Source organism: Hydractinia symbiolongicarpus, chromosome 4, assembly GCF_029227915.1.
Source record: "Hydractinia symbiolongicarpus strain clone_291-10 chromosome 4, HSymV2.1, whole genome shotgun sequence".
Classification (NCBI taxonomy): domain Eukaryota; kingdom Metazoa; phylum Cnidaria; class Hydrozoa; order Anthoathecata; family Hydractiniidae; genus Hydractinia; species Hydractinia symbiolongicarpus.
Window position 1 is genome coordinate 15,284,044 of NC_079878.1, and position 72,089 is coordinate 15,356,132.

The window sequence follows — 72,089 nt, forward strand, 5'->3', positions numbered from 1 at the left end:
AAAAAGCCATAAAAATCTGCCAAAATGTGTTCTCCAAATATTTTTCTTTTATGCAAAACATGTATGCACAGTGTCGGCCATCTTTTTTTTTTACAGTTAATTTTAAGCGTAGATATTATCGTAGATATCATCTAATTATGCGTATTATCTTACGCATAATTAGATGAAAAGTCTCGACCAATCACGTTTCGGAATAAAACCAGCCTCCTACAGGGCCTTTTTCGTCAGACCTATCAATAAGCGCAGCGCCGATGAGAGACAAAAAGCCCTGGGAACGAGGTTGCCTAGGACCAATTTGGGTAAGTTTCTTCTAACCGTTGGTCAATAGCACATGATACTATAACGGATAAACAAATTTCGCGAACCTTTTTTTTGTTTATGCACTGGCTGATGTCAGCAAAAAACCTAAAACAGCCTATTTTTTATATTACAGTATTCTCTTTAATTAGCGGACACCGTTGGTGCATGAACAAAGTGTCCGCCAGTTAGAGGTGTCCACCTTTTGGAAAGTTTTGCAATGTAAGCTCAAAATTTGAAGAAAATGCGATTTTGTATACGAAATGTGTAACTTAAAAAATTAGTGGGTACCTTGTTGGACTTAGACACGAAGAAAGAAGAAAATAACTAAATTGAACGTAATATAACTTTTTTTTAAAATAACAAAGAAATATCAACATTATAATATCAACTAAATTAACAAAAAGTTTTTTTAAAAAAACTTTACTTGAAGAAAATTTTTTTTTATTAGATTGTTGTTTTAAGTTCCTGACCCGAATAATTTCAAGTCTGTCTTTTTAAGTGAGGATAAAGAAGTTCTTTCTTCTATATTGAAATTCTTCAAGTTTATTAATCTATAAATCATGGTCAGCGCTTCATGCGTGGTGATCTTCTCTTCAACGTCATCACTTTTAAAATCGTTACAGAGATAGAGAAATGTTTCTTCTGGCGCAACGCACATCCAGCGCACGCGCACGCACATCATGACAAGTTCTTAAGGCGCACACCCATAGTCAAACCCAACAAATCGACGTCATGCTATGTTTATCCATGCATATCGTGGTAAAGTCCCTATAATGCCGTGCTTATCCATGCATATCAAAAATCACACCAAAATAAGTAAAAAATTTCTAGCACAAATGAAGGTAATCCCCCCCCACACACACATACTGATAATAATCAATCAACGCATGCGCAGAAACGCTCTGACAAACGTCCCCCCTTCAAGGTTGAATTGTGTACACAGAGAGAAGAAGAGTTGATTCAACAATATTCCGGACCATTCCAAGACGCAAGGCATGTGCAACAAGGCTGTTGAGGAGGATCCTCTAATGTTTGAGTATGTACCATACCGGTTCAAGACGCAAGACATGTGCAACGAGGCTTTCCTAAAGGACCATGAGATGTTCTGGTATGTGCCGGACCAGTTCAAGACGCAGGATATGTGCAACGAAGCCGTTGAATATCATGCCTGTTTGCTAAGGCTCTTGCCAAGTAAGTTCAAAACGCAGAATATGTTTAAAAACATGTGTCCAATATGTAGGTGAAATCCTCAGATGTTGTTGGAATGTATATATAAAATGGTACTCTGTTACTGGTTCTCTGTAGAACTGTGCGATAAAATAGGCGCCAGGTGCCCCGTGAGATATAATCCACCACAGGTTAGTACAAAACATATAATGAAATATGGCTTTTTTCATGTGAAGAAAAACATGGCTGCCCATATGGACGATGGTGGTGAGTATGTGTACGAGGGCTACTTTTGTGGAGATGCGTGCTGCTTGGCTTACGTGGAACAGCGAAAGGTGTATGATAGTGCGTACGAAATGTCGCTGTGGTTGTTGAAAAGGTCCCCGCCCCAGATTGGAGACGCCTCAAAAGATTTGGGGGTGACCTAACGCAAAAAGAATTTTTGGGGTTGATTTGAAACCAAGGTTATCTTACAACCTTGTTGTAAGATAAAAAAAATACTATTAATAAATGTGCATCAACCGTCAATCAAAATTTGAAATGTTTGAAAACGTAGTAGCTATGACATTTATAACCGCATTGGTCTCTCTCTACCACTAATGGCTCTAGCATTAGTACAAGAATCATTGAAAGAGAAGGAGAATAAGCGGAGGATTCAAGACCTGGAGGATGATTTTTATATTGTAAGTAAATGGAGCAATGTAAGGACTGCGAACGTATGTTGGATGCGTATGATAGATGTACCTGTGGACGTAGGTTTGTGGTAAAGGGTAAAATCTTGTGTTGGTACTGTTACCAGGAATATATCGCGTATAACGGGGGTAGTTGTGTATGTAAAACGATAAGCAATCCTCTGAAGTCGTTTGAATTTCAATAAAAAAGATGCTGAAATTTGAAGAAGAAATTGTAAACCATAAAATTTTCTACAACTTTGCTGCTACTTTCACAGACATCAACGATATTAATGTGGACTATCTAACAGTGTCAGACCCTATCCCTGCCAATGGAGGTAAGGATCAACGTTTTATAGTGGGGTATCATACACGAGACCTCGTAGTAGCCCTCAAAAATCTGGTCCCCGCATGGGATCAGCCGATACAACGCCCATGCTGTACCAGCGACGAGTCTTGATTTCGAAGAGTACCCCGACTGGGTTGCTAAGTATCGTCAAATCTGGTCCAGGATTGAAAAATTAATTTCTGAGCAATTGACGACGGAACCAATTAAAAAAGATCGTTACATGAATGCCAAGCTCAAATACTAAGGATGCAATCACAACTAAATTCCACGGTATGCTAGTACCCTATGATGAGCCTTGGAGGAAAGAATACGGAAGGAGAAACAACTTCATTTCTGTACGCTTTAAATGTATTGAATTTTCTATTGTTTTTAATTTCAAAAGAATCAGTGCGTGAGGTGCTCGACCGAGTCTTTTTCGCAAAAAAATGATTAAATTCCATATTCTCCTTTAATAGGGGCTAACTTTTTTCTATTGAAATCTGACTGTAACACGCTGCAGGCACGTGATATTTGTATGGAAAGTGTGCCTAATATAGGTCGGTAAACATTGCTGTTAAAAACGTCAACAATACGTTTGGAAAAAAGCGTTTAACCATGATATTAACCTATTTTTGCAGGCTTGAGTATACCACTTTGATCATGAAAAACAATATAGATAGATATGCGCCGGACGAGTGCCGACAAAATGTGTGCTGGATTAATGTTTATTCTAACTAAAGAAATAACTTCTTATAACAGAACGTCGTTTTAAAACGAGATATAAACTTTTTCTTTTTGTTTACAAAAGTGTCGAGCATGTGCTTCTTCGCTAATTATGTTAACATAAGAACAAAAGAAATTTTACCGATTTCAATATGGCTTCTTGTTTTGATAATATTATCAAATTCATCATCAAATTATCTAATTGTTTTTATAACCAATCATAGTTGCGAATTGATATTCACGAATAATTTAGTCACACAACCGCCAAAATTTCAAATTAAGTTTCTATACAGACACCTGCTAGAACCTCACGCAGTGTTTCAATAGAATTAAAAGAGTTGTTTCTCCTTCCGTATTCTTTCCTCCAAGGATGAGCCATGTCAAGTCAGTGCCATCCTGGCACTATCATCGACACCTTATCACCTTGTACCGACATTCCACAACATGTACCTTACATGTACCCACAGGTACATGCTGTGGAATGTCGGTACAAGGACTTACAAAGTCGAATGGCTGCTAAGTGAGGATTGAAAAAAACCCATATATTTTATAGGCCATACAAGACCTACAAAATGTACAAAAATTAAGGCTTGTAAGCAGGTGGAGACTCTATATAGCGCTTGCATACTGTACAGATTGAAGTTTTTTTTAAACATCGTTCCTGCCTTTCTCCCGACATTTCGCAACTAACTGGGCACGCTCCTGTTCGCTTATCGCATTGACAATACGGTTGAACCGCTGTTGCATCTGTTCCTTCAATAACATATACTTTTGTTTTTCTTGGATAATAGTATTGAATTCATAGTATCTAATTTGCTGAATGACCCTGTCAGAGTGGGTTGGACAGGACAAGCCTTGGACTATTGGAGTATCCAGGTTAATTTCGCTAACCACTGCGCAACTACGTCATTAGGAATCTCTGATAAACACTTGACGGGTTCCGTACCCCTTGCCAACTCTATTTTTAAATTTCACGTGTACTATCACATGCGTTGTATTCTGGCAAGAATGAAGGTACCCATGCCGTATGACGACGGTTTTTCTCAGTACAAAAATCCCTACTCAACATCCGGGTATGCACAAATGTGTAGGGAATACGGTGCAGATCCTAATGCTTTGTACAAATTCAAGGCTGTCATGTCATCACTCACCAACGGTTCATGGTAGCGTCAGGTTGATGGTGATTGGGCTAAATTCATTATACCAACAAGTCAGGGCCTGACGTTGAAGGGTCTGACCAGGCTAAGCGAGAGCATTCGCGTCTTGTTGCTTGGGTCGCAAGCGGGGGCCAAGGCATCCTTAATCGGGTCTGGTGCTGACAACTATACGGCTCGGCAAATTCTGTTGCAAAAATTTGAAAGTATGGTTCGTCGGGGAGAGAATGTAGGGCATGACATCACACAATTCTAAAAAGTGCTGCAATACGCCCGAACTCCGGCTAAGTTTGCCGTCATGGCCAGCGTGTACATGTTGCCCTCAGACATGAACTTGCGTATCGGTAAAATTGAAGGGTGTAACAACAACATCCTGATCGCACCTGCCAATGTAAGTGTTGGGGTCCAAGTTGACGTGAATAACAAGCCTATTGTAAAGCCTACGGAGCGGGCTATCAAGCATACCATGCCCTCTAAACATACTACACCTCCTAGACATACTATACCCCCCAGGCATACTATGCCTCCTAAACATACTATACCTCCTAGGCATACTATACCTCCTAGACATACTACACCCCCTAGACATACTACACCTCCTAAGCATAGTACACCTCCTATACATGCTACACCACCTATACATACTACACCTGAACAGAGGGAAGCCCCACAACAACATGAGGATACCAAAGCAGTGTTGATCACGGCAGGGGTAGGGCTCATCATTGCCTACATATGGCTTAAATAGATCAAGCTTTTTTCCTTTTTCCAACGTATACCACGACAAACCCAACGGCAGCAGCGATCGTCATGTACAAATGTTTCGCTGCATATTCGACAATGGTTGCTGCTACCCTCGGAAAGAATGAGACTATGGTACCAATAATCCCAGGTAAGCAGCACATGCTTTACCTGCTAGATATTTTAAAAATTTACCCAATCGTTCCAGCTGCTTCTCTACAAACCATTTTCCTGCACCCACCGGAGCACCTCCTCCTGCACCTGTCGCAGCACCTCCTCCTGTAACTGCGAGTACAATGGTAGAAATAAGTAGACCGACAGCCGACACGATACTCGCTATGGCCAGACCCTGCTCTTTGAAAAGGATTTTAAACTTTTCAAACAAAGACGTGTCATCTGCGGCGATTTTCATCAGGGTCTTCTTAATAACCCTCAGGTGAGAGAAAAGTAAGCCGTGTGCATCTTGCGCGGTTTTTTTTTTATTCTCCAGGCCTTGAATTTTTTTCCTCAAATTTTCTATTATTTTCCTATCAAGGATAGAAATCTCACCATCGTATACCCCATCTTTCTGATCCTCGAGTTGTTTTATCCTAGCTTTTGCCTTGTCAATATCGCCATCGAATAGAATCATTTTAGCTTTCAGTAGATTCATAGCGCCCTTTATAGTCTGTGCTGCTTGGTTAAGCCCATTTATTTCACGTTCGGTGAGACCTCCTTTATCAGTGCCACCAAACGAAGTTTCTTGTATAAAGGTCTCAGTATGATCTACAAATTTCCCGATCTTATCTAACGAATCCATCGAAATTGTATCCTTGTCCTTCTCTTCACCCTTCTCTTCACCCTTCTCTTCACCCTTCTCTTCACCACTCTTCACAATAACATCAACCTCTAGCGCAAGTTTCTGGATCGCTGCTCTTTTGTTGGATGTAGTGACAAATTCAGTAAAACTCATATCTCGCACGTCTTGAGCCGTCAAAACACCTGTTTTTAATAATGTACTTAATGCTAGGAACCCACTCTCATACTTTTTTGTAACCCTTATATCTCTAAAAAAAAGCTGTTCCCCTTCACGTTTGAAGTTGCCATTTATTACATTTATTTCTAGCCGGGTTTTATTCAGAGGTCCCAGGTTCCAACTTTTACTAAGATGTTTGTAAAAATCATTGACTTTTGATTTTAGTTTATCTCTCATGAGTTTACCAAGTGCACCTTCCTGCTGTTGTTCTCCTGACGTTGAGGGCCCCGGTGTTCCAGGGAGTTTTGTTTGCGTAGTATCTTCATGTGTATCATCTTCATGTTTTTCATCCTCCCCAATATCATCTTCGTTTGTAAATAATGGGTCATCCATTTATTTAAAATTCCTATATTAAATAAATGAGTGCATTTGGAAACAAACTCAACCTTACGCAGAGACGAAGCAGCTCTTCGGTATCAAGGGCAGACGGCAGCGTGTTTAGATCAGTAATATACCTTCTACAATCAATCAAAATGAAGACTTGTACGTGGATATTCCCAACATGGGGCAGAACGATGTCATATTTCCTGGAAGTCTCAAGCTCTTATTTGACATGGTGCTGACGGGGAGCAATACGAAACGTACCATTGTCAGTAACATCGGCAAAAGCCTGGTGCGGGACTTACGCATCACTTTGAATGGCAATAAGGTACAGAACATATCTGATTTTAACACCTTCACAGTCTACAGGGACTTATGGCTACCCAAATTTAACAGGGACAACAACCTAATTTTGGAGGGGATCAACCCCAATGATGGTACCATCAGGGCCTTGCAGGTCAAGGCTACTAAATATGTCGGGACGGATGAAGAGAAGGCCATCGCTGCGGCTTATGGTAACTTTCTGTATCCCGTTGGGAAAGATGTTTGAGTTGACGAGAGACCTACCGTTTTACCAGGCAGGGCTCTATGAAGGCTACAGTTTGTCCTACATTTTGCGCCATATGGTGACGTGATCAAAGATGCAGGGACAGCCAAATATAAAATTACCAACATCAAGCTAGAATTCGACAAGATCACTCACGAGGGTCTCGCGAGTGTTATGATGTCAAGGTATGCAAGACTAGCGTTGCCCTACGAAAGGATACTCCGTAGTAAGGTGGTCACCATGAAAAAGGCTGATACCAGCTACAACCTCCAAATCGATACCCCTGCAAAGAGTTTGAAAGGCGTCTTACTACTCTTTGTAGACCCTTCAAAAGTGAAGGCTTATTCCGGCGTCAACGAGGTGTTCTATAACCCAAAAATTGAGAAGATAAACGTCACAGTGGAAGGGGGGAACCCAACGAATTGTATAGTCATGCCATGCTTCCTAAGGACCACCTCGAACAAGTCGTCAATTTATTCGGCAGCCACGATTCTAACGTCACGATTGGGCAATTCTTCAATGAGCGATACGCCCTATTCATCGATTTCCGGGCGTCTCCTGATCATACCCTACATAGTGGTACCCCTTTACAACGTCTGAGTGATGAGATTACGTTGCACATGACCAAGAAAGCCGACGGCACCGGGGATTTCAGGTGCTATGTGTACCTTTTGCAGGATGCGCAGTTGAATATCCTAGACGGTAGATTCCACAGCGTGGAGTACTGAAATAAATGGCAACCTTGGCAATCATGGCAGGATGTGGCCACAAAACGATATCAATCAAGGTCCAGTAGACCATGAAATGTGTGTTCATGTGTTTGGAGCAGCAGCATCCCCTAGTTGCAGTAATTATGCCCTTAAACGAACTGCAACCGACTTTATAGATCTATTTGGAATTGCAGCAGCTGAAATACTAAGAAAGAACTTCTATGTAGATGATTTATTAAAGTCTGTGAGGGAAAGAAAAGTGGCGATTGAATTAATAAAGCAGGTAGTGAATATGTGTCAAGCAAGAGGATTTAACCTTGTGAAATTTGTATGTAATGATTTCAACGTTTTAGAAAGTCTTCCAGACGACAAGAAGAAGATTTCATCTTCACCACTCGATATTAACACTTGTAGTGACCCAACTATGGAAAGAGCTCTTTTCGTGAAAAGCCCATGACACGCAGAGGGATGTTATCGATGCTAAGTTCAATATATGATCCATTAGAATTTATTGGACCGTTCATTCTTCGAGGTAGAAGAATAATCCAACATCTGTGTTGTGACAACTTTGGTTGGGATGACAGAGTACCAGTAGACGTTGTGGAGAATTGGCATAAGTGGATAAGTAATGTTAGAAAGTTAGAAAATGTCAAATAAATCGATGTTTTCATCCAAAAGATTTTGGAGAAATAGTTGAGTCTGAACTACATCATCTTTCTGATGCATATAGTAGTGGTTATGGTCAGGTGTCTTATTTGAGGATAAAAAATAAAAGAGGGAGGATACATTGTGCCTTTGTATCTGGAAAATCAAGAGTGGCCCCAAAGAAGTTTATATCAATACCACGTTTGGAGTTAACCGCTGCTGTTTTGTCGATCAAGATGTCCAAGGTCATAAGGAAAGAATTAACATATCACATAAATAATGAATTCTTCTGGACGGATAGTCAAGTCGTTCTGAGTTACATTTGTAATTCAGAAAAGAGATTTAAAATTTTTGTGGCAAATCGGATTCAAATCATTAAGGATAACTCAGATGTTAATCAATGGCATTACATAAACACTAAGGACAATCCAGCTGATTATGCTTCTCGAGGAATAAAGGCTGATCAAGACAAGGCAGAAATATGGTTTAATGGTCCAAGCTTTCTTTGGCAGCCGAGACATGTTTGGAAACAACCTGATGTTGCTGCAGAAATATCGGAAGATGATCCGGAAGTTAAGAAGTCTGTGCATGTTAACATGATTACTATCCAGAATGACGTGTTGTCAAGAATTGAAAACCGCTTATCAAGCTGGGAGAAAGCAAAAAGAGTATGTTTTTAAATACATCTTTATATTACGATATCGTATTGAGCAAAGAAGACAAGAACAATCATTGTTAAAAGTTGATCATCCACATCTTAAACATCTTAGTGTCGACATGATGGAACATGCAGCATCTAAAATTATCAGTCTACTGCAAGAAAAATATTTTGCATCAGAAATCGATTCTCTGGGAAGGAAATCAAATTTAATCTCATCCAGCACCATATATCAATTAAACCCATTTCTTGATTCTCATGGAATATTACGTGTTGGTGGAAGGCTAAGAAACGCAAATTTTGACGAAAACGTAATCCATCCTATCCTGCTGCCAAAAAATTCGAAGATAACAGAATTAATTGTTCGTTGGTGTCATGAAAAGGTAGCTCACAGTGGAAGAGGAATGACCTTAAATGAACTTTGTGGAAATGGAAGAGGTAAGGTTGGGAATCAGTTAATGGGCAATTTACCAAAAGAGAGATTACAATCAGAGCCGCCATTTACGTATTGTGGAGTTGATATGTTTGGTCCCTTTGTAATCAAGGTTAGGAGGAATGAATTAAAAAGGTATGGAGCAATGTTTACATGTCTTAGTAGTCGTGCTATCCATATTGAAATAACATCATCAATGGACACAGATTCATTTATACTCGCATTAAGACGTGTTATTGCCAGAAGAGGAAACATTAGAACCATGATTTCTGATAATGGATCAAATTTTGTTGGAGCTCAGTCAGAACTACGCAAAGCATTTGAAGAAATGGATCAAAAGCATGTCCAAGAATTTTTATCTAACCAAGGTAGAGAGTGGATAATTTGGAAGAAAATTCTCCAGCAGCTAGCCATATGGAGGGAGTATGGGAACGACAAATACGTTCAGTAAGATCCATATTGACCACACTTTTAAAGACTCACGCAGGTTCTCTCAATGAAGAATCACTAATTACCTTGATGACTTAGGCTGAAGCAATTGTTAATTCCAGACCTTTGACTGTTGAAACACTAAATGATGTCAACAGTATGCAACCATTATCCCCAAGTCAACTTCCTACAATGAAGAGCAAGGTGATAATGCCACCCCCTGGATCATTCTCACAACCTGATCTATATAGTCCCAAACAGTGGAGAAGAGTCCAATACTTGGCGAACGAACAGAAAAAGGTGATATTGGAGCGTCCAATTCACAATCTCGTTTTGTTGGTTGAAATTGCGTAAGATTCCCCGACGAAGGAGCCTTGTTGTGTTAGTTTCAAGATGTTCCCATCTTGAGGGGAGCCAGATGAAACAGTCTTTGTTTTGTTTATGTTTTTTATGTGTAAAGTTATGTGGAAAGTTCATGTATCTGTTTTGATGTTTATGAGTGTACTGAGTCTCTATGTGTATAACGGTTTGTGATTCATTTTATATAGTTGTGTTCCTTAGGGACTGTTATGCATTGGGGCATGCTTATTGACATTACCTTTGTTCTTTACATAATGGTAATGGCCTTAGGTATGTCACAAGGGAATATATATATATATATATATATTATTTTTATGTTTTGTTTTCAAGAAAAAAACTACATTAATTTTGCTACTTAAAGTTTCATGCTTCTTAGCAATCTTCAGGCAAATGATACAAATTATACAAGTTGGTACTAACTAAAGTATAAACCTTTTAATTACGTGATAAAACGTAATAAAACAAATAAATACATTGTTCGTTACAGTTCATTTCAGCCATTTCAAAGTAAATTTGTTGCGATGGCGACATTTGTTGATAAGTTCTGTTCTTTAATTTAACAGTCCCTTCGGTTCAGCTCGTACAATTGCTATTTTTTCTGTTAGGCACAAGTCACACGTGCGCGCTCCTGTCTTATACGGCATTGCACGTTTTTCAATACTCCATAAGATTTCAAAGTCTGTTCCGTCGTCTTTTAATCTCCAAATTAATTTCGACAATTCGGTTTCGTTTCTGTATTTCTCGTGTCGAAAGGACTTTTTGTGGTTGTTAAACCTTTCTTTAAATTCGCCTTCGCATAATCCGTAGTAAAATTCCTTCTTGTCTACGTATTTGACTTCCGCTTTGTAGATGATGCATGCAGCTAAACAGTCACCATTCAGTGGACACTGGGACTTTTCCCGGCAATTGCAAGGTCGTTGTTTTTGCCTTTCTTCAGAAGTGAGAACTTTTTTATTATGTCCCTTTATGATGTTTCGGATGTTTGTGCTACATGAATAGCTCAACTTGAGGGTGTTTTTGTTGAAGATTTTATAATATTTGTGATCTTTACTGAAGTTTTTTCTAACAATCTTGAGAAATGATCGTCCAATGTCTGTTTTTACGTTTTTACTGAACGGCGGGTTGAACCAAATTATCTTCCTTTGGCGATTAGGGCGTTGTTTGGGTTTACTCGCGTATGCCATTGTGCTTTTAAATCCGCTGGCGGAGAGTGAAGCTTCGTATAAAGGCTTTGCGTCATCAAATGCTTTTCTGTTACATGATGTCGCAATTAATCTTTCATTGACCATCTTTGGAATGACTTTCAATACATTATTCGGGTGGTTTGAATTAATGTTAATGTATAGCGGATCGTTGTTGGGTTTCCTGTAGGGTTTGTAGGTTTTACTATTCACGTTAAATGATACATCCAAAAAGTCTGTTTCAATCAGGTTCGTTTCGATAGTTACTGACAATTTGTCTTCCTTAAACAAGGTTATGATGTCCTTTCGAATTTTGTTCATTCGTGGTCCATTGGCGTTTTGGATAATTGCAAGTCCATCGTCTCTGTATAGACCAACATGTTTGATATCGATAATATTGCTGATCTTTTTTAATATATATAGTCCAACTAACTCACAGATCTCCGCTCCATCGAATGAACCCATTGTTACATCGAAAAGAACGTTTCCTTTTTTAACCCAAGTCGATGATTTATCAAATAACAAGGACTTCCGACTGTGCCTTATTATATCGAGGACTTTGTTGTCGATTGGTACAGCAGATCTTGCGAAATTAATTGCTTTGTCGAGTAGTTCTTCAGAGATAGAAGGGTAAAACTCGACAATGTCGAATTTGATGAATTTTGACTTTGCATCAGTTGTTGTTTTTTTGAACCATTCAATTACAGTAGATGTATCTCGCCATTGGTTGACCTGCGTTGCTTTCTGAACTTTTTCTATGATGGTCTCCAAGTACTTTTTACTGACGATTCCCATGTCTGTTTTGGCTGGATTAATTAATCTGCACTTGACATTTTGGGGGAAGTTTGGTTTGTGGTCTTTGATTGTAATGTAGGCCTGTTTCTCTAAGTAGCATTGCATTTTGGCGTCCAAATCTAGCGATTTTGCGATTTTTTTGGCCTCTTTGTTGATGTTGGTTTTTAAAGAAGTACTACATTTTTCATACGATTTTGTGATATTTTCTGTAACGAGTTTGTTGTAATCATTTTTCGGAAGTTCGTATAGGTTATTAGTTTTATCGGCGAAAGCAAATACATTTTCGGAATTTTGGATGTTCTTAACGTCTGTTTTTAATTTGTTTAAGAACGAATTGTCAACATTGCGGAATTCGATTTTTCGGATGAGGTCGTAAAGGTCGTTTTCGAAGCTTGCAAGGTTCGGGTTAACAGTTGGGGTTGCAGTTGATTTAAAACCGAAAGATACGTGTTCGTGCTCGTCTTCTTTTATAAAAGCTCCTGTTTTTGTTGAGCACTCTGAACACTCTACACACCACTGTTTACAAGATTTTACATTATTGTTTTATGGTCATGGAAAGGAGAAATCTTGGTTACTCGCTAAAGAATATCCCGATACCACCGGAAAATACATACTTAAAATGTTTAATGGACAAAGTAGAAAGCCTTATCAAACGAATACGATGGAAGGCATATTTCTTCGATAAAAATAACGAAAAAGAAGACGAGCACGAACACGTATCTCTAATATATATATATATATATATATATATATATTTGCAAGGCTTCGTAAGGTCGAGAGGACTAGGTCCGAATGAATAAGCTACGTCACATCGTGCAGAAAGTCCGTAAGCTCAGCAGCACACCTTCTAAAAGTTTGTTTACTTCTTCTTGCTTACGTCTTGTAATAATGACGAAGATTATAATTTAGAAAACATGGAATTGAATAATTCTCTTCATGAAAAAGGCAAAGCTACAGCCACATGACTTTGAACTTCTTGTGTCTCACAAGGGAGAAATTAATAATGATGCAAAGTGACGAGGTGCCTTTTACTGACTCAAAGTAACGCTCTTAGCAAAATATTTTCTTTTTAAAGAAATAAAAAATATGTATAATCGCTTTTTTTAACATTCTTTTCGTCAAAAAACTTTATCATTTGCTTCAGTAAAAAAGCCAATTTATTTTTATTTCACAATTCAGAAATATTTTTCCTCCGCACGCGCTTTTTTGCATACAAATGCAAACAAATTTTATGTAACGTTGAAAATTTCGCCTTGATGGAGGACCATTCAAATGCGTGATCGAAAGATCGAATAATGTTCGGGTCGTGATAAGTTGGTAAAACGGGGGTATTAATATTGTATAAATAAAAATCATTCTTATGGTAGGTCAGAAATGCGTTGCAGATGCTACTGACTTATAAGTAGTTGTTTTGACAAAGCTGTTTTAGAAACTGCATTATCAGCATTACATGCAGCCTTAAACAGTTACAAAGATTGAAGAAAATGGATACATATACCCCCTGAAAATATTCGGCATGTCCTTCCATCAAAAAAGCTTCTTTTTTGAAAAACAAAGAATTCTTCGCTCCGGATTATCACGTGAGGCAGAAAATATATCAACAACAAATGAAAATATTGAAAATCTTGATGATATTGAAGATCTTAATTCACCTTTGGAACTGGAAAATATGCAATCACCAGAAAGTGAGAGTACTATTTCGCTGGCCTCCCCAATTTCTGTGTCAGAGAGGGAGGAATTATATAGAGAAATGGATAATCTTCGCGCTGAGAATAGAAAACTGAGAGCAAATCTTCCCGTTGATTTGAGTGTTGCTTCAATTCGAAGAAACCCGGGCAAGTGTTTGATGTTAACCGGGTTGCGTTTCGAAGTATTTCAAACATTACTCACATATTTATGTACCGAAAGTGAAAGAAAACCCACAAGATTGAAAGCTAAAGACCTGATCCTATTAACAATTATCAAATTGAAACACAATATGAGTTTTGATATGCTATGCTACATTGTTAATATTAGTCGTTCCACCGCTGTTGAATATTTTTGGACATGGGTAGATGTTATGTACAAGAAGCTCAGAGGAATGATAAGAATGTCAGACAGAGATAATATATTCAAAACAATCCCCAGTGTTTTCAAAGTAAAATTTCCAAGATTGACCTCTATAATTGATTGTTTCGAAATATTCGGCGAATCTCCAGCATCACTGTTAGCAAGAGCTCAACTGTACAGTCAGTACAAAAAACATTGTACTATCAAGGTGCTCATATCATGTACACCACTTGGTGCAATTAATTTTATTTCAAAATGTTATGGTGGGCGTGCATCAGACGTTCAAATCACACGAGAATCCGGCTTCCACTTGAGTAAATACCATATGCCTTCAGATCAGATCCTTGCAGACAGAGGTTTTACCTTGAGAGATGAATTTGCTGCCGGCAGTTCTTCTGAACTTATTGTACCATCTTTCACAAAGGGAAAAAAGCAATTGGCAGCTGAGGAGGATGAAAGCTCGAGAAAAATAGCTTCAGTAAGAATACATATTGAACGTGTTATTGGTTTGATGCGAAATCGTTACCTTATTTTGAAAGGGACATTACCACTGAGAATTATAAAAAATATAAAGGATGAGGCGCATTCATCAACACTGGCTAATTGTGATAAAATTGTGACAGTTTGTGCTGCACTCACTAACTTGGGTGAAAGTATAGTATATAAATAAGATCGAGATTGTATATATCTATATTGCTGAAATACTTTTTGTATATCACATACATACATCATAAATCTTCATCATATTTGCATTATGTGTCTTTTTTTCTCTTTTTCAATTTCCTACAGTCTATACAATACCATATTTTCCGAGTAGGCAATTTTTTCAATTTTAAACATGTGGGATGGAACCATTCATCACAGCTATCGCATGCAACCATTTCTCCTGTTGGATCATCAGTTTTACATATACAGTAAAGCTTTTTAGTGGTAGGAGTATTAACAGCAGGCGATTCAGCGGTGTCAATCTCGGTGTTTTCACTTTTTCGTGTCATCAATTCAATAAGGATAATGTTTTTCCAAAATGAATCACACGATGGAATGACATTTTTCTCAAATTCTTCATCTTTTGATATTCTTATTATTATAAATTCAGTTGGTGTCCAGACCATAAAGTCACACCACTTGACAGCTGTTGTAAATATTTCTAGTTGAACTTGGTAGTAATAAGTATGATTATTTTTCAAAGTATACCCATTGTTTACATCATATGTAATATAAAACTTTCCAGAATAAATTTCTTTTTTCAACGATTTCTCTTTCAAACTATATGGACACTTTACTTCCAACACACCGAAACCACAACAGTCACATGATGTTGGGGCATCAGGAGAGGATCCATACCATTCCAGTGGCTTTCACATGTTTGATTGTTTGAACCCAGCCATCATGGAAAAATTTGTAAGCCTCTAAAGCTTTGTAGTTTTCCATTGCTTCGGGTGTGAAAATTCCTACAAATGGAAAGTCAACATTACACTGGCTGTGTCATGGATGAGATAGAACAAGGGGGGGGGGGAGATCATTCAGGGTCATATGTATATACAGTCGACGCTCATTATCTCGAACCTCCGTTATCTCGAACTTTCTCTATCTCGAACTTTTTCTTCGGTCCCTTGAGTTCTGTAAGCAACAGTAGGCAAAAAAACGTTCGGTATCTCGAACCTCCGTTATCTCGAACTTTCACTATCTCGAACTTTTTTCTCAGTCCCTTGGACTGATTTACGCTCGTTATCTCGAACTCTTGAAGAGGAATTTTGAAAAAAGAAGACCTTGCACTGCTTGTTTTAAAGTCACAAAATGTTGCAATAAAAAGAAGACATTCCATTGTAAAACAGGTAGATTTTGCAATGTTTTTTTCGTGATTTCCTTTGTCAGAATGCCACCGAAAAAAAAGCTCGTTGTAAAAACTTTGGCAGAAAAATGCCAAGCATTAAAAGAATTGGAAAAAGGTATTCCAAATAAAGATATCGCTAAAAAGTACGGGGTGCCTAAAAACACAATATTAACTTGGCTAGCCAATAAGGAAAAACTTTTTTCTGCTCTCGAAAAATCTTCGAGCAAGAAAAGAAAGATCAGAGATGGTAAATTCTCAGAAATAGATTTTGTCGTGTTCAAATGGTTTGTTTCACAACGAAGCAAAAACATACCAATCGATGGGACAATACTAAAGAAGAAAGCTAAAAGCTATGCACAGGAGCTTGGAGTAGAAGATTTCAAAGCTTCAGACGGTTGGCTTGGTAAATGGAAAAAAAGGTAAGAATATTAAATCTCTTTTTTTCGAATTGGTTTTATTTTGATATTAAAATCTTAAAAAGACTAACATAAACTAAATATGTTTCTTGAGTATCTCGATGCACTTTTCCGTTCCAATAAATGTCAAATTGCATGGCACTTGCATGCCTTCACCATCTCCCAAATTAACTGGTTTTCCAGTCACAGTTACTTTGCACGAGCTTAATTCATCAGCTCTGAGGAAATAAAATATTGTTTTAGCAAATTTTCCAGATTTTCCAAGTGGTAAATGTCCAACTATCTTGTTTTCTTTCTTGACACACACAGCATATTTGTCAACGGGATTATTAGGCTCTCCTTCGCATTGTAAAGTCTCCCCATTTTTTGGAGTCCACAATGCTTTATAAACGTGGAACCCCTTAACATGTGAAGCCAATTCAAATTCTTTTATCATTACAACATTGATTAAATTTTGATCAATTATCATTTTTGCAAGATCCATCTTCTCTTTTTTCTCCTGGTTTGCTTTTCCTTGTTGCCATGCACAAGTAATAATGATAATGTTCACAGGGTGTTCACACAAGAATTTTTAAAAACATTCGAATTGAAATTCGAACATTCGTATTCGAAAAAATGCACGAACAGGTTAACAATAAATCTTTTATACAAGTCGGTATTTGTTTTATTTTCTATTTCAGGCACAATGTAACGTTCAAGACGGTCGTTGGTGAAAGCAATTCTGTTCAACCTGATATGATAGCATCTTGGTTTGAAACCACTTTACCAACATTATTAACTAACTACAAACTAGAAGATATTTACAATGCCGACGAATTCGGTCTCTTCTACCAATGCTTGCCAAATAAAACGTATCACTACAAATCCGAAAAATGCTCTGGGGGTAAAAATAGCAAAGTCCGAATTACCGGGCTTGCAGCTGCCAATGCTGTCGGAGATAAACTACCAATGTTTGTGATTGGTAAATCGAAGAAACCAAGGTGCTTCAAAAATGTAACATCCCTGCCCTGCAGGTACAGAGCGCAGAAGAAGAGTTGGATGGACAGCTCTCTTTTTGAAGAGTGGGTGCGAGAAATCAATGCAATGTTTCTAAAAGAAGGTCGAAAGATAGTCTTGATCATCGATAATTGTCCCGCTCACCCTGATGTTGGTGGACTGTCCAACATTAAATTGATTTTCTTACCTCCAAATACAACTTCTGTGTCACAGCCGATGGAGGTGGAACCAAGGTGTCATAAGATGTCTTAAGTCTCTTTATCGCCAAAAATTGGTCAACATGATGATTCAAAACCTAGAAAAAGGCAAAGATCTTCCAAAAGTTTCAATTCTGCGTGCTCTTCAAATACTTGTTTCGTCGTGGGACAAAGTGAAGAAAGAAACCATCGTAAATTGCTTCAAGAAATCAAAGATTTCCAAGAAAGCTCAACAGAATGCAACTGATGATATTGATGATCCATTTAAACAACTGGAGAAAGATCTCACACAACTGCGTGCCATTGACGATACCATTATTCCTGCTGATCTCTCGGCCCGTGATGTTGTCGATATTGACCAAGATTTGACCACAATCGAAAATCCCGTGACTGATGAAGAAATCCTTGAGTCGGTACGGCCAAGTACAGATGAGAATGACGAGGAGCATGATGAAAATGCCGATGTCATCGAGGTGTTTGATGAGCCAGTAAGCAAGCCAACAAAATCAGAAATAAACACTGCAGTGGAGACTTTACAAAATGCTTGTCTATTCACTGATGATGTAAATGACATGCAACGCCTCCTGCTTCGCTTTGAAGATTTGTTTCTTAAAAGTGAAATGAAAAACAAGAAGCAAACTAGTATTTTGAGCTTTTTCGATCAAAAATAATGTATGTAATTGTAATCAACAATAAGTATACATGTACGCAAAATGCTGTTTTCTTTATTATCCATTTCCCTTTCTTGACCAAACAGTTCCTTCAAGTACCCTTAATTCAGGTGAATTTTAATTTTAAAAGCTTGCCCACAGATACTTATGACCGAACTACTGACCCTTGCCCTTTTCTGAAAATTTCAAAAAATTTCGAAAAACTCGTTATCTCGAACTTTTTATGAAATACGCTCGTTATGTCGAACCTCCGCTATCTCGAACGCTCGCTATCTCGAACTTTTCTTTCGGTCCCTTGGGAGTACGAGATAACGAGCGTCGACTGTACTTACTTGGTGTTTTTATCAAGTAGTGATATAGGTGGTGATAGGTCAAACTTGGCCACTCAGTCGGATCGTCAATCCAATCGTCAGCAGGGAGCTTGTAAGGGCATTTTTCAAGGCCTAAAACGAAAACAGTAATTAGCCATGTCAGTTCAGTTTATTATGGTTGTTTGTGCCATGAAAACTTAAAAAAAATATTTACCAAGCGTTTGTAGTTTCTCTTGATAACGTTTGGCAGCTTCTGCAGGCAGTGAATCACTGTAATCATATGACATTTCTTTTCTTTTTGAAGTTTTATCTACTCTATAAACAAGAAACCCTAGTTACTGGCTTGAAAACTGAAGTAATGCCGTAATGTTTTCCCCTAATTCATAATGGTAGCGAAAAATCGCGCGAACCGTGACGTCACATCGGAGCGAAGAATAGAAACTTGAGCGCTACGAAAGATACATGTGTTACTAGAAAACTTTTTTGTTTGTGTTTTATTGGAAATTGGTTTAATGTTCTTTTATTTAATATAAAAATGTACAAAACGTTATTTAGTTGTGTTGTGTGGATATAAGTATAAATAATAAAATGAGAAGAAATGAGAAACTTTGATCGCGTTCACTAACTGAAATGGCATTTTTACAAAGTGGCAATATTTTAATATGGAAGTTTATTTCCTGGAGATCTCTTTTAAAAGAACTATCAGTGAAGTGCGCTAACCAAATATAAAACTTGATCGCTTGGTAGATCACCTGCACTACGTATTTTGTTTAGCCATTTTTGAGTTCTTTCTTTTTCACAGACGGGATTTTGTGAAAGCTTACTTTACGCTTCTCTAATTGATTGGTACATCGAAACGCAGAGCAACTAACCATTTCTTAAAGATTTAAACATAAATTACATACAAAAAGCGATTTAATGTAAGATATAGGTCTTAACATGAACGTTCTCTGCGGTCGCTTAAACTTTCTGCACGATGTGATGTCATTACTTATAATCGGGTCCAGTCCTAAATGAAATCGCGCCTGTCTGTTTTTTTATGAGAAAAAAATTGAGTATGCGAAGGCTTGTACAACAATTTTAAATAAGAAAAACAAGTAAAGTAAGTTTTTTTTTATTTCTTATGCTTTTCTGAGTCCCCTTTAAGTGCAAGTTTGAACAAATTTCTACTTTTTAACTTGATTTTTTTATGTTGTTAATATATTTTGCCTATGTGATGCGTGTGGATGGCAAAACTGAAAATCACATCATGTACCCCACAACTCATCTCATGTCCGCCAGATTAGATAGAATACCGTGTGGTCTTGGTATTCTATCTAATCCCGCAAACATGTGAATTTAAACATGTCTTGCCAATGAAATAAAAATTACAAGGAATTCAAATTTGTGTGTGCAGCGATTTTTAAGAATATAAAATCGCCGCATAAATATTTAGCCATGAAGAAATTATGCACGCAATGAAACAGTTTTTCCTATTTTTAGGTTCGGCATTCACAACCAACACTTGACATAGTATAAAAAAGAAGAAACTCGACAGAGTATAAAAGCTAGATATTTAGACAATCAGATATTTAGACAATCAGATATTCAGATTTATTTGGTTTTTTGGTTACTTATTGGTAAACTTACTGGTGAACTTACTGAAATTATTAAGCCCGCTGAAACTATGTGGTTATTAAATAATATGACAGAGGATTCTCTAGTTTTTAAAGGTTGTTTTTCTTGGTCACACGTCTCCACTGCTATTGTGAACCACGCGTATAGAAACTGCTGCTGTATGGTTCTTTTACTTTCCGGTGATGTTGAAACTAATCCTGTGCCTTCTGTTTTAAAGTCGGTACAGGGATCTTTTCATCAAAGGGATGTCAGGCTTGGAGCTTTTATTGGCACACAATGTTTGTGTAATTCCCTGTTTCCGATCATTTGGTTGGCTATTGAAAAGGTTTCATTTTGGGACTCAGGTGATCTTGATCATATCCTCTGCGAAAGAACACAGTTGTACACGAGCCTAGGTTACACAAACCAGTACTTAAGTGCAAGTGACCTCCCAAATAGTTTGACTGTTGAAAACGAGGTCATACAAATACAAAGTTTAGAAAATATTTCTCATATTGTTATAGATAATAGCACTACTTTACGTACATTTCATATTTCATCACATTGCGATAAAGGACAGGAATTTTGGGCATTATAAGCGGCGTTAGTTTTGCTATAAATTGAGGCCACCCACAAATTTATTTATTTGATCCTCATAGCCGAAATAGTTTTGGACAAATAACAGAATGTGGTATCAGTCCTTTTAAAATTTGATTCATTACAAGAAGTTGAAAACTACATACGCGAAATATAAGTGTCCCCTAGTCAAGGAAGGTGTCTTGAAACTCAATATTTTAAAATACTGACAACTGAACAGATAACTGATAACATTATGCTTTCCGTTCGTAGAAAGAGAAAACTGGATCTAAACAAAAAGTACCGTAAATCCGAAAGAGCTTTCACGCAGGACAGATCTATGTAGCATTGAGTCGAGTCACGAGCTTAGAGGGTTTATACTTAACGGGGACATTTTCCAGATCAGCTATTAAATCAGACACACGAGCAACCGAACAATACAATTATATGCGAGAACACTCAAAATTGACATCAAAAGATACTGGCGTAATTAGTGAAAATTCAATCATAGTAACTTTGCTTAATACAAGATTCTACAACAAACATAAAAATGATATTAAGTCCGATCGCGTTCTCATGGAAAGTGATTTATTATGCCTAACAGAAACTCAGATACCATTTAAGTCATACTGCGACACAAAACTAGATTACTTTACTTTAATTCCAAACAACAATGTGGATAGGTTTTCTAGTCTTTTAGTTGGTTATAATGAAACTATAGCATTGTCTGGATATTGTAAAAATTCCAGGTGCAATATTTTTTAAAATGACGAAGAAAAGGTTTCAAAAGAAGGCTGTTAGTTTTCTACTTCTATATCGTAAAAATTCACTTAATCGAGATGATTCATTATACCTTATTCAACATTTTTTGGGAGACGAAATCGCTGATGTTATACTCGGAGATTTTAATGTAAATGCATTTAGTGACAAAAACTATTTCCTTGATTTTCTCAATGAATGTAAACAGGTTGTAACCTCTCCAACTCATATATCCGGTTCACTTATTGACCACATCTATATCCATAAGAATGTTCTAAACACCTTTGAAATTGATACGCTCGTCAAAAATGTATATTTCAGTGATCATGACGCAGTCAGGCTTAGACTTTCTCTAACATGATGTTTACGGAATCTTTTAGAAGGGCTACGTCCAGTCAATTTCAGAACGACAGATATTTACGTTGGGTTTACTTTATTGTTTTCATTTTTAATTTTAAACTTGTTAAACTTTGATTGCATTGCAGATAACAGGCATGGCGCTTTTGTTCTCTGAGGATAGTCTCGCACTATATGCTTATTATCTACTAGTCGATAAGGCCCGTGGAAAAATCCACTTAGGCAGGATAACAGAGAAAAGCAACCATCATTTAAATTTTGCAGACATCAGCAGAGACCTGTGAAAACCCAAAAAAAAATTTTCAGAAATATGTATACCTGTTGACTTCATCGTATAGATCTTGAAGTGCTGATTAATAAAATGTATAGGATCATGTATCTTTGACAAAAGGTTGCAGAGATATCAAGGTTTAAAGGTTTTTTGATGACGTCATCAAACCGTCCATTCCGAAACGGATTCGGGGACCCAGGTTTGAAAAACTTACCCAAATTGGTCCCAGGTTGTCCCTAGTTACCCACGCGGTGAAAAAACATTGACGTCGCCACCTCGTTTCCAAGTTATTTGGCCTCAAAGTTTTAAGTGCATTGTAATGGCTTCACTAATCTTAATTAACTTTCCTTTTACGTCAATACTATTTTATCGGTAAAGTTTGGTAAATTACAGAACAATTTTATAGGCGATGTTTTATAGAATTTGTTAAAGAAAATTTTGAAGAATGTAATCCACTTTGCAAAAGTGACAGACAGACACACGGAATTAGCGTATTATTATAGAGATGCTGATGGCGGAAATCTTCAAACCATCGGGCTTCTTGTTTTAGAATCATCGATGCGATCGATTCGACCACCTTCGTTTGAGTGGAAACCCGCCTTTAGGCTACTTCAAAATTTTAGGTGTGGTCACACTAATTTAATGAAAGCAACGAAATCTCTATAATAAATAAATAATAAATATAATAATATTTGCACTGCTGACGTCAGCAAAAAACTAAAACAACCTATTTTTGCATTGTTCTTCTGCCTAAGTAAGATTACTCCATCTCTATAATAATACGCTAATTCCGTGTGTCTGTCTGTCACTTTTGCAAAGTGGATTACATTCTTCAAAATTTTCTTTAACAAATTCTATAAAACATCGCCTATAAAATTGTTCTGTAATTTACCAAACTTTACCGATAAAATAGTATTGACGTAAAAAGTTAATTAAGATTAGTGAAGCCATTACAATGCACTTAAAACTTTGAGGCCAAATAACTTGGAAACGAGGTGGCGACGTCAATGTTTTTTCACCGCGTGGGTAACTAGGGACAACCTGGGACCAATTTGGGTAAGTTTTTCAAACCTGGGTCCCCGAATCCGTTTCGGAATGGACGGTTTGATGACGTCATCAAAAAACCTTTAAACCTTGATATCTCTGCAACCGTTTGTCAAAGATACATGATCCTATACATTTTCTTAATCAGCACTTCAAGATCTATACGATGAAGTCAACAGGTATACATATTTCTGAAATTTTTTTTTTGGGTTTTCACAGGTCTCTGCTGATGTCTGCAAAATTTAAATGATGGTTGCTTTTCTCTGTTATCCTGCCTAAGTGGATTTTTCCACGGGCCTTATCGACTAGTCTCTTATAATAATACGGAGCTTTTGTCTGTGACTTTTGCAAAGTGGATAAAATTTTTTTGATAAAGTCTATAAAACATCGCCTATAAATTTGTTCTGTAAATTAGCAAACTTTGACGTTAAAGCAATATTGACGTCAAAGGAAAGTATATTACGATTAGTGAAGCCATTGCATTGCACTTTTAAATTTAAGGCTTAATAACTTGGAAACGGGTGGAAATAACTGACGTCATCTCCTGCGTGGGTAACTAGGGACCACCTAGGACCAATTTGGGTAAGTTTTCCAAACCTGGGTCACCAAATCCGTTTCGGAATGGACGGGTTAATGACGTCATAAAAAACCTTTAAACCCTAATATCTCTGCATCCGTTTGTCAGAAGTACACGATCCTATACATTTTCTTGATCAGCGTTTCAAGATCTATACGATAAAGGCAACAGGCATACACATTTCTAAAAAAAAAATTTTGTGTTCTGACATGTCTCTGCTGACGTCATCAAAATTTAAATGACGGTTGTTTTTCTCTGTTATCCTGCCTAAGTGGATTTTTCCAGGGGCCTTATCGACTAGTAACTTAATAAAAAAACAAATTTAGTTAATGAACTAAAATTTTTAAAGGTTTGGATGTTATGGAGCTTTAAAAAGAACGTTAACAGGAGACATAGGGGGTGAACGGATATATAAACAATAAATAGTAGCAACTATAAAATATGTATATATTACTTAAAATATACATCTCATTAAAAATCACGGTAAAATAAATAAAAATATGCTTCACAAAAATATCTGTTTATAAATATATATCTAAAATCATCTAATATTTACATAAATGATTTTTACGCCATAAATTCTCGAACGTAGCCACGCGAGAAAATATTTAAATCAACAAATTCAACCTTTTTTCGAATCGCGAAATTTATCAAAGTCTTAAATAAAACTACAATATGCATTACGACTGATTTTTGGTGTTTTTAAAAAATTAAAAATTAAAAATTTTGTCGGTTGAAATTTATAAAGTTTCTTAAACAAAATTTTTACTTTTATGTTCCAAAGTTCCTAACCACCATATTTCCTCTAATAAGGGCGCTTATTGATGGGGATGTTTATTAGCGGGCGCTTATTACGGGAATACAGTATTCTTTTTAACTTTTTATAAACTGATATCTTATATAGGGAAGCGTTAATGTTTTTTTTAAAGATTATTTAAAAACTGCTACACAGAAAATAAATTTATAGTACGACATCTCCTTGTGCGCGAAGGAATATTTTCGGATTGCGTGAATTTAAACTTCACGCTTGAAACTCCTATATTACTCACAATACAGTAAAATTAAACTGTCCGCACTGCGCATGTCTAATAACAAACCTAGTAGAGTAGAAACAAAAGCCAACGCTCAAACCAGATCATTGCTGGTAACAGATAGAATGGTGATATTCTGTGAATCCGCCGTGACATTGTTGACATTCTGCTGTTCGTATTGCTTGCTGACAAGTATTCTCCTCATCTCTTCCTCCTTCATCGCATTGTTAGTAGGCGGCATTTTCAATGTGCTCAAATCACCCCATATTTTTGCCGTCAATTGCACATCATTGCACGCCCGTTGTTCACAAGATACATCCACCGAACTTCGTTCTACTGTGGATGATTCTTCACGGGCTTCTTTTTCAGGCGAAACAGTTGGGGAACTACGTTTTCGTAGGTTACACGCATTTGCTAGGACTGAACGACGAGTCGCTGAATTTCTTTTTCTTTTCAAACTCACTTGCGCTTGTATGCTAACACTATCTCTTTCTTTTGATACACTAGCTAGTGCAACCGATGTGACGCTTGAATAGCTCGACGGTCGATGTTCCGGGCTAAAGGTACAAGTGATTAAAATAAAAGTGCGGTGAAGAGGTGTAAGTTTTGTATATGGGCATGACAAACATGTGATGGACCCCAAGGGTCACTGTATTGCGCTTTTTTATCTGCTACGCGCTTTTTTAAAAATGTTAAAGGTTTTTTAAAATGTTTCACGGCTTAAAAATGCAACGCGCTTTTCTATTTGATTGTTACGCGCGTGTATTAATGTAACGCGCTTTTTTTAAAAAAATGCAACGCGCTTTTTTTTTCTTTAAAAAAGCACTTTTTTAAGTCCGCCACATAGCCACCATTTTAAATTTAATTAAAACAAAACTAAGGAACAGAGAAAGCGAGGCAGTAGTGTGTGTTAGGCTCTCTTTGTGTGCTTGCTTGACAAGACAAGATGGATAAAAAAACCATTCGAGAAGAAATAGAGCGATATAACAGAGATAGAGATACATGTGTCAAAGGTCATTCCAACCCCAGTAGCGGTGCTGTTACTACTACTACTGTTGCTGCTAACAACAAGGGTAAATAAAAAAAAGCAAGAGACTGAGAGAAGAATGACGAATCTTCTGAACAAAGTAAGGAGTGGTAAAAACAAGAGTTCTTTAAAGCTTTTGAAAACAAAGAACGTTTTGATGCTGGAAGTAAGCTATAAGACGGTTAGACAAAGAGAAGGTGGGGGCTCAAGGTTATGGATATTCCATGTGGTGGTGGCATAACATTTAAAAAAGTTTTAGAAAGAGCAAGAGAATTTTCATAACAATGGCTCAAATTTTTTCATGGAGCATAAAGATGAATGCTACATGACTGTCAATGATGGCCGGAAGGGTATTATTATTATATTTAAAGCATGCTTTTAAATAAAGTGTAGCAGAAGATACATGTTATGATTTTATTATGTATTTTTTTTTAAATATAAAACTTTATATACAACTAGTTTTATGAATATTCTTCGATCTTTTCCACGAGAAATAAGTACAGGTGTAAAGCCTCCCATACAGTGCTTGCTGTATTCCTGTTGCTATCTCTTGCCAGTGTCAGGGCGAACTGCGAAAATCCAACTGAGTAATCAGGGGGGGGGGGATGTCACCAACCTATACGATCCCTTTGCAGTATCGACCAAAATGACTCGATTCGTTGATTATGCGTAGATGTTCTCTGGCATTTTGTTTCTTGTTGCTACCTCTAACCATTTCAACTTTCTGGAAAAGCCATCAATAACCCATGGTTGCCGAAATCAAACGGCTTCAGTTTGTCGTCGCCATCTATGTGCCATACAAAGTTTGGGCCATTTGCAACATATATTTTCGACGGTGTAATCTACGCCTTCTTCTCAGTTCAACTCCATCTGGATCTAAATGTTTTATAATTTGTCTTACGTCTTCTCGCCTACAAAAGCATCCCTTCGATGGTAATGATTTATGAATCCTTCTATAACCTATGTTCGATCCACTACCACTCAATTCATCTGCAACAGCTTTCACTACATCCTTCCTAGCACTTCATATCATGCAAAGGACGTCTTCTCATACCTTTCTTGCGGAATCATCTTTTCAAAGTGATAGCGCTTATGTCACAATTGTGACTAACTCGAAGGAACTCCAAGATTTCAGTGTATGTCAGACCATCTTCAAAATATCTATGAACTGCTTCGTGTATATCCGCCATCTTAACATTGCAGCATGGCGAAATGACATAAATATATTGTTTCTCCCAAGATAGAAAACGTTGTATGTTGATAAGTTATTTTGCATCTTTATAACAAAAAAATTTTTACGTGAAAAAAAAGTGCGTAGCAAAAAAAATATATAAAAAATATATAAAATGCTCGTAGCAAAAGAAAATGCGCGTTGCAAAAATAAATTTGCGTTACAAAAAAAATGCGCGTTGCAAAAAAATAAATGCGCGTTGCATAAAATAAATGCGCGTAGCAGCTGACCCTTCAGGACCATCGTATTTATTTATTTACTTTTAGAGGAGGGAAGATAACAGCAGAAAATACAACTTGTGGCGTTCCTTACAACTTGAAAATATGAGTTTCAAAAAATATTCGAAATTTTTAAGCTTAACATTCGTACTTATTAGGCTCCCCTATTTTTGCATCGTTGTCGATTAATACATTGTTAGATAAAGCGAATTTCTTTATCCACTCAGGTGGTGTGCTGCTCTTGTTCAGTTTTACCGGCAACTTGGGTAAATTCGAGGGCCGAAGTCTCTCCACTGTGTCTTCTTTGCGTATTGGAGAGTCTGGTGGCGACGGGGTAGCAACAGGGTCAACTGATACTTTAAGCTAAAAAAATAAGGTAAAGACAAATTAATTTAAAAGAAACATGAAGTACAAAAACCTTTTACTAAAAAACCCACTTCAGCCAATTTTAAAAACTGTGAGTACTTTGGCCTACAAATTTAAAACTCTTTTATTCCATAGAGATATCTCTATGCTTATCCATACTAATTTTCGCGCGTATTAGTTCTCGCGCGGTGAAAAAAAAAATCCATTTCGCACGTATTATTTTCCGGGCAATAGCAATATGAACATATTTCGCGAGTATTAATTTTCATACAAGTTTAAATTCCCTCACAACTAAAAGGAAAAATCAATAAAATTTGGTGGTTAAAAATAATTTTTATTCTTATTAACTTTCGCACAAAACGTTTTACGCGTTGTTCATGTACGAAATTTTGCGAACGGACAAACTTTCTTGCGCAAATGCGCGAACTGATGCAACGGTAGGTTTCGTGCTAAACGCCAATCAAATTTCATGTTAAAGTGCCTTTAAAAACTGTAAATAATGAAATTAAAAAATATGACAGAAAAACAAGGACAATTTTTTTGGACCCAAGAACTTTTGTCACGGTTTACAAACCTGTAAATTTGAAAACTTTTCCTTTCCATCCAGTGAACTACTTGATTCACCATGTCTTTTTTCGGCCAATTGTACTGGCTGCCAATGGTTTTTGGATGCTACGAATCAAAAAAACGAGAAACCACGGTTGGTTTAAAATCACACACACGGTTCCAATGGCACTGATTTACCAAATTTTAAAGAGGAAGATGTAAAACAAGCTAGGATTTTGATTTAAAAACAGACACCCTCGTTTGCAGGGATTTTCGCATTTTTTGAAATAACAGGAGACCCCGTCTTCTCTCATATCAAAAAAGCGAATATATATATTGACTATATATCAATTTTTAATTTATCATAGACAGGCGACAAAACTTCGACGTGATGGAAAATTTTATGTGACAAAAATCTTCATTCTTATCCCCAGCAGAGCACTTTGAAATAAAACCTCGAATCTATTGCTTATCGATTAAAATTATGCTTAATCAATACGAATTTTCACGCACAAACAACTCGCTCATGTATAGCCGTGAGATCGCGGTAGGTATATATATATATATATATATATATATATATATATATATATATATATATATATATATATATATATATATATATATATATATATATATATATATATATATATATATATATATATATAGTGTTGGTTTTAGTTCTAACACCGAAGATAGAGAAAGAGAAAAGAGAAAAAAAAATTACAGCTGTATCCAGCTACAGAAAACAAAGAACACAAGCAAGAAGCAAAGCAACAAGAAGGTGAAGAAAAAGTCCTAGTTCCCTCCAACTTTGATATTTCTGTAACTGGCGAAGAAAAAGCTAAATCGACGACGTGCTGGAATAAAAAACTGTGTGTGAAGCGACTATGCTGAGTCCATTGACAGACGCAATTAAACGACGCGAATCCAGTGTAAGAAGAATGTCCTGAACTTCGCCACCGTTTCGATGAAAGGGAAGGGTAAACCAACATATCACACTATTCCGTACGTGTGATTTAATAAAATACTAAAAGATTTGATCTGTATAATATTTATAAAATATACACTCGTATACTTTTGCTAAACCGAGATACGACCTTAAAAACCTGTGGCTTTATACCAGTTCCAAAAATTCATGATAATTATTTCTTAACAAGTTTGCTCCATTAACAGGTTCTTATTATTAAAAACAACAAGCTATACACGTCAAAATAAAAGCCATAATCGATCTCATGTTGTGTCCTCCCTGTGACTATTCTCCCTCCTTGACATAATATATTTGTATAGCCTAACAAGTTTATAACAAGTTTATTTACCTATTCGATTAAATGTGATCGTGGAAAACATATTTTCATGTTTCTTACCTGTTTCACTGAATACGGTCTCTTCAAAAACTGCACTGTAGTCCCTACGAAGAACACAAACATTGTTTAGTAAGACTTCTAACAACAAGAAAATATGCAGTTGAAACACACGATAATAACGATGTTAATTTATTCTAATTAATTGCGCGCCAAAATGGTAATATTGTCATCTAATGCGTACATGAAGAAATGAAAATTTTTTTTCGAAGAGAGTGGTTTATACTTTTTTTGATGGCAATGTTCAGGCAAACACACCTTTGTTCTTTTGTTGGAACCTAAAAAAGAAAACAAATGAATTATATTTGGACTAATTGAATCAAGCGATGCAAGATAAAATTCGCCAAAAGAGTAAAAAAATGGAAACCACAACTCTTAATAATCAGAAAAATACTGATAATAATTTTTTTTTACGATTTATATATCCTTTTTCGAATGACAAGAGTACTTACCTTCCGTCTGTATGAAGGAGCTCTAATGTCAGCTCGCATGACTTTGTTTAATTCTCTCATCTTTGGAAAATACAATACAATATGAGTGAATAAAAGAATAACTTCAAATTGTATATTGAATTAAAAAACAATTAAAAACACTTATCTGCCATAAAAAAAAAGAAAAAAAAATTGCAAAGGACAGGACTTGACAGGGAGAGAATAACCGTGTTGCAGATAGGTGTCTCACATCGAGAGTATTCGAGATAAAGAGTTTACTATATCCAAAATAAAGACAAACCTCTTCAGCATTCATAACAGTGATGTCACCAAGAATATCACGTGTCCAATCTCCTGCTCTCTTCAATTTGATCTAAAAGTTTTCAATACATTATGTTTCATTCCAATGCTCTTTCACTTTTAATTGTTTTTTGACATGTTTCTTCTGTGATACATTAAACTGAATGTTAACTCTTTTTACATGCAGTTTCAACAGGATATGCATTATTTTTATTCCCTTTTTTAACAATAGACCTATTTCCATATCCATTTTCGTTCCTTGGAATATACATACCAAAATACAGATATGGTTTGTTTACTAGCAATATGTGCAAAATTAATTTGTCATACAGATTGTTATTAACAATTGGTGATAATATGAGATAATAGCATGCTTCAATGGGCCGTTATAATGCTTTTTATTATTATTCTTGGTGTTAAATGAGCTAGGTAATAGCTAGCTCTGAATATGATATAAGTAGCTAGGCTAGTTGGCTGGCTGCTGACTTGTTCCAAACAACCGTGAAATTTCAAGCTATTTACCAAAATTGGTGATGCTGCTGGTATATATCCCGTGTCTCCAGTTATTGAATGTACCTTATTTTTTAAACATCTGTGAAAGTAACATTAGCCAGGCTTACTGACTGTGGTTTTAAGTGAAACTAAGGTTAACAAAAGGGATGATATCCTAATTTTTAAATTTTGTATTCAGAGAGTTACCATCTTGGTAATTTTTCAGGCAAATAAAATTGAAATTTTTCCTTGAGAGGATCACTTCACAAAACAAATTAAAAATTGTTTGAAAAAAACACAAAATGGTTACTGACGTACTGCCTAGAAAAAAAAAAGTTTCTGTAAAATTTTGTCCACAAAATACTTGTCATGTCGAACTTTGACTTTAATAAGTGAAAACAATGTGAAATTTTTTGTGAAATTTTTTGTGAAGTCAAAAACAAAATTTTTGGTTTTATATTTTCACAAATCGACATTTTGAAAAAATTTCATCGAGATTATTCTCTGTAAAAACAATTTGGACAATTCTGCAAGATTAATTTTAAGATTTCATAGAGACTGAGATTTTGACAAAATTAAGCACGTTTACAGCTGAAATCCGACATTCTTAAGAAAAAGTATATTATTATTATTATTTTTTTTTTGATAAAAACCTAAAAAAATAGGGTGTCATTGAAAAAAAACTTTACTTTTTCTATATATGAAGATTTATGGTAAGCTCTAAGCTCTATCAATTCACATTACTTACAAACTGTAAGTAATAAAGTTAACCATCACAATGCTTGATGCAAATGTACGATTATTGACAATATGCGAGAGTAGTGACAGTTACATAATCACAACAGCCGATAGTTTGAAAATATTAACTTTAAAAACCATTTTACGCAACAAATGTTGAAAAATGATTTATTGATTACTCATGCAGTTAAGCTATAGCAACAAACCTGCAAAAAATACTTGTGAAAATACTATAAGAAAATCCAGCCTTTTTATTATTCTTGATGTTAAAATCTCTTTACTGCCACTCCCCTTTCCCCCGAAGTCAATGTCACTTTTCTTTAGCACTCCACGTTTCTGGAGTACTTCTGTTAGCATCAGTCAAGCATATTTCAATATTGATTTTTGGGGAATGGAGAGCTCAAAATGATATTCACAATATGTTTTTCCAGGGTTTTAGCTTTTAGCGGCTGGCTACTTTTTAACTTGCTACCAGCAAGTTAATTTGAATTTTTTTAAATGATCAGAATAATATGAAGTACCACTGAGCGTTAGTAAACTGTATATTGAGTTTTAAACTTACATAGAACGGTAAAATAAAAATGTATTCAGATCTCATTCTAAAAACGTGGCTATGTTTTGGAGGTTTAGCTGGCTAGCTTGCTGACATATACTGAGAGACACGCCCTTAAAATCTGCAATATTTTAACTTTTCTGTCACACTACAACTACCAAAACCCTCTATATAACTGTGTTAACTACGATTATGTGAAACGGCCAGTTAAAGCTATAAAAGCCAACATTTTGTTGATACATTCTTCAAACATGCATGTAAACAACCAGCATCCCGAAATTTGCTCATAACTAATCTCGTTTTCATGTTATTCTGCATTTTCGCATGCATTTTTCGCGGAACCAAATGAATATGGAAATAGGTCTATTACTATGGTTACTCAGATATTCTAACAACATAAAAACTAACGCATCCTTGGTAGTGTTACTTACACGATGCTTGGGATTGCTAAAAGAAAAAAAGAAAATAATGTAGCTATAAAGTTTTATTAGAAAGGCTCAACTAAACATCTTTTTGGGTAAAATTAAAAATCGCGCAACCGAACATTTACATGATTTAACTATTTAAATCCGTCGAAATACCAAATGATATCCACTTGACACCATCGTAATAAACAGCTTATATTCTCGGTAACTGTCGTAACAACGGGTAATATCGACTAAACCTCTGATAAGTTTTCGTAGCAACGGTTGATGTCTACTTGAAACCTTCGCAACACCGATTATACTTTCTGTGGTAGCAACGGTTGATATTTACTTGAAACCTCTGCAACAGCGTTCATACCTGTAGTAACTACGATTGATATCTATTTGCCGTTGTTACAACAAGCATTTCATACTTTTCACTCACGTCGCTATCAACCTAAAACTGTTGTAACGACGCCTATATTTACACAATGCCGTCGTAACAACGTTTTCAAAAATTCGAGTCATGTTGATCAACTATTGCGACAACAACTTACCTGTTATATGGAGTGTCCGAGTAGTTACTTAGTTGGCGAGTTAACTCTTTCTAGGCAAAGAAAACGATCATAAAAAAAGAGAGTGGATTTGACAATTTAATAAACGCAATGAAACAAACAAAAGTACATTTGATTGAACTTACTGGTGGTAGATCGAAGCTTGGAATAATGATAGGATTTCTGTTTAATGATGTCAGACTTGATTCCTGTTTGCGCATGATTATCACATGAGATGCTGAAAAATATAGAGAAGTTTAAATTTTACGCTAAGACGTTATTACTAATGTAAACAAATAAAATTCACCTGGAATCCATCCTATTCTTCCATCCAACTCCCCATGTATCCAGTCATCAACCTAAAGAATAAGCACATATGACATGCTATATTGTCATGAAAGACTGTCGAGTTATGTAATTATATATTTAAAACTTTTTCTGATAACAATATAAAAATTTAAGGGAATTCACTCGTCGCGGCATGAACCCGCTGCTTGTCGACAAACAAAATACGGTTGTTAATATAGGGACGGACGGCTGATCTCAAATTCGTAATTACATTGGTTGCGTAATGCGCATCTTGAACTTGTCAATGTGCCATCGTACAGCATTTTAAAAATTTTGCTGCAATGTGCATGCAGCACTAAAGAAAGTTGTTGCATAAAATCAAATTAATTTGATTTCGTGCAACAAGTTTTTTCGTAGATTTTGCTGCATTGCATAAAAAAATAAAAATAAGAAATGTGCCTAGAGCCATGGTGCAAGTTTGCTCGCGCGTACAATGCAACAAAATCGTTGTGCATGCGCATGAAAAAAATCACACCGTGGCCTCAGCGCTTAACTAATCAAAAACGCAGAAACAACAAAAAACAAACAGACAGCTACGATATATGCAGAAAGAAACACAAGCGGAAATTTTTTTTTATCATATTTTGTAACAAAAAATCTAAATGTCTCTATCTATATAATAACCCTTTTGCAGCGATAAAGTTGAGAATGTTTTAAAAGAGGTAATTCACCACAAGGTGTCGCATTTGGGCAGGACGGCCCAAAAACCACTTGATTTTGTAGGAACTTTCAGAAAAACTAACCTAGAGTGTCCAACTTTTTTTCCCCATATATCCAAAAGATTTTATATACTGTGGTGTAAACTCTATTAGACAAAACAAATATTTAAAATTCAAGCAAAAGCTTTTCGATATATTCATATCATCGTCAGTGCTATACAATAAAATTAGCCCACTATCGGCGATCTTTGCGAAAATATTCATGAAAAAATTAGAAAATGACGTGGTGATCCCAAATAATCAAAAATTCTACAAACGATTTCTTGATGATTCCATCAGTAGACGCCAGAAAGAAAAACCGACGAATTTTTCCAAAGGTTGAACAATTACCATAAAAACATCAGCTTTACAGTCGAAATAGCTTCAGTAAAGTTCCTAGATACCAAAATATCGTACGAAAAAGACGGCATTAATACATCGGTATAACGAAGTGATAAGAAACTACCCAGACACCGGCTGTCAATAAAGATCCAAAGATGTATAAGAGAAATGCCATCAACTAAGATTTGAATAGAGCCAAAAACATTGCTTCGGATTTCGACAACGAATTAACTGAGACCAGTCAAAAATTTAAAAAAGCTGGATATCCGATCAGATTTACGGAAAGCGTCATCCGGCGATTTGAGGAGAAAGATGATGCTTCACTTATTCCAACTTATTCTTATGAAGAGACACCAAAAACCCTCGTCACCTGTAGCGTATCATATTGTGAAAAGAATGAAGATATATCAAAGAAATTCATTCAGAAATTTCATGAATTCACCGGAAATAAGTACACTTTATGTATAAAATGGAACACCCGAAAAGTTTGAAGTGTCTTTAATCTTAAGAGTAAATATCCCAACCCATCGTGTAAGATCTACCAAGGTAATTGTAGCTGTGGTAAAACGTATATTAGTGAAACGGATATTGGTGAAACAGCGCGAAATGTAGAAGTAAGTTGGAAAGAACACAACCTATTGGCAAATTCTGAACCTTCAAAACATTTACAAAGTAACCGGCCATGTTTTTTTATGGAGAGTATTGTTTTCCGCCACTTTGAACACCCGTGAGAGAAAAAACTTGAAGCTTCAATAAATAATAGCAATTAAAAAACCATCATTGAATAATCAAATAGATACAATAGTTTTGCATCTATTTAGAAATGGTATTACGTGATTCAGCAATTATTGTAAATTGTCAAGATTACCCATCGATAATTATAGAGTAATTATTGAGATTACCCATTGTGTAGTTTTTTTAAGATTACTCATTGTTTAGTTTTTTAAATAAGTGTCGATATGAACGTAGATAACATTTTATTGTATAGCACTGACGATGATATGAATATATCGAAAAGCTTTTGCTTGAATTTTAAATATTTTTTTATGTCTAATAGATTTTACACATATTTCTCTAGCGTATTTGGATTATTAATATTATATACTATGTTATGACATCTATCCTAAAAGGCATATCAAAAAAGTCATATAATTTTTCCTCTTTAGAGGGGATTTAAATATTGTTGTACGCATTTTGTTGCATATGCGGCGCGACGAGAAGCTGTTTTGTGCAACAAAATCATATTACATGCGCACAAAAAAAAATCACACCGTAAACCAAGCGCCTTAGTTTTGCAGTCGAAAATTTTTAGGTTATTTGCAGGGATTAAATTTTGCAGAATTCGCTGACGCTTCATTCACTGATTATGTACACACTATTAACAGACTTACATCCTCTAGTATGTTCACTGTATCACCCACATTGACGCCTAACTGTCTCGCATGCGTGGCTTTAAAAGCAGCAACAACACGACACTGAGCTTTCGTGTTCGCCCGTGCTATACTTCTGTTGAGTTCTGCCTCTTTCTTCTCCTGCTCGACTTCTTTCACAATTTCAATCTCCTCCTCCACACGCCTTTTCTTATGTTGTTTTTTCCGCTTTTTCATTCGATTTATAATGTTTTGTTTGCGCTAAGAAATTTGTTATTTTTAAACTTTAAGAAGATTCACTCTGGACAAATTAAATTATTAACCAACCTAGTAGTTGCAAGGCTTCGATGAGTTGATCTACACAAAACAAAAACACGGGATCCACAAAAACAAAAATACAGGAAGACATCCACAAAAACAAAAATACAGGAAGACATCCACAAAAACAAAAACACAGGCAGACATCCACAATAAAAAAATACAGGCAGACATCTACAAAAACAAAAACACAGGAAGACATCCACAAAAACAAAAACACAAGCAGACATCCACAATAACAAAAACACAGGCAGACATCTACAAAAACAAAAATACAGGAAGACATCCACAAACACAGGAAGACATCCACAAACACAGGCAGACATCCACAAAAACAAAAACACAGGCAGACATCTACAAAAACAAAAATACAGGAAGACATCCACAAAAATAATTTTTACCTTTTCTTGAGCGGTAAGTTTTGGGACTCCTTCCAGATCGACTTCTGATGCAACACTGTGTGTTTCTTCTTTTATCTTAACAACCAATAAAAAGAATAAAACTTAGAATTAAAAATACTCCAACTGAAGAGTAACGTGCATAAGTTTGACCACTTATCTTCTTGGATTAGATATTAGAAACACGCACCAATACACATTTGAAAGGAAGACATTTTCGTAGGATTAAAAATTCCCAAGCGGAAAAAGACGTACAATTTTTTTGGACTACTTGGATTCGGCGATTTGAGGACATACTGTCATTTGACTGTCATATTTTATATAAATGTACACATTGTTATAAATTAAGTTTTAGTACAATCCTAAAATAATTTTCCCCGTAAAATTTCCTCACCTTAATGTGCACTTTGTTATTAAAGAACCTACAACCTTAGTATCACAAAAATGTTCCGTTTTCAACAGCATAATACACTTCTCTTTCTTGCTATAGTAATTTATTGGTATCATGTTAAAATAGTGACAACACACCTTTTCTTGGTATTGCTCGTCTTGTAATGTAGCCAGCACAGGATTCTGAAATTGAACTACAGAAATTTTCTTTTTTGACGCGCTGTTTGGTTGTCTCTGAAACGCGAAAAATGGAAATAAAAGGTACGCTACAAAACAAACAAAACAAAAAAAAACCTGAATAATTTACCACAATAAACGCGGTCGACACGCGTTTCCTCTTCACTCCGGTCATTGCTTGAGTTAGTTCGTTTCTTTGTGAGATATCTTCAGTCTAAAGAGAATTACAACAAGAGATAAGCCACAGTGTTTAAGTGAACAAAAGCTGATCTCAGTATCTTTAATAACTAGGCTAAAAGCGTTAAATTAAAAGCGGAGCCAAACAATAACAACAAATTTCGAGTTTATTTTAAGCTTGTTTAAAACAGATCAAATTAATGATTTATGCTCACCCTTGCAGTACCAAAGAAACTATTTGCAAACGTGTGAAGAACAGTAGCGGCTTTTTTTTTTAATGATTTTTTCTAAACAAGAAAGTATCAAATTAAGTTACAGTTTGTTGGAGCTAACGATAATTTTTAAGAGAAAGAGAAAAATAAAATGTCCATAATCCACCTGGTACTTAGCCTCGTGTTTTTGTTGCTGGAAGTCATTAGTGGAACGACCAAGTTTATTGGCTGCCTCAATTGCAATAGCAACGAACAAGCTGAACAAAAAAAATCTCTTATAATAATACGAAGTGTATGTGACGGTCATGGTGGATATCCTCATTTTCGTTTGATGTTGCCGAAAAAAATCTTTGATGTTGCTGTAAAATATATGTCTTCTTTGTCGTGAAAAGCCGCGAGTTTTGTGTGGTTTGTTAAATGAAGTTCTAGCACAAAGTAACGGAAATTGTGTTTGCAAAAAAGATGGCTGTTCTTTTTAAGCATTTTCTACTCTTTCCTTCAAAATAAATCTTTACAAAAGCATTTAAAAAGGGGCATGGTATATAAATGAAGTATAGAAAGGTTTCTGTAAGTTTTGTTTATGTTTTTTTCAGTTTTGATGATATTATTGATGCAAGACATGTTTGTTAGCTAGCATCATAAAGCCAACCACACCACCAACAACCTAATAGCTAGCTAGCTAGCTCGAATATTATAATTATGTAGCCATGTTCTTTATACCTAGCTAAGTCTCCGGTTTATATTCAACTGACCAGCTATTAGTTGCTGTAGCTAGCTTATGTTAGCTTCAGTTCTATGTTGCTTTTTACATGTAAGTTAGCTACCGTAGTGTTATTATCTTCGTGGTCTTTACTAAGAATGTGACTGTAAGTTATTTCGCTTGACATTTTAGGCTTAAATTAACAAGCCTCAACAACTTTTAAAAAAGTATTACATAATATTTAAGAAGAGTTTAAGGACTGTTTTTAAGCAAATAATGTATTTTTCACATTTTGTGTATGCAAATAATGTAGTTAATAATAAAGTTATATACATCAGTTACATGCAATATGACGAAACGATTTTTATTTAACATGTAGTAATTCTGGTACTTTAAGTGTAGTGATTTTTGTTGTTCTAGATGTTCTGACTAAAACGTTTTTCTTTATGACATTTTGTATTGATTAAGAAAAGTTTCAACTTTTTTGAGGGAGTACAACACCGAAAAAACTTGTGTTTTTTTTATATTTTGTATAAATTCTTACCGGGCAGGACTCTTTACAACATACCGAAATGACTGATCCCTCTCCATTTTTAAATTTGATGCGTTCCAAGTCGCAGTTTTTTGAAATTTTGGGTAATATTTAATGAGTACAAGATGCAAATACTGATTTTTGTTGAATCAGAAGTATTTCCTACAACCATTCTTTTTTTACACTTTTGTGGAAAAAAAGTGTATGCAATATCATCAGAATAACTGGTTTTGTTGCAAACTGTTTTTCTTTTTCACATTTTTGATTGTAATATTGTTATAAAGGGCATATATCAATAGACATACATATACCAAAATAATTAAATTCTGCAAACTTTGATTTTGTCGTTCACCTCTCATCCTTTTATATTTTGATTAAACTTTTGAGGAAAACCATAGGAAGTATTTAGAATTTGTATTTTGTGTTGCAAATTTAGTGCAAAAATTGACATAAAATGAACTGTTAAATCAAAGTCTATAGAAGAAAACTCTGGTCTGGAAGCGTATTGTTTTAACTCTTTGTATAAAGTTTAAATGGTCACGTGACCAAAGTAGATGCACGCACGCCAAGCGACAGTTCACAACAGAAAGCAATTAGCTAGCGACCGACCTAATCGTTTCATCTAAACTATCAATAAAGTTGTTGTAATTAAGTATATATGGTGACATCAATCAATTATCTTTAAAATCAAATCAAATTTGACTGTGAATTAACTGCAAAAATGCCAGGGGCTAATTGTGCATTTCCTGACTGTGGCACCACAAGACGAGCCAGCTACAGTGACGTTGGTATATTTCAAATACCGAAAAGAAAGAATGATTTTTATCAAGACTGGAGAAAGAAATTGTTAGAAAAATTATCTACATATCGTGCAGTTGATAAAACTTTAAAGGAAAGGATGGAATCAGGAAGGGTTTACATACGTGAGAAACACTTCGCCACAGAAGATATTGAAAGAACCAGTGAGTAAAAGTTTATAATACAGACCAGCAGTATTATTGATTTTTTACGCGTCTGTAAGGTTTGTATTCAAACATAATTGCGGTCGTTTAAATATCGTATTGGGTTATCGGGTCTTGCTTTTAGTTTTGTGCTTATTAATCAACAAACAATGAAAACAAATCTAGCTAGCTAGCTAGGTTTAGCTCTCTCTCTCTCTCTCTCTTTCTTTTTCTCTCATGTATATATTAATTTTTTTTTAGAATCTGGCAAAAAAACTTTAAAGTTAAGGAGCCTTACCAACAATCAATCTTCCTAAAAAGTCACACGAAAATTTAAAGTCACCCGAAAGAAGAGTTATCATTAAAAGTCCGATTCCAATGAAGAAAAGTGAAGATTTAGTTTACAAAAGTTTAGTTGATTTCAACATGAAAGTGGATAGGTTAAAAATGAATGGCTGGCAAACTATATTTTTAGAGCATAAAAGTGTATATAAATATTTTACGCCACAATTTACCATACCAAAATATGAAGTTATTATCGATGAAAGTATAGGTTTCACTTTATTAATATTTGGATGGATACTTCCAGGAAATCACGACCTTTACAAAAAGCATCTCAGGTTAGTAAGGAAAGTGACTATATCAAATTTAATTAAAGAAATCACAACTTACCAATTATGTAATGGTGTAGATGTTGAATCAATCCAGTACAATCAAAGGTATATAAAAGATCTAAAGATTGTTGTATTTTAAAGGAAGGTTGTGATAAATTGTGTTGTATGTTTTGTGACATATTTGTCAAAAAATTTCATAGTGATGCAAAGAGAAAGTTGTGTAACATTAACATACCAGCAAAATTAAATGCTCCTTTATGTTCAACTCACCCTAATAAGGTAAAGCTAGCTCTGCAGCAACAAAGGAAGGAGTGTATACAATTAAAGACACAAATTGAAAAAATGAAGAAAGAAAGTCACTTGGTGTTTTACTTGATGAAGATTTAAGTACTGATATTAAAGCATTAATGAACGCAAATTCGGACACAGTGTCTCCATTCATGAAAACATTTTGGGAACAACAAGTGAAATCGTTTAGTGGAAAGGTTCATGGTCAAAAATACCATCCAATGATCATACGATTTTGCCTTTCACTTGCCTCCAAATCAGCATCAGCGTATGATGAACTCAGGGATTCCCAGGTATAGTATTACCTAGTAGAAGGACTTTACGCGACTACAAAAATGCGATTCGCCCAAAAGCTGGATTTAATGTTGTGCAAAAACTAATCAAAACAGTTCAACCACTCACTGGGTCTCAAAGATATATAGTGCTATCTTTTGACGAAATAAAAATTCAGGAAAATCTGGTTTTTAATAAGCATTCTGGAGAACTTATTGGTTACGTTGGTCTTGGTGATCCGGAACGTAACTTCTCTACTTTTGACACCACAGATCAATTGTCGACACATGCTTTAGTGTTTTATGTAAGAGGTTTAGCATGTGATCTCAAGTTTGCATTTGCCTACTTTGGTACAAAAGGCATCACATCCTACCAACTTATGCCAAATTCTGGGAAGCAGTATCCATCTTAGAATTGACCTGTCAGCTTTCAGTTATAGCTGCTGTGTCAGATGGCGCATCCCCAAATTGAAAATTCTATAGGATGCATAGTGCTATGGATGACAAATTGGATTGCGATGTTGCTCATCGATCACTAAATGTTTTTGCACCACACAGATATATCTGGTTTTTTGCAGATGCACCGCATTTAATGAAAACTGCAAGAAATTGTGTATTTCATTCTGGTGAGTTTCAAACTTTGAGAATTTATATAAAAACATACTTAACCTCTTAAAATAGTGTATTAAATACTTCCATACCTTCCCTACCTATACCTTTTCACGTATATTTTTTTGCAGTCATGTCTTAATAGTGTGATTTTTACATAGTTTGTATTTAGGTGATGGTAGAGGAACTCGTAGCTTGTGGAACAATGGTTTACAAATAATTTGGTCACATTTTGTCAAAGTTGTTAATGATGAACTTTCCAGTGGATTAAAAACATTGCCCAAATTAAGTCTTGAACATGTTCAGCTTAACCCATATTAAGTCATGAGTGTCCACCTAGCTGCACAAATTTTAAGTGCTAGTGTTGCAAATGTTTTAAAGGCATACTACCCACCTGAAACACATGGTACTGCTACATTTTGTATGCAAATTTTTTGATTGTTTAAATGTTCGCAATCAACTTGAAGGAATAACCAAGAGGAAACCATTTTTACAACCATACCGAAATGTTAATGACGAAAGATTTTTGTGGCTGGAGAGTGTTTTTTTGAAATATTTAAGTGATTGGAAAAGTAGTATTGTTAATAGGCAAGGAAATTTCAGTCATTTCGGTTTACAAATGACAGTTTACTCTGTTATTGAAGCTACAAAATACCTGCTTGAACAGGGAATGCCATTCGTTTTGACAGAACGATTTAATCAAGATGTGTTGGAGGAGTATTTTGGCAGACAAAGAAGTTTAGGTCGCAGAAACGACAATCCAAGCCTTTACCAGTTTGGTTACAACTCCAACACAATTCGGATGCAGAGATCAGTAGTGCCTGTTACTGGAAATACTAAAGACCGACATAAACAAAAACGACGTGTCTCATGGCGTAAAGTTGACGACGAGCCCTTACAAAAACGAAAGCCAAAAAAGTACTGTATATATTTCATATATACAGTATCAAATATATACAGAAAATGTTTAGAAAGTCATCCACAATAAAAAACTACTTAATCAATAACATCAGGTTTATTTGTGGCTTTTGCAATACTTTCGCGTAAACTCTTCGATTTTTTAATCTTTGTGGACAATTTATGTTTGTCACATCTTTTGCTAGTGAAAAAGCCCGAACTCTAAGGTAGAGTCTTACCATCTGCTCCATTAAATTATTTGAAATTTCACTGTCACAAATATTTACGCCACAAATTTCTATTGTTGCATTGTATATGCTTATTATTTCACAGTGTTTTATTAGTTCCTGTGTAATTGCGTTAATGTCTATTTTTTTAACGAGAGATTTTGTCTGAGTTTCAATTCGGAATTTTTCCTCGACTACTATGAATATTCGTACAAAATCTTCCTTTATTGCCAGTAAATCACCTCTGCTTTGTGTATCAACTAATTTTTGGCCAGTGTAGTCTTCAGCTACAGTACTTTTTAATATTTGAAGTAATGCTTGATTGGTTGTACTGTTATAGTCTTTCTTGTTAGTTATTTTTTAAATAAATTTATGGATCACATAGCCAACAAGATATTGCAATCCATGCATTTCTTTTTGTGTCACAATATGTGGTTTTGGCATGGCCAGTGATTCAGGTTGTATGAAATGATTTAAAACTTTTTCAGCTAATTTTGTTGCAAGAAGACTACACAAAGGCTGATCTAAATCTGAAAAATATTTTGATGAGTGGACAACAATGTGACTATAAAATGAGGAGTAATATTGTTCTTTGTCTTTTTTTTTAATAGTTTTTTACATATAATGTTAATTTGGCTGACAAAATCTTGTTTTGGCTGAAAAGACTAGCATTCTATATTTGCACGTAAATCTTCAGGATAGCACTCATTCTTTTCTATGGCTTTTTGTGAACTGCGTACCAACAATTTCAAGTCAGCTATATCAAGAAGCACGTGTCTTTCCAACGTATTTTTTTCTGTTGAAACGTTTTTGTGTTTATTATTTTGATGTCTTGTTAAACCACCTTTTGTTGTGTAACTTTTATTGCAGTCAGCACATGGAAAGTTTCCCAAAGTTGTTACCTAAAGAGAAATTGAAAAAGACAGCATAATTTTCACTATTGTTTTTATTTTTATCCCCTAAATAGGTTTATATTACCTGGATAACTGCGTTATCAATATCTGTATTGAAATTTTCATCTAACATATCTTCATCAAGAAACTGTAACAAAACATCTAGCGTTTCACTCCAAACAAACCCTTCCTCGTCCGCCATTTTTGATCTTTGTGCATTCACTTTGATCAAGTGATGTATTTTTAAAATTTGCGCGAGTTATTTCACAGAACAATGGTAAAAAACAATGCGCTTCCAGACCAGAGTTTTTTTCTATAGACTATGGTTAAATTGATTGCTGTTGTTTTAACATGAATTATGACTCAAACTTTGTTTTTGCATTTCTAATTTGACTAATTAGCCTAAAAAAATTGCCAATTGGTTTTACACTCTGTTCTCTTTTATATATATTTTTGTGAACATGAAGTACAAAAGTAAAGTTAGAAGCCACAAGAAGTTACTTCGAAAGTGAAGAGTGGAGCTAGAAGTAGAAAATGAAAGCTTGGGTTTAAAGTAGATTTGGATTCACAAATAGTAAGAACTTTTTAGATATTTTTAGACGTTATGTTTTTATGTCGCTAGAGTTACGTGTCAGGCAGACTCGTATTTGCCAGGAAAAAGTCACTTAAAAGCTTCAAATTCTTTATATTTTATATTTTACCGCGTTTTTTATAAAAAATCTAGCATATTTTTTTACACTTTTTTGCTTAATTGATGTTTCCCCTGGTGCGTAACTAATGTATTTGTCCTAAAATTCAAAATGCTACATAAAGCTGTTAACTGGCTATCAAACAAATGTGCCAGCGAAACTTTTGGTTTGTTGAACTTACTGCAAATGTCATAATTTTTATATTGCTATTGTCTCTGTTTATATGTGTTTTACTAAGCATAAATAGCTAGCTGGCTATATGCGTCTTCCCAGTTTAACTATATTTAACTGGGTATCTGTCTTATCTAATGTTACCTTCAAGCTCCATATCTAAACCTAGCTAGCTATAACTGATGATTAATGTTGTTATTCCTCTTTTAGCTATTTATATCCACCTTAGTAGTCAAACTTAGGGATCTTATTATATTTGAGTACGAATTATGATGTAACAAGCCACAAAATCTTTCCAAGACTTATTGAACTTTTAGGGTAGTGTGAGGAATAATTTTTCTCACGTTTTCTACAAATTTTACTTCAAGAGGAATGATTTTGTAAGACTAAAATGTGCGTTAATTGGAGTAAGTTTTATTGTTTTGTTGTTGACATCCTGTTAAACTTCTGTGAGCTCGCATGTAAATTACAAGGTTATATATTTTTACAATGGTGGTGGTTGATATTTTTACAAAGGTTGTTGACATTTTTGGGGAAATTTACCTTAGTTTTTTACATTTGTGGTTAAAATTTCTCAGCAGAGAATAGTATGGTTGCCGTTTATATTGTTTCTGTTGCAAACTGCCGTTTTTTAAATGCTGTGTAAACTTTTGTGGAAAAAGACCATATGCAAAATACTGAAAGAACAAATTTTTGTACAATTAGACTTTTTTTAAACTTTAAACTAACTGCAAGTAATGTAATTGCGGGAATAAATATTTGGTGATGATAAAAAATTACTAAATGTTCAGACTGAAACTGTTTAACTGTTGTGAGTGAGGACCATGTGCAAGTATATATACTAAAAATAATAATTTGATATTCTACAGTTTCCAAGTTGTATTTTTGTATGCACTTAAATGACTGCGTTGAATTTGATGGGTTTCATATCAATTTTGTGGAAGATTTTATGGGTGAAGACAATATAGAACTGATTTATGTTCATATTTTGATTTGCTCCTAATAAACCTTTGTGTTCTACATTTATTGTAAACTTTTGTGAGGAAGGACCATATTTTTATATACAATGTTTTCAAAATAATGATTTTTGTTGATTTGAAATTTACTCCTTGCTCATTGCTTCGACATTTCAGTTTAAAATGTTTGGTAAAGTCAGTACGGATCATTAGACAAAAAATTGTTTTGTTAACCGGTTAATTTTTACATTTTGTGCATATTTTTGCGGGAGAGGATGGTATGCAACTGAATAAATGATTTTTCAAAGTTTAACTTTTTGTTTTTTGGTTTTTATGTTTGTTTAAGTTTGGCTTTTTGATATTGTTCAGGTTGTATTGTTTTGTATAAGCATTTAGGGAAAAGACAATGTTTAAAATGCATAAAGAACTTATTTCATAGATCTGTGCTTACTGTTGCAAGCCTTTCTTTTCGACTTAACTGTCTGGGTTGTGACTGTTAATGTTGTAACTTTCTACTAACTAGATTTTACACTTTGCACACCGTTATTTTTCATATTTTGTCTGAAGTTTTGTTGGTAGGATTTCATGCGATTTGACATTTGATATTTTGTGTTAGATTTTAAGAACTTTTTTGTTAAATTATGACTTATATACTTTCTTTTTATGCGTTTTCAGATTATTTTTTTAGTAAAAGGCATATTCAATATACTGAAATATTTGCTGATGTCATCAAAATTCAAATGACAGAACTTTTCAATTGTTTTTCTGCCTAAGTGGATTTTTCCACGGGTAGTAATAATAATAATAATAACAATAATAATAATAATAATAATAATAATAATAATAATAATAATAATAATAATAATAATAATAATAATAATAATAATAATAATAATAATAATAATAATAATAATAATAATAATAATAATAATAATAATAATAATAATAATAATCATAATAGTAATAATAATAATGAACATAATCCACTGAATTCTACAACTGTAAATAATATAAACAGTATTTTTTAATATTCTACAAATAGAAGTATCACTGGAACTTCTAGTTCTGTTTCTTTTGCTTCACCAGATGTACAAAAAAGCTAACAGACCCGACGTTGGGTCAAACAAGTGAGGGGATAGCATGCTGTGTCCCGCACTGTTTTTAAAATTCAAAACAAAACAAAGACCTTAATTTTTACATCGTTCCTAAAGACAAGACCTTAAGGAAGCAGTGGCTAGCTAAAATTAGCATAAAAACTTCAAGCCAACAAGTTCAGTATATAATTTTGTAAACTTCGGCGAGCAATCTTTTTCCACACCTCGTCAAATTTAATTGTTTCGACATATAGTTCCTTGTCCATGTATATAACAAAATCAGTTTCCTTCGTTTTGGTGATCGCCATTACACCTAAACACTGGTAATATACACATGCAATTATTTTAATTGAGCCTTACCATCCACCATACGACAAAAAATGCTTATCATTGCACGCTTCGTCTATCGTCATATATAATTTCGAAAAGCGGCATTTGACTTCAATCGGTTTTGTCGCTGATAATAAACCATCCAGGCTGCATCCTAACCATGGCCACTTTAGGTTTATCAAAATACCACAATTCACGACGTTGAATTTTGTCTTTTTTTCATAAAGTTTTAGCGCAATAGGATATTGATACCCCACTTATAATTTTTCGCAAAAACTGTCTATCATGTTCTCCTGGCAAAACCTTTTGAAAAAGCGATTTAGGATATAAATTAGTTCTTCAATTAATTACTGCGCCAAACTTGAAAAATGTTAAGCGTTTTTTTCTTTTTAAAACCATTTCCTAGAAGAATAAACATTTTTTATTCCTCTTGCAACCCATTGTCATCAGCTGAATTTAATTTAAATTTTTAAAAGATTTCATTTAAGATAACTCGGTCAGGAGTACTATCAGCTGTATGGATGACTATATCAACAACTTCTTTTCGAGACGTGGTAAAAATCACAAGTATAACTCCTTAACAAATTTTCCATGCATATCCTCTGTCCCCTAATCTTTTTATGCTTTTTTGGTCTTCGGTGGAAGTAGACATTGAACAGCAATCCCGCTTACCAGCGACAATCAGCCTCTTTTTTGATTTGGTACAATCTTTCTCATAATTAGCTTTTTCAAACAGTTTAGTTGAGAAAATAGTACAGCTTTTATTATTTGAAGCCTCTCCAGAAACCTGCCATTTTGAAGAACATCAATGCAAGTTTTATCATCTGGAAATTCTGTTAAATCAAATCTTCTAGCTGGTATAAAGTTGCAGCTACATGTTTACAGCAGCTGCCTATGCCAGATTTACATTTGCATGTTGCATATAAAATATCTCCAGTGCTTTGGTTTAAGTGTACATATACACCATATTTGGCTCTTTTCATCTATACGTAGCACTTCAAATAAAAACTGTATAATTTCCTTTTACATTGGGTTTAACACGAACTCCCTTCACACAATTTTCTTTAAACAATAGATATTCGAGAACAGCAAAGACAGATCTTTGATCCATAGCTTAATACTGTTATCTATAGCTTCCTCTTCTTCAACAACAAGTTTAACAAAGCTTACGAAAGGCAGGTCTAAGCCCCTTGTTTGAGCTTCGAAAAAAGCTAGTGTCAGAATCAACATCATTATTTAAAGCTTGTATATTTCCTTCTTGTTGTTGTCCATTTTTGCAGTAATGTCAAGGCGTTTTAGCGTTTATCATGATATTAATGAATACAACTACCATATGCATTTGAATGTTGAGAATTACGGCAACGGCGAAATGCATTGAATGGAAAATAACAAATAGCGAAAGTTAGAGGTCTAAAAAGTCACAATTATCAGTACTCTTTTTAAACTTAAATGTTTACAGCTAACAGACGCACAAAAATCAGCGTACAAACTATCGACAAACAAAACACGACACTAAAACTTACTTCATGATTACCATGGTAATAACGATGTAAACAGAAACAAAATAAGCAACAGTCCAACCACGACCCGTGCTTTTATGGACCTGTAAAAAATGCAGGTAAAAGAAGTAAGTAATGTGTATGAAAAATCAAAGTACATTGCCCAAACTTTTTGTTTTGTACGAAGTATCGTTACACCTTGCCCTCTACCTCTCCTCCCCTTACCTTCCCACTCTAGGATTATTGTTACAAAGGCAGTGTTCCTACCATATTCATAACGTCATGCCAATTACTTGTACTCAACATTTGAAAGAGCATCAACAACGAGCATCTAATAAAAGTTAGTCACATCATCATAAATTAATGAAAAAAATGTCTGTTATATAAACGAAGTGGAGTGAAACATACGCGAAAGTATCAAATCCTATGCCGCAGAAATTAAAGTAGACGTTGTCTTTAGTGTTGGTTGGTACGGGATATCCTTGAAATAACTCCATACCAATAACTGCAAGCAAGTATCTAAAAGAGAAAAAGGTACATAGACTAAACAGCTTTGTGGTGTAGCGTAAGAAAGAACAGCAAATACAATTGTATTTTGATATAAAGATATTGTTCCTATACCAATATCTTTATTTCGTAATAGTTTGTTACAAAAAGGCGCCAAAATTATTCTAGCGTGATGTGTCTGATACGCTTCTGCACTTCTGGTTCTTTTTATTCAGAACTATGTGGCCTCAGCAAAAACAGCGATTTTGAAGCCTACCGATGTGGAGTACTGACCATTCGACCATCTTGTTCACATTTAAAAAACGTATTTTGTGTTGTTTGGTTTTTATGGTTTTTAAAGGTTTTTTATGACCGAGATTGGTTAAATTTGCCACAATACATATTTTAAGACAATATTGGCAAAAACATGTGGAGAATTCAAATTGCAAAGTTCGTCTAGATAAATAACTATATTGGCTACTTCTTTATTGAATTCAAGCGTTTTTATTGTTCACAGCGGACTTACGACTTAGGATCTTAGGGTTGTTGCTTGGAAACAAAGGTGTTAATTATTGCTGACGTCTTCCATCTTTATAAAATTGTGGTCACTTTACATTTAAGTCGCCAAATAATATTGCCAGGTGAAAGGGGAGCACGTAGACAAGGAAAATGCTGGAATACGTACATGCTAATTATAAGCAGGACCATCAAATCAATCATGACGGGTGCGATATTCAGAAACCAACGCAATGCGTATCTCGTTTTTGCTGAGTTTAAAAACAACCTCATAAATATACACAAACTTGACAGTACTGTGAACAGATTATAAGTTGATGTGCCCAGGTAAGCATAACACAAGATATTAAAAATAGTAGCCAGAAGAACCTAAAAAATAAAATATTTGTACTACACTTTTATTTTACAACAACAACATTTAGTTTTTGCATGACTTAATGAACACTGTTTAAAAAGTCAAAGGTGAGGATGGTAACCCCTTTTGAAGAAAACACTAAACTCCAGTTAAAATTCAGTATTCTTATAAAAAATGTGCAAATGCAACTACTAGTAACTATAAAAGAGGCGAATATTTTGTATAATCAAAGTTTCTATGCTATTGGCTACAAGACCAACCTAAATTGAAAATGACACATTAACATTGCACTAACCAGGTTGTAATAGAGAAATCTAAAATGGGGGACGTTAAATCACACATGGAAATCTGATCAAGATGCTTTGAGGTATTAATCAAATCATATTTTTCACTAAATCCCATATTTTAGAGTAAATAAATTCTCTAATGAAATTGGAACTTCAGGATAGATTTCAACTTGAAAATGGACGTTAAAAGGGTGCTGAGAATAAGGCTTACACCCTGGTCATATTGATAGTTGTAATATGAGCTGAAGTGTGGAGAGTTACCAAATCCACGTTCGATCATAGAGACAGTTCTTACAGGCAGAAAAAAAGAATTTGTGGTACTGTTTGAAAAGAGAATACTAATAAGAGCTACGTTTTTCATCAAAATCAATAAATATAACTTACCAATGTCACATCTAAGAGTTCAAGTTGTTTAAATAAGCTCTTTCTAAATCCAATTATTTTTAATAGAGATTCCATCTAAAATAAAAAGGAAAAGAATTAAAGCAACAAACATCACACAAAATTTAAAACATTGGTAGTGTATAACTAAGGGTTAACAACTGAAGACTAAGATTAACGTGACGTTAGGAATTGATTATGAATTAAATGAGTGGCATATGTTTAAGTTCAGTACAGAATGGAACAGGGTCAGACTAGGGATAGTTCCGCAGCAAATGTAGGAAAAATGAAATATTCTGGTAACCTTAAAGGAAATAAATAATGATCAATTAATACTTTACCATAAACAATAAAACAATAAAACTGCGAAACCCTAAAATAAAATAAAAAATATTTTCTAAGAAATGAATTCTCAGAATATAGGTTCTTCACTCCTATGCAACAGAAAGAATAACTAAGAATACCTTGTACAACCAACGCCGTGATTTCATTTTGACCTTTCCATTTCATCGTAAACAAACAGCTAAAACAATAACAACTATTATATTCATTCAATTCATACAATTTAACCTGTAACAAAAGCCTTTAAATAGCGTCTGCTAACACTTTAGCTGGATTTTTTAAAGCATTTTGCTATAATATTGTCATATTTCAAGTTTACGCCAAGGCACAAGAACAGTACCAAGGGGTACACCAAGGGACTCAAAGATGCCAAACATTTCACCTTATGTGAAAAAAACTGCGAACACAACAAGTCACTATAATGTATAAATAAGCAGAAAAGGTTTTGGAAAATATTCAACACATAAAGGAAAAAAGTTTTAAAGGTAAAAGTTTTTAGGTCGTCTCTCAATCAAACACCCCAGAAATGATACTTACACATGCAAAAATATCAGTATCAGTATCGACCTTGAAAAAACTTCACTCTAAAAAAAGTGGTATACAAATAGTCACAAAGCCTTAAGCAAAATAAAAAAAGTATCTATTGCATCTCTAACCTCTATGATTGCTTTTGCTTTTTCTTGAATGTTTTCATATGAATTTAGATCTTTTGTTCTCTAGATGAATTAAGGAAAAAATTTCACACAAAAAAGGGCATAGTCACTTTCTATGTTACTCCGATACACATATGTAAATATATACATTTATTCTGAATTCGTCATTGTTTTCTTCAAATTCAGCTTCCAATGCCTGGAAAACAAGAAGACAATTGTTTGACAATAACATATACATGATCCAAGATATAATAAATCTTAAATTACTAAGACATAATCTTTTCACAATAACAAGTTGGATTTTTTAAGCTGAATCAGCATTCTTGTTCCATGTAATGCTTTTCCATCTTTTCGATTTTATCAATTTGAAAGTTTTTCACCACGATCAACAATAAGGTTGCCTACATATGCATGCTTTTACTTTTGTAGAGTTTTGTTATAGCACAAAAATTCATGTGAAACACAAAATGAATCAGGTGAAAAAGAGCAACACTGTCAGTTTTACAACGTTGTACGTTTTTATATACAGCATAGCCAATCTGCAGTTCTATGTTTCCTTTGTGGTACCAGCAACATTGGAAAATGTAAAATCACCTCATTGTTTACTATTTTCTTCCTTCTTTTTAACCCTTAAAATGCATGTCCGTTTTTGAAAAACCCTTTTTTAGCCAAGCAATAATTACTTTTCGAAATTTGGTTCCATTGGGTAGTTCAACTCATCCTCTTTCTAAAACATGGGGAGAATATTTCATAACAAACTTTCCTCAGTAGTTATGGCGGTTCAACTTTGGGCTGGTTTTGCCCAACATTTAAAGGGTTAATCTTAAAGGAAACAACTCATGCTTAATAGACGATAACTAGCTCACAGACATGTATACAAACAAAACTACAGTAAGAAGCATACTTGACGTAATAATGTTGTCCACTCGAAAGAATCAATATAACCGTCTTGATTACTGTCTAGCAGACCAATTAAAAATTGATTCTGCTCATCCGAATTCTATTGTTTATAAAAATTTTAAGTTTTGGAGTGTGTTATATTTCTTTCATTTCCTTCAAAACAAAACTGGTTGGTTACCTTAGGTTTTAGCTTTCTGAATAATGTCAGAAATGTTTTATCATACGTGTCTACTGCACCTATAAACAAAAAATAATAACATGGATCTTGCAGAATCATACTGAGCTTTTTCATACATAGTGTTTTTTTTTAAATTCCCATGGCATGAAGCAGAAACTAAAACACAAGAGTTGGGTCCTTGAACTGAACGTGACATTCACAAAATACAGTAGCACAGATCAAAAACTGGAAGAAATAATTACACAGTTAATACTAACCATAGCCACAAGGATCAATCAAATTCCATGCCTTTGCCAACTCAGCCCTTTCTTTTGCTCTGTTTTTTTTCACGTGTTTCTTTGCATCCAACCTGTGCAAAACAACATGAATTGCGAAATAGAACAAACGAATTCTTTAAAAGTGATTTTCAGAATGTTTAAAACATACCAATAGCTGTCCACGATAATGGCAAGTAAAATGGCAGTAAGAAAGAACACACCAACAAATACAAATGTTCCTATGGAAACGAGTGAAGCAAAATAAATAATAAACAGCATGGGAATATTATGGTTTTTTAAATAAATTATATTTTTATTCAGTTTGCTTTGCAATTTGTGAAGCTTAAAGTTAAGGTAAACTAAGACAAATTGTGAGCATACCAAAGAAGAAGAAGTTTGCCTGATTATGTCGAAAAGCTGGTAACATAAATGTCTAAAAAAAAGGATTAACTTTGAGGATTTTGAGTATATTAGCTATACCATAAAAAAATATTTTTTTTAGCGAGACAAGTATAAAGAGTTAAAAAAATTCTTACAGGGTAGTTTTCAGTGGACAGTAACACAAGTAGTCGCAGCATTGCAATGACAATATGGTCAAACGCACTAAAAGTGGAGTATAAAAGTACAAGAAAATAAATGAAGAAAATAAAAAATGAATATAAAAAACTAAACAATAAAATTAAACTAACCCTATGTATGGATTTTCTTCTTCTTTATCAACACAACAGAGAGTGCTAAAGATGTAAATATTTATATTACAGTGTGAATTGTTCTTTTGATTGACATAACATTAATGGTTTACAATGGGTATACTTCTAATAAAAGAAATTTAAAGTAAAGTTTTTAAATCGCACCCTATCAAAACAAACATGTGGGTGGGTGACGATTTGAATTTTAACTCACTTCTTGAAAAGAAAATCATTGTTTGCCTTCACGTTTCTAATGCATTCACCAAGACAAAAAACAAAAAAATATCTAGGTGATAAATCTTGTCTTTTTTCAAATCCTGTGTTACTCTTCAACACTGCAACTAGTTACCTAGCCGGAACTGTTTAAGTGTAAGGAACGTTAAAAATAACTACCTGTGTATGATGAGCATGCATAAATATTACAATCCGGGCTACAAAATATTGGCACAAGACTGTTAGTAAAAACATGGGTTATTTCTGTAAGTTTTAATAAAATATAGTCAAATATATATTATTTTCGTATTTCTATTACGTTCATACAATAGAACTTGTCAATGTTTAGTGGTTATTTGATGAGATCCAAACTCTCAAAATGTTCTGTTACTGACGTGTGCATGACCGTTTGTTCTAAATTGATGGTTCTCTGTGAGCCCTGACATGGATTATCTCATAAAGTCTGCCTGACTTACGAATCTGCAAAAGTAGTTTTTTATTTTCAATTAACTTTGGGATATTTAACATTTTTTGCCACTTGCAGTTGTTTTAATATTTTTGGTCAAGAAGTAGACTCATAAAAAGAAATATTTTCCACTATCCACATATTCTTTGTTATTCTGTTTCAACTACAATAAATAATCACACCTGTTTTGTGTGTTTTCCTCTTGGTGATATACTTCATTATACACCTCCATGTACTGATGTATGCCAATGCATGCAAACACCACGATAAACGCTAATATAATAACCAGCATCTTAATACAAACAGATATAATTTAGTTTGCTAATCTTGTTCTTCTAATATCTCGTAAAAGCTTGAAATTCATACAAAAAGGTTACCTTTAACATTCTAGTTAGTATATTCAGAAGAACCTAAAGTGCAACAAATTTTTTAGTTAAGCAAAAAAAATGTACTGGTAATATACCTATCTTTTCATAACATATATCTTTGTTTCACATGACAGAAGGCAAGCTTTAAAGACGCTAGTATATTTGAAGTAAATAAAATTATTTCAGAGCATGCAATGATTGGAAACCTTTAAGGAGTTTCGAAATTGTGTATACACTTCTGTTTATTTTATAGTGAAAACAATCTGATGACTAAAAAAATGATATATTTGAATATTTTTATAACTTATATATCACTAAAAAAAGTGCAAGTGTCTTTTTGCAAAATGAACTTATTACACTACTGCCTGTTCTTATTCACAGCATTATGCAGGTAGGATTGTTATTTTATTCCAAAACCATTGCATATTATTTTAATAACCAGTTAAACCAATAATACAATCATGGACAAAATATTTCTCTGTTTTCGTGGTTTTATTATGAGATTCTTGTGCCCGGAACATTAAATTTGGGCAAAAAAATGTTGTCAAACAATCATGGACAATAAAAAAACGAATTACGAATTAGCAACCACAAGTGATCACATTGCTTGTTTTTATATCAGAGTCGCACTTTTTGATCCTGTCACCGTTTAGAGCGCACTTCGGATCTTAGGTTAATTTGTTAAATCCATACTCGAAACATGCTAGTTCTTGCTGATGTCAGCACAAGCATTTTTCACGTATTTTGCCACTGACTGCAGAGTAGTTACCATTTCACCCATTTAAAAAAAAAATGCCTAATTCATTAATTTTGTTCATGATAGTATTTGCCAAATGGCATCCTGCTATATAGGCTTTTTGTACATACTTCTGTAGTTTTATGTTTTGAACAAAGAACTTTAGTAAAACATTTTTGTAAAAGGGATAAATCCTTACATGAAAAATATTCCGTATGTTCTTAACCTTACACAACACCATAACTAATCGGAAGCATCTGAATGGTGGATATAAATACTAAAGCAAAACACAGCATCATAAATAAACAAATGTGGTATATTCTTACTAACTTGGACCTCTAAGAGACTAAAGTTAAGATTTGCAAATGTTTAATTCTAATGGCTTTTTTCTCAACTCAAAGTCCTACTAAATTAACATCATTGTTTGTTTGAGTTAAAAAGGCTGTTTATCTAATCATTAATCATGTATGATATCCACATAATAACTATTTATTTTATAACTTGACTCATTTTATACATAAAGAAGTTTTTATACATTGTCAAAGTCTTCTAATTTCCTTTATCTTCTTTGGAAAAAAGGTATGTTTTCCTACCTCATGAACAAAATATCCTACTGCCAACAGCAAAAAGTCAGCCAGAAACATACACACAAGAACAAACTGAACCCTGTGTGAAAAAAAACAAAAATACCATCTAAACCTTGCTGCAGTAATGCCAGACTGTTATCTTTTCATTTTCTACCGTAAAATAACACATAATAGGACTAATTTGTTTATTTGATTCACAGGACATGGCAAAACAATAAGAGACCCTAGCTTAATAAAAAAATTACGAAATGTGCAACAAGACACAACACAACAAAACAATGGACTAGTAAAAATAGCAAATGGTATAGTTTACCCATTCCAATAACTTTCTTCTGCTTTCTTAGACCAAAAAATTGGCCACGAAAGAAATGTCACATGAATCACAATATCAATTGTAAAAACAAATAAACAAAAAGCATTCAAGATATATACACATGCACCAACACTAAAAAGAAATAAAAAAAATTAAAAAACTTATATATAATTTAATCTCTCAATAAGACCTACACAATTGTGTTTCTGCATTCTGTTAAAACTATTAAAATGCCATCATACAGAATTAAAAAAATACATTAATAATTTGTATCACCTATCTTAATGGTTGTCGCAACAAAGTAATCATTATCAAGAGATCAATAGCAAGTGGCCTACAGTGCTTCCAGACCACAGCTGCAAATAGGTTTTCTACAGTCAGCAAATTTTTGCGAACTGACATTTATTTCTTATTCATATCCTGGTATTACTGTATCTCATTCCAAGCTAGAAATGTTTATTATTCACCGATTAAAATAGGCTAAAACAAACACAGCATTCTTTTTAAGCATAATGTGGCTAAAAGCACACAATGTTCATATGTATTGATCTTTTAAATACATATGATATCTAGCAAAAATATAACCGAGTTGCCTATATGTAAAATGCTTGACCAAACCATTCATAATTTCCTAAATCTCTTGCCAAAATGGATACTAAGACTACTTTAGACCATTTCAGCACAATAAAACATTCATAGTAAGAAACAAAATAATAAATCTCCAGCAAAAGAAGCAACACACAAGTAAAATATGCAGTACCTTAAGATTTGTTTTGAAGGTGGCTCAAAAAAGATTAACAATGAATGAAGAACAATCACCACTAATATTAATCTGGTGTACCAAATATTTGAGTAAATATAAAAACATCTAAATAATAAACAGGAAATGTCTTTAACTCCATGCTGTGAAATTACTTATATTGTAATGTATTGTTTCTTTAAATCACTAAACTACACTTCTGGATTTCCCTTCTTTTAACTCATGGCTACCATAATAACTCCTTAAGTGTATCTGATTTAATATTGCACACAAGACAAATTTTGCATGATTTAAACAAAGTAACAGTCTCCAGAACATCCCAAGATTGGAGAAAGTAGAAAAATAAACCTTCAAAAACATGCTGCATAGGAAATAGTTAAAGAAAGCTAGTTTCGTTCTAACATTGGAGTAAAGACCCCAAATTCAAAATTTTTAGTGAAGATAAGAATAGCTCTTACTTCTGTGGAAGAAAAGGTTTAAAATAAGCCCTTGCCTTGCCAAACCTTCCTCTAAACATATTAAAAAGGATAAATAGAAGTTACTATTAACATTTTTAATTAAAATTTATACTACTGCCAATAAAAAAAATGTAGATTTATTTACCGTCCAGCAAGAGCATCCTCAATGTGGGCAGCAGCAAGTTTTAAACTGCTATTTTCACCTTTTAACTTTGTTAATGTGGTAGTAAGTGCATCACGCTACGTATTAAAAAAAATTCAGCGAAATTCAAAGTGACTAAATGCGAAGTCGAACTGCGTTTTTTATAACATTCCTATCCCTGCCTATTTTTATTAAATCCTTTGTCTAATAATCATTTTATCAAGCCTCTCAATAAGACCTATGGGATCAATTTCTACATATTGTCATTCAGATATTTTTCACATAATAAAAAATTTCATATGTCCATCAATTATATTTTTGTAACTGTAGGCTGTATATAAAGATCACAAGGATTAACATTATACTTCAAAGCTACCAAGAAAAAAATTTGCATCACAAGACAATGCCAAATCATGTTTTTAAAATCACACCAAAATGGTATAAGCTTTAGGGCTAAAGTTGATCTTCTTATGATTGCACTTTAAAGGTTCATTTCAGTTCATTTATCTAAGAATTTACAGTTTTAACAAACAGCTAATTCGACTTTCTAAATTAGTTCCTGACATTGGGGTTGCATGATTCTCCTATCATTATTATACCAAAGGTACAAATAATACAAGATTTTATTCCGAAACTATTAAACCGTGACTATTTACAATGCAAGGAACACAATATTAAGTTCCGAAACTATCAAAACTCTCTAATGAATCAAAATTCCTTTTATAATAAGATATAGCGAGATAATGCTGGTTGTGCTTAAATTCCTTTTTTGCAGTTTGTGAAATAAAAACAAAGTCAGCACAATTAAATTTATAGAAATTCCACTTACACCATTCACATGTGGAACCAATGCAAGTAAAGGTGTCAATAGACCAATCAAACCAAAATTTTCAATAGAACTGCGTCTGTCAAGACTTCGAGAGGAGCAATTATTAAAATCTTTTTCTAACTGCACAGTTTTATCTTTACCAAGTTGTGTGTTCTGCAGATGACCATTAATAATGTTTTTTCCAGTGTCCTCATTAGATTGCATATCCATCTTGATGCTCACATACGATTGAATCACACATTGTTGATTTTTTTTTTATTAATACCTGTGATGAATTTTTCACATATAATCCACTTTATTTAATTGAACAAGAATCAAATATATACTAAAAAAGCATCTAATTAGCCAGCTAGGCCTTTGTACATACTCAATCTACCAGAAAGGATATAATGCCCATGTATTAAATATGGTTTGCGATTTTCAACCGTTTCATTATTATAACGGCGTTATAACGCTGTTATAACGGCGTTATAACGCTTCCACTTCAGCGTTAATTTAACATTTTGATCTTAAATTTACAAGCGTTAAATGGTGATAAGACAACCAGCGTTATAACGCGTTAATAACGCTTCTCGATTGTGCGCCATTTTTAGCAGCGTTATAACGCTTCCGCACTTTCGAATTCGCTTGAAAAAAATTCGATTATAAAACAATAACTTTGACTTAGTGTTCAACGAGTGTCTAATGATTATTTAAAAAGTCAACCTTAGCTACTGTTTTATAATTTATTTTCTTTCCAAGTTTCGACATTATCGTCAGTATTACCTAACATGCGATTACATTGTTATAAAAAACGTTTATTTACATCAATGTGTAATTGTTCCGTTCATGTGTAAGCTTGTTCTGAAACGTAGTAGCTACTAATGTCTAAAGGCCTGTTTGACAAATGTAATTAAAATGTGACCCAAAGCTGGCTATTGTTAAATACAAAAAGTATACTAGTTCTCCTGGCTATTCTCAGCCTGATTTGATCTTATTTTGTTCTGAACACAACCTGAGACTTCAGCCTCATTTCATATTCAAAGAATTTGTGTTTTAGTATCTTGAAAATAATTTATTATGGGCTTTTTCTGCCTTGATATATAGAATTCTATGCACTTTCTAGCCTTAAAAATAGCGGAACTTTGAGAGCGAAAATGTTTACGAGACACACAGCTTTGAACTTTGAAATAATTTGAAAGAATTTTGAAACAAGGAAAAGAATTATTATTTTTTATTTATACAGAATTATGTGGGATATTGTGTCATAACGGGCTGATTTCTAATAAATTATTCGTAACTTGAAACAGTGGGCAACGTAAACATAGCGAAAATGACGAGAGTGCACAAGAGTTCTAGCTAAACTTTTAAACAATAAATTCACAGGACTTTTATTTCTCAGCAATGACAAATTTCGGAAGTTAATTATTGTGTAATTTTAAAGATCCATATGCACTTGTTTTGTAAAACTGTTCTCCCTTTCTTGCAACCTTCTCATTTTTTTTTCTTTTACATGAAGGTCCACTCACAATAGCACCCACTGAATGTTGATAATAAGCAGGGGAGTGGAATATCAACAGAGCGAGACTAAATAATTACAATATCCAATTTTCCCGCACTGAATATCTGTTTGCACCATTGGAAGGGATGAGATGATAAAATTAATTCTTTTTGTTCAACACAATCAGCAATTTTTCAAATTTTTGTTTTTGTCTTTATTGGCGTTCTTACCCGGATAGTGCCACATTAGCCATTTTTAGTGGGAAAATTTCATCCCGGAAAAGAAAGTATGGTGGAAACTATTTATAATTGATTAAGAAAATATTTTATAAATTTTTATTTAACGTTGTATCAAGGAAAAAGAATTAAACAATACTAAATAACGATTTTTTTCCGCGGTTTTAATCATGGGAAACATGTGTCGCAGTTTGAACAATAAAATCATGTTCTGAAAAAGTAAGACATAGAAAATTTTATTTTATTTAGAAAAAGGTTTGCAGTTTTTTTTAAAAAAAAATAAAAAATACTCAGCTTCAAGAAATAAGACAGTTACAGACCTTTTGCTGCTTCTTCGTTATCATGGACTTTGAGAAGACGTATTTTTTTTAGATGGCTATGTTTGCCCCATGGCATTAAATATTCCTGACCTTCTACTAAATGGTCCCCTTTATCTAATTTCACTTCATAAGCCCATTGCCTGTCTTTTGTTTCTCGTTTTCCCAACCATAAAATATCTACCACGCGGTTATCCATTTCGTTTTTGAATTGGTTCAAAAAATTTACGGGTTTTATATAATAATTGAATAATGAGCCATTTTAGGCTTTATTACGATTTTTTAAAGTTAAAAATGAAGTGTTATTATATTAACTCAAACTTATAATTAAGTTAAAACTCAAAATATTCACAATTATTACAATTAGCTAATAATAAAATAGCACAATAGCCTAGATACAAGGTATAAAATAGTAACAATATCAATTTAGTGTACCAAAAGGCTAAAAGTGCTGAACTTTTATGCTCGCTTAGGCGCGTGTGAGATATATTAGTTGTAAAACCTTGTTCCTCTTTCTTGTAGCTGGATACCATTTTGTTTTGGGTTAAGTCTACACCAGTTGAGTCTGGTACCCAGCTTTCCCCAGTTCCTATCAAGTGCATTCTAGTATACTGTGCCTAATTGAGCTCACATCAGGGAGGCTAGGCCCAAGTAAGGAAACCTATAAGTAGAGGCACAGTAGGCAGTGCAGGCTGGCTGGTTGTAACAAAGAAATGTGTGCTAAGAAAGTATAGATGACAAGAAAGTAGTCTTTTATTTGAACACACTGTCTAACATTTGGTGCCCTGTGTGAGGATTAAGAAGAAGAGGGTGTCAACAGAACAGAAGATTACTAAGTGATGGCTGGATTGGTTTGATGTAGGATGGCTGCTGCTCCACAGAAATTCGTAACATCTGAAGATGCTGTGCAAATTAGGGATGAAGAAGAAAAAATGGTATCAGAAGTATTTGGAATGCTGTCTGTTTTGGAGGAAAAAGACCTTGAGTCAGTTATGATAAGACTGGGATTGGATAGAAAAAAACAAGGTAAAACATTCTATTTACGAACTATCCTCAGATACCTAAACTCGGAAACGGTAGAAAATTTGAATGACCACGGAATGAGCCTTTTTCAAGATTTGCATGAGTATATCAGCCGTATTCTAAAACCAGTCAGACTAAGTAGGGAAACCTTCTCAAGTGGCCACATGGACACAACTAAAGGTGTGCCACAGGATCCCTTTCAAACCTTTACTCTCAAAAGTTCGACTCCTAGTCATGGTGCCACCCTGGAGAAATCGTTGTATAATCCACACAATCCTTTTCACCCCCAAGGAAAATTTATCCATGTGATACCTTGAATCAACCTGATGATGTTTTCAAACCAATAGAGCACCCATCTAAAACTTTTGTCACATCATGGAACCAGCCCCAACTTTTGTCAAATTCGAAAATCAGAGAATTCAAAATCAACGGATCAATTGGCAGTCCAGGTCAAAAGGACAAACTAACCTACTAAAGTTTGGCTTTCCAAATAAAAAATGGGTTAGACCAAGGATATAGTGAAAGGGATATCTTGGCAGTCGAAAATCGATCAACCCAGATAACCCATTAAGATCCTACCTAGAGTCGAGGTCCGGGTTGGGAATAAAACCACTACTTAAAATTCTCAGAAGCCATTTTCTCGAAAAAAACGCAACTACACTCTTTACCGAATGACAAATGCTTGCCAAACTATTACAGAAACACCCCAAGAGTTTGCAATCAGACTTCTCAGTTTACGACAAAAAATCATTCTTGTGTCTCAGGAGGAAGATTGCCCCTCGCAGTTAGTGGAAAAAAATTTTTTTTTTTTGGATTACGGTCTGACAAACGTAAGGATTCAAATGAAGGCCTTTCTCAAAGAACCTGCCCTTATTCAAATTGAAAACTTTGTTTCAGATGAAGATATTCTACAAAAATTGAATCAAGTTGTTTCAGATGAAACCGAGCATATTAATAAGCTAAAACCATATAATAAAACTGTGAAAATTAATGAGATTGCTGGGGAACAACGAAACCCAACCTTTAATAATTTGAATTTGCAAAAGGAAATTGAGGAGATAAAAACCCAACTGAGAGATTTGGCCTTCTCAAGAAAGTGGCAACCAAATTCAAACCAGTATATATAGGCCCAAAGCCTCTCGCTCTGCACTGTTCTGCCCAATCTTTGAACGCGCCCCGTCTTAAGACTGGCCAGGTCAATCTTCCGACAGTGACAAATGGGTGGCCAGTCTTAAGATTGGACTGCCCAATCTGTGGACGTACATGCCCAATCTTAGAACAATTGTGGAAGACAAACAGAACAATAAAATTTTTAGAATTTACCTCTTAATAGGAACTTTAAATTGAAACTTTTCTTGGAAAATCAAAAGGCCAAAAATTTATATATACTATGTATTTTATGTATAAAAAATTGAAACTACTCAACCATATTAGCATAGTCTATAAGGTTTTTCTTCTATAGACTATGATATTAGCTAGCTGGCTAAACATCTCATCCAATGAAATTAACAGCTAGCTAACTAATAATATGGTTGAATACGATTTTTCTGATTCATCATAAATATAAACATTTTATTTTTAAAATTTAGCCACTACTACAAGCTGTATATAAATGCTAAATGTATAAAACGTGCTCTACCAGCTATCTAGCTAGCTAGCCGCGATTTTCACTCTACTGTGTCAAAAAACTGGCCGGATCAATTCAACAGTACCCAAAATATGATGTTTTAATGTGCCTGAGAATGTTTGTTGGGACTTGCAAAAAACAGAGCTTGTGTGGTACATCCCTTCTTAAAAATCTAAAAGGCGCGAAAGATGGGCCTAACATGGTCTTTTGCCCAATCTTGTGACGCCCTGCCCAGTCTTAAGACTGGCCGGCCAGTCGGATATGTAATGTACATAGTTTAAAATTGTATCGTTGTTCGAAATGCAAATCTAATGTTTTTTATTGTTCGCGAAAATGCCAAAAGAAGGATACTTCTCATAAAAACATTTGTTCCGCGATCGAGGATTTAACTAATTTGGAGCGTGACAAAAAGTTTAAAAATTTTACTGTTGCTGATAACCAGACATTGCCGTCAAAGTTTAATTCGAGATTAATAAAGCTTATTGGACGAAAACCGATCATAAACTGCCGGTTAAATGACCGGACATGCGAAGCATTGTGGGACACCGGGTCTATGATTAGTTTGGTTGACCGCATCTGGCTTTCCACGCATGCCCCTGGCATAGAGCCAACACCGATTTCTGAATTTGCCGATGTGAAACAAAAAAACTGCGAACAATACTGAAGTTGCTATTTGTGGGGTCGCGCCCTTGTCGTTTCGCGTTTCAGACGCTATTGTATTTACTGTACCATTTCTCGTGACCCCGGGACCAATTGAACAACCCGTAATCGGATTTAACACAATTGAACATATCGTTTTAAATTTTCCAGAGTTAGATGTATCATCTCTACTGACAGATGTTCTACCGAGCTTGAATGAGTGCAATGTACAGTCAATGATTAAGATTATCCAGGACAACAAGGATTCAGAAGACTTTTTGGAAAACGTCAAAGTTAGGAATCGCACGGTAATTCCTGCTAAGCATCGGATTGCAGTGTCATGCAAAACTCGTCTTATGGTGGATAAAAAGGAAAGAAGTGTCTTGTTAGAGCCCATGGAAAACGGTGACTTTGACGAAGAAATAGAGATTCGAGAAACATTGTTGAGACTAAAACGCGGAAAATCGCCAATTGTGTCAATCTACATCGAAAACCCAACTAGTCGAGACATCATTTTTCGAAAGGGCACCGTTATTGGTACCATAAAGTCCTTTTCGGCAGCTATACCACTACAACCCGATCAAAAGACCCCTGCGACGACGACTAAAATCAAAACCCATTCTGTATTAACTAAGACTTCCGATAATTGGCTCCCAGACGTGAATCTATCGCATCTGTCGCAGGCCCAAAAGTATCGCGTAGAAGCAATGTTACGTGAAGTAAACACAGTATTTTCGAGATCGGAAAGCGATATTGGGAGAATCGATGATTTTAAATTGAACATAAGACTGAAGGATGAGACCCCCGTAAGTAAATCATATCGATCGATACCTCGAAACCTTTACTCAGAAGTAAAGGACTACGTGGATAATCTCTTGCTGAATGGCTGGATTAAAAAATCATATTCTTCATACTGCAGCCCTATAGTGTGCGTGCGCAAAAAAGACGGAAGTTTGCGCCTCGGCATTGATTATCGCGATCTAAACAGAAAAACTATTCCTGATAAGCAACCCATTCCCCGCGTACAGGATATCTTGGACGGTTTGGGCGGGCAATCGTTGTTTACAACACTGGACATGGCGAAAGCCTACCACCAAGGATTCATCGACGAATCTTCGCGCCACTTGACCGCTTTTGCGACCCCTTGGGAATTATATGAATGGTTGAGAATGCCTTTTGGCTTAACAAATGCGCCGCCTGTATTTCAGAGATATATGAACGAATGTTTATCTGGACTCCGTGACCTAATTTGTTCAGTCTATTTAGATGACATCTTGTGCTATGGAAAAACATTTGAAGAACACTTGAAAAATGTCAAGACCGTATTGTTACGACTGCAAGAAAAAGGTATCAAGATTAAAGCTTTAAAGTGTAATTTCTTTCGGCGTAAAGTGAAATATCTTGGGCGCATTATCAGTGAGGAGGGATATCACGCAGACCCTGAGATGGTAAGAGATATAATCATTTCAGAAAACCGCCTACCACTATCACTAAGCTTAGAAGTCTGAGATTTTTCCAAGTTAATGAAGCCAATTTATGATCTATTGAAAGGACATGGACACACAAAGAATTCGAAGTTAAAAATCAATTGGTTAGAATCACATCAAAAAATCTTGGATGAGATCATTCAAAAATTGCAGTCACCTGAAGTAATAGCCTTTCCAGATTATAATAAACCCTTCATTGTACATTGTGATGCTTCGCAAAAAGGACTGGGAGCTGTATTATACCAAAATCAAGGAGGCAATGATGCTTCGCAAAAAGGACTGGGAGCTGTATTATACCAAAATCAAGGAGGCAAACTAAAGGTCATCAGTTTCGCCTCTCGAACGCTAACGAACGCAGAACAAAACTATCATCTTCATAGCGGTAAACTCGAGTTTCTAGCCTTGAAGTGGTCCATAACCGAAAGATTCGCTGACTACTTGGGATATGGCCCACCCTTTGAAATATTCACAGACAACAACCCCCTAACATACATCATGACCACTGCAAAATTAAATGCAACAGGTTTGAGATGGGTGGCAGATCTTTCAAATTATCAATTTACAATAAGGTATAGACCAGGCAAATTACAACAAGACTGTGACTACCTTTCACGGAATCCTTCACAGATATCCAATCTCATTCATGCATGCACAAAATCTATTCACTCAGACGAAATTGCTTCTATGATTTCAGCAGCAAAAGATCATCATCACATGTTGTCCAAGAACAGTATTACTCTTAAATTTATCGTTCTTAGTACAGATATCGAAATTTTGTGAAAATTAGTGAGCCTGACCTATTTAGAGGCAACTTTACCCGATAAGATTGCTGCAGAAAAGGTATTGTGTACCCTCTCACAATTGATAACATGTTTTGATCCTTGGTCAGATGTTCCCAGTTGTATAGAAAATATTTTATTCTGCCAGCCAGGGGCGCAGGGGTATAACTTACCTGCTGTGTGGACTTTCTTCGTACTAAATAAGCTGATTAATTAATTAATCGTTCAATTTCCACGTGTTTTGTGAAGGGAAATTTTGTGATTTCCAAATCCGTTCATCATTTATCGCGCCTCTGGACAACAAACAGGCAAAAATATTTTGATCTTTTAACCAATTCTGATCTTAGCTGCTAGACTAAATAATTATATTTTAAAAATATGTAGCTTGTATCGTTAGGGCTATGTGAAATGTGTAATTTCTTTTTTGGAATAAAAAATGTGATGAATAAGTTCCAATCGTTAGCATTCTTTTTGTTCCTGCCCCCAAAACATAACAAAAGATAGCCTACTCAACTAAACTCTATTTGAGGATGTTAAAACGAGTTTTTCTTGTAAGTACTTCTGGATGAATTCATTTGGATCAGCTCGTGTGCTTTGCAAGTGTATAGTTTATCAGTCTGGTGTAACATTTACGTGGATCTTAGATGCGCTCTCCACCATCTCTTCGATGGTCGTTATGAAGTATTCAAATTCCAGAACGTTGCGATCGAAATAATCCGGATGTACTTCCGATGCTCCTTGTTGTCCTTTATTAGTGTTGCTTCGCACTCCATTCGTTAAATCGTTTTTTATAAGACAGAACTTTATTTCTCGATCATTTGATTGAGCTAAATTTTGTGCTTGATCGGACGAGCGAACATTGACGTCTGGAATTATAGATTTATGCATTGTTCGTTGTGTATCATCTTCTTGAGCCAACCTATAACCAGTACTTCTGAAGAGATAAAGGTTTTGGTCGTTTTTGTATTGTGTTCGTAAATAAAATTGTCTGACCAACAACATACTAACAACAATTCTTGGAAGTTGCAATCACTTCTCTCGAAATCGTACATGTGTTGTAACATATTATCGATGTTGCGTTCGTTCAACTTGATCTACGACAAAAAACTGATGACAACTCGAATCAACGTCAAGTTACTTTACGCTAATTTTGTTTAAGCTGCATCATCTTAAAACGAACTCCCCTGGTCCCAATGCGCTAGGATAAACTGCTCTTATCAGAAAATCTATGCGGATTTCTACGCTCGCCTGAGCCAGAGTTTCATCGTTTGACACCGGCATAGTATGACACCCCGAATGGCCATTTTTGACGAATTTAACCGTTAGTCAAACAAACAGCCTGGATGTGTTAGTATCTTCGCCATTGAGCGTTTTAAAATGATTTTGCTTGCACCAATAAAGGGGTGCCATATAATTCAGATACGGAGACCTGAATTATATGGCACCCCTTGTTGAGGGGTTATGTGTCTGTTAGGAGGTGTCGGTCTAGTCACGGACTAGTCGTTAGCTCGTGAGACAATCTACGAAAATTTGCCCGTCGTTTTCATTTACCGACCGTTTTTTCATGCATCTGTTATGAAGCTACTTTGCACAAGTCATGTTCCCTGAAATGATCCACCCTAGGCACTAAAGTATTATGCACTACACACTATCCTTTTTGTAGTCAAATTTGACAAAGTTAAATCACAAATTCATTTGATCAACTATGCCCTTTTTATATGCAATACATATTTACTTGAGAAAAAGGCTCCTCTTGTAAACAGATTTTAAAACAGGTAAGAACATAATACAACAATTTCAGCAGAAAAAATAAAACCATCCAGCTTCGGCCTTCAGAATTTAAATTTAACAATCGTATTGTATTATAAGTCGCTTTGCTAATTCAAACTAAAACGCGGGGAAAATGGTCAATAAACTAAAAATCAACTTAAATTTTAAAAAGTATTCTTCTTCTCTTCTCCATCAGTTTTTGTTATTTCTTTCAAAAGGCGCGAATAATTAATAATAATTAAAATTATCGAATTAGGATAAACGCCACAGCATCAATAGTTGATCTCAAACACTTCTACCATAAGCTTTTATTTCCAGCACTTTTTGAACAAAAGAAATCCAAAAAAAATATAAAACAAAAGTCAATTGAAACAATGTTATTAACAGAAAGAATATATTTTGCAGTCCGAAAACGTCCCGAAAATACCAGGCACCATTCTCACCTCGTTATGAAACGCTCTTAACGAAAAAAAACTCTGCACAGGAGAGGGTTGGTTAAAAATAACATGTAAGTTTATTGCATCATCAAGAAAAAAGACTTCTTTTGTTATTTTTAGGATAAAACTTTGTTAGGATGCATATCTAACTGGAATAAGAAACTCTATTGTGTTGTGTGTTGAAATTATGGTGATTTAATAACTATAAATGTAAATATCAAGGTCTCTAAAATTTAATCTTAACACGCTCAGGTTATGGATTTTCTTATAATTTTCTTAAGATTTAGAGGCTCTGGAGGCTAAGTAGTTTTTTTTATATTGAAATAAAAAAAAGCGTCGCTTGTGCAGTATTAATAAACTCATTTAATATGGCGAAATTGAACACCTTGGTCTAAGCATATTTTATAAGAGATATTTAAGATATTCCTCGCTTGGGAAGTTTGTAAGGTTCATTGTTGATGTGTTTATTGCGCTGGTTAATGTAATCAGGTGTATTCATTGTTGATGTTCAACATGTTAAAAAAAACCCAATTTTTGGCGGGAAACTAGTTAGTTTCTCATAAAAAACACTGTGTATCACATTTTTTGAACAGTAATTTGAAAGTCATGTTAAGAATTGTTTCAGGCCTACAATATCGATTTTTTAAGAATAACGGAGCTCAAACAGAAAAGTAGCGATATGCACAATGAAACGTATGGCGTTTTATTTATAATTATCACTCGCTTTTTCTGGATGCACGCAATTAGAAAAATATGTATGAAACACATTTTCCTAATTCGATAGAGAGCGTCTAATAAAGAATTTACAATAAATATTTTCACCTTTTCTAATTCCGCTTTATAAAACAGGAAGGGTTGTTAGACAAGTTATGGTGTGTCTACAAAAATGTTTCGCAGAAGTCGTGACATCAAAAGAAAACAAGAAGCCCTGCGGCGTAAAGATTTCCGCCATTAGCAATAATCTGAAAAAGTACGGAACTTTAAAGAGGACTGAGAAGTATGGGGGGAACAAAATCATTGAATATTCTAAAATTTTAAATTTAAATTTTTGATTATTATTGTAACTGTAAATCATAGCTGACTTAACTTACATAAACTTCATTTCTTTATAAAAACAATTTAAAAAAAAATAATAAACCTGAAAATTGATGAACAATAAAAACAAAATAAGAACAATGGCAAGGCTGAAAATTTATCTATTTTCTCTTTTTTTCTGAAAAACAACTTGGAAAATATCTTTAAAGGTGGCAGGATTTTTTTTTTTACATAATCAGTTACGAAAGGTTATTTTCATAAGGCTACATATTCTTTTTTCTTTTGCAACACACTAGTCACGATTTTATAGCTATAATACATTATCTTTCACCAAAAATATTCAGTCTCAACAATTCCTCTTTTAATTAAAAATCGTGAATAATTAATTAGTTCTGCTGAATATAGCTTTAGTCCACGTGCTTGCAAAATTGTACAGAAGGAAATGACGTAATTATTAAAGGGAAACATTAATAACATCAAAGATGGCGCATTATAAGACGATCTTCATTATGCTACACTGCACAAGCGTTATCTTTCGATAGCATATAAAATTTAAAATAAAGTATTGTTCATTGGATAATAAAACAAGTTGTTGCACTGTTAGGATTCTTACTGGCTTAAAAGTCATTTTAGCCTCGCTAAACGTCCAGCCTAGCCGCGCTGTCTCTATCTATCTCTCTATCTCCTCAGCCGATTTTAAAGATTCCGCCTTCGCTGGCGGATATCAAAAGATATAGGAAGTCGACCGGATTTAACAATTCCCGCCACACTCATAAGCTCTTGTGAGGTTTCCGTTTTTCCTAGGTCCGTCTGTTGGAGATACAGAAGTGGGTACGCAGGTTCCTCGTGCTTGCTTTTGTTGCTTTTAATACGGTCGTTCAAACCGCGATTTTAAGGAAAAAAAGTGTGCGCATGTTCCAAAAATTTTTTTTAAAAAAAGCGCCTGCGGCATAACATTATGACGTCATCGATATTGACCTCACTCCCTATTATCTTGTTTTAGTGTCCTAATAAAAGAAAATTTAACATTTTTTTATTTTAAAACTAAAGAAGGATGACCATAGACTACTATCTCGCCTTTGGTTTCTACCCGGGGCAGCCTAAACAGACGGCAAGGTGCACAAAACCCCGGATGGCTAGCTCACAATTTACCAGTACAGGAACATTCTGACGCAAAGTTTTGCCTAAAGCGTTCTATCGTATAAGTTAGTAGCTGCCACTTTTTTTACTACTAAAATTTTGAGCTTTTCTACACCATACATTTCACTTTCGTTTTCACAAAAAAAAATGGTTGACAACTATTAGAAATGTAAAATGGACGCTAATAAACAAAGAACCAACGATATTATACTTCAAAATTAAATTTTAAAAGGAAAATAATAATTCATCTGATCTGTAACCTTAGCTACCTCTAACGTTGGTCTTGATTAGTTTTCTAGAAGCCTGCTAAAACTAAACGTAAATCTGAGAAAGCTAGCTTCACTCAGACTCAGTGGACCCCAATGGAAATAATCCACTCACAATTGGTTTTTGTGATTTTCTGGGCTAGAAACACTTTAAATATTCATTATTGTTGTTGTTGTTGTTAGACTAGCAACTGATTGCAAATGAAAAAAAATTGTACAGTTATATATATGTTAAACGAAAAAGATAACAATTTACACATTTTTAGACATTTCAGCCTAGACCAATCCCTAATCGTGAGATTTTTTACCATGAAAGTCAATCTGAATTATATAAAAATACTTTACAAATTAGGCTATTACAAGTATTTTTTATTTCAATTCATAATCTGTATTTAATGAATATATTCTTATTTCAAACGCATCCAACAAAAAGTGGTAATCGAGCAAATCAGCAAGCTCTTCTGTTTCATCATTGTTCCATCTTTTTTTTTAACCGCTTCTGTCAACAAATCTTCACATGCAAATCACGTTTGAATGACGCTTGAAATTGTGAATTGTTGGGTCAAAATTAGTTCAATGAAATCGTGCCAACATGTTTTGTATCATAGAACAATTTGGGATTGGTTCCCTAAAATGTGAAAAAACAGAAAGTACAATAAAAACTACCAGAATCACCCAGAACCACAAAGACGCATGTGTGGCAATCGATTTCAATCTTTTATAATTCAATAATTTAACGGACCAGCCATCAACGTTCAATGGACCCAGGGCACAAACCTCGTACAGCCGACTTCCCGAAAAACGAAAAGTTTCTTTTTCAAGTCTCAATTATAAAATGTAATTTTTTGTACGAAAAAGTTTCATAATTCCCAACTTCTTACTAAATATAAGGTTCTTCTACCTAACAGGAGTCTTTTCCTTTAAAGTCTATGGAATACACGTTCGATATCGGTTTAAGAGACAAAAAATTTAAAGAACGCCTACTCTGCGAAAACGACATCACATTTGAAAAAGTACTATCCAACTGCAGAGCTAGTGCGGTATCAAAGTTGCAAACTAAGTCTATTCTCACAACAAGCCTGACTCAACTCAATCGTCATCAACTGCTAATTCTGATATCAATCAGATGATCCATCGTCAAAAAAGCAAAGAAGTCATGAAATGCAAATTCTGTGCCCAGCGAACGGCAAAATATGCAATACAATGATTACGTATAAAATAGACACTGGTGCTTGTGTAAACGTTCTATCGATCTCTGTCTTTCAACGTCTCAGCAAAAAAGCAATGAGTGTGACATCCTACTCATATATTTTATATACCACACAAAAACCTGCTTGAAAAGTTTCACTCTGAAATTATTCTTGAATTAATGTTGCATAGTCCATTTTTATCTTTAATATATTATAAAAAAATATTTACACCTGTGAAAAACATGTCAATTTCCTATGTGCTCAATCAAGTTTTTGAAATTTGATATCTTAAGAACTGCCCTAGATTTTTAAATGCTTTTCGTTAAAGTTATGTGCAGGACTTTTGGGGTATGAGAGGCTTTATGTCGTACAGTTTTCCACTATGATGAAAGGCTCGTTGATAGACAAAGTAAAGTTGACATAAATTCTGTGTGCAAACAGTGGTGTTACCTGCACTTTTTACGGTATATGCAGCTTATTAGCACTCACATCACATTATTCTCTGGTTTCTGAAAGCT

The 72,089-nt window shown here is 34.6% G+C and overlaps 6 protein-coding genes and 1 long non-coding RNA gene across 15 annotated transcripts in view; 5 read left to right on the forward strand and 2 right to left on the reverse strand.

Annotated features, from left to right (window-relative positions):
* Positions 1–8,145: 8,145 nt before the first annotated feature.
* On the forward strand, positions 8,146–10,457 carry LOC130642266 (uncharacterized). Its single transcript, XM_057449356.1, has 6 exons — positions 8,146–8,302; positions 8,356–8,990; positions 9,034–9,860; positions 9,965–10,192; positions 10,303–10,360; positions 10,404–10,457. Exons 1-6 carry the CDS (start codon positions 8,146–8,148, stop codon positions 10,455–10,457), a joined length of 1,959 nt encoding a protein of 652 aa, XP_057305339.1.
* A 2,724-nt stretch (positions 10,458–13,181) lies between these two features.
* Positions 13,182–14,897, forward strand: LOC130642267 (uncharacterized). Its single transcript, XM_057449357.1, has 2 exons — positions 13,182–13,219; positions 13,736–14,897. Exons 1-2 carry the CDS (start codon positions 13,182–13,184, stop codon positions 14,895–14,897), a joined length of 1,200 nt encoding a protein of 399 aa, XP_057305340.1.
* A 450-nt stretch (positions 14,898–15,347) lies between these two features.
* On the forward strand, positions 15,348–16,484 carry LOC130641550 (tigger transposable element-derived protein 2-like). The gene has a single exon (XM_057448390.1). The coding sequence runs from the start codon at positions 16,104–16,106 to the stop codon at positions 16,482–16,484; it is 381 nt and encodes a 126-aa protein (XP_057304373.1). The 5' UTR covers positions 15,348–16,103.
* Positions 16,485–17,092: 608 nt separating this feature from the next.
* LOC130642268 (tigger transposable element-derived protein 6-like) lies at positions 17,093–17,725 on the forward strand. The gene has a single exon (XM_057449358.1). It carries the CDS (start codon positions 17,093–17,095, stop codon positions 17,723–17,725), a length of 633 nt encoding a protein of 210 aa, XP_057305341.1.
* Positions 17,726–17,756: 31 nt separating this feature from the next.
* On the forward strand, positions 17,757–18,341 carry LOC130642269 (uncharacterized). The gene has a single exon (XM_057449359.1). It carries the CDS (start codon positions 17,757–17,759, stop codon positions 18,339–18,341), a length of 585 nt encoding a protein of 194 aa, XP_057305342.1.
* A 5,917-nt stretch (positions 18,342–24,258) lies between these two features.
* LOC130641552 (uncharacterized) lies at positions 24,259–58,428 on the reverse strand. 9 transcript variants are annotated; one of them, XM_057448392.1, is made up of 43 exons: positions 58,146–58,425; positions 57,320–57,414; positions 57,175–57,225; positions 56,717–56,824; positions 55,957–56,088; positions 55,650–55,722; positions 55,256–55,333; positions 54,330–54,362; positions 54,135–54,244; positions 53,274–53,318; positions 53,121–53,187; positions 52,966–53,017; positions 52,754–52,823; positions 52,585–52,676; positions 52,328–52,386; positions 52,154–52,249; positions 51,398–51,445; positions 51,253–51,312; positions 51,134–51,180; positions 50,719–50,777; positions 50,596–50,627; positions 50,258–50,332; positions 49,401–49,600; positions 48,638–48,748; positions 48,497–48,560; positions 48,254–48,333; positions 37,684–37,774; positions 37,521–37,592; positions 37,259–37,342; positions 37,090–37,185; positions 36,565–36,639; positions 35,867–36,106; positions 33,395–33,446; positions 33,234–33,325; positions 33,091–33,140; positions 32,561–32,576; positions 30,348–30,419; positions 30,068–30,127; positions 29,874–29,893; positions 29,619–29,662; positions 28,280–28,377; positions 27,491–27,702; positions 24,259–25,420 (listed from the first exon to the last, which is right to left on the reverse strand). In XM_057448392.1, exons 1-43 carry the CDS (start codon positions 58,353–58,355, stop codon positions 24,958–24,960), a joined length of 3,984 nt encoding a protein of 1,327 aa, XP_057304375.1. In that variant the 5' UTR covers positions 58,356–58,425; the 3' UTR covers positions 24,259–24,957. The 9 variants fall into 9 exon arrangements, with proteins under 9 accessions (XP_057304375.1, XP_057304378.1, XP_057304376.1 ...); XM_057448395.1 differs by having other exon boundaries at positions 57,210–57,225; positions 58,146–58,288; XM_057448393.1 differs by lacking the exon at positions 30,068–30,127.
* Positions 58,429–70,300: 11,872 nt separating this feature from the next.
* Positions 70,301–72,089, reverse strand: part of LOC130641554 (uncharacterized) — a 2,463-nt gene continuing 674 nt past the window's right edge. The window contains exon 2 of the long non-coding RNA XR_008982469.1: positions 70,301–71,009. This is a non-coding gene — a long non-coding RNA (uncharacterized LOC130641554). The remainder of the gene's footprint in view (positions 71,010–72,089) is intronic.

Bases quoted from the DNA above. Each gene is read 5' to 3' on its own strand.
- LOC130642266 (XM_057449356.1), top strand. From the start codon at position 8,146: ATGTTATCGATGCTAAGTTCAATATATGATCCATTAGAATTTATTGGA. The intron at 8,303-8,355 runs GTAATGTTAGAA...TTCATCCAAAAG, and splicing joins GAATTGGCATAAGTGGATAA to ATTTTGGAGAAATAGTTGAG. The intron at 9,861-9,964 runs GTAAGATCCATA...TGTTAATTCCAG, and splicing joins GGGAACGACAAATACGTTCA to ACCTTTGACTGTTGAAACAC.
- LOC130642267 (XM_057449357.1), top strand. From the start codon at position 13,182: ATGATGCAAAGTGACGAGGTGCCTTTTACTGACTCAAA. The intron at 13,220-13,735 runs GTAACGCTCTTA...TGAAAAACAAAG, and splicing joins GTGCCTTTTACTGACTCAAA to AATTCTTCGCTCCGGATTAT.
- LOC130641550 (XM_057448390.1), top strand. From the start codon at position 16,104: ATGCCACCGAAAAAAAAGCTCGTTGTAAAAACTTTGGCAGAAAAATGC.
- LOC130642268 (XM_057449358.1), top strand. From the start codon at position 17,093: ATGCACGAACAGGTTAACAATAAATCTTTTATACAAGTCGGTATTTGT.
- LOC130642269 (XM_057449359.1), top strand. From the start codon at position 17,757: ATGATTCAAAACCTAGAAAAAGGCAAAGATCTTCCAAAAGTTTCAATT.
- LOC130641552 (XM_057448392.1), bottom strand. From the start codon at position 58,355: ATGGATATGCAATCTAATGAGGACACTGGAAAAAACATTATTAATGGT. The intron at 55,334-55,649 runs GTAGGAAAACAT...GTTTTGCTTTAG, and splicing joins TAGGATATTTTGTTCATGAG to TATTTATATCCACCATTCAG. The intron at 28,378-29,618 runs GTAAGAAACATG...TTTGATTCGTAG, and splicing joins GACCGTATTCAGTGAAACAG to CATCCAAAAACCATTGGCAG.